Source organism: Podarcis melisellensis, assembly GCF_964234715.1.
Source record: "Podarcis melisellensis genome assembly, chromosome: 11".
NCBI classification, from domain to species: domain Eukaryota; kingdom Metazoa; phylum Chordata; class Lepidosauria; order Squamata; family Lacertidae; genus Podarcis; species Podarcis melisellensis.
The window spans coordinates 14957232-15016491 of NC_138543.1; the positions used below are offsets into that span (position 1 = coordinate 14957232).

Below are 59260 nucleotides of genomic sequence, written 5' to 3' on the forward strand. Positions count from 1 at the left end.
TCAAACTCATGCTGGTAGCTTCGAGAACACTGTCCAACCATCTTGTCCTCTGTCGTCCCCTTCTCCTTCCCAACATCAGGGTCTTTTCCAGGGAGTTTTCTCTTCTCATGAGGTGGCCAAAGTATTGGAGCCTCAGCTTCAGGATCTGTCCTTCCAGTGAGCACTCAGGGCTGATTTCCTTCAGAATGGAGAGGTTTGATCTTCTTGCAGTCCATGGGACTCTCAAGAGTCTCCTCCAGCACCATAATTCAAAATTATTTTAACATTACGTAGTTGCAAAAATCACTCTGTCTCTGTAGCCTGTTTTAGCTGTGTGTGTCTCCCAGCTTTTTCCCAGTGGCAGAAGAGGCAGGGCGGGCAGCGGTGCCAGCGGAGCAAGGTGGCATAGCGTCAGTGCTGGCAGAGGTGACACAGCAGCAATGAATTGGGATGAACCATCTCTGCTAGTATTCTAGCTTTTGCTCGCTCACTTGCTTGTTTGTTTCCACAAGAGACGTGCTGTGTTTTGCTTTGAAACTGACATTCAGCGAATTAATGGGGAGGCTTTCGAGTAATATTAAGCAACATCACTGGGCAAAAAAACAATACCTGCAGTTGCTAAGGTAAAACTGCTTGGCATTCTCATGCACAGCAAGAGCTACCTGTTGTAAAAGAGCATCCCATCAAAATAAAATTAATCTGAAAGAAGGTGTAAGTCTCGGCGCCAGAGATAACAGACTATCTGTGATATTTAAAAATCATCTGAACATTTCTTCAAGAACAAAAATAGAAAAAAAACCTGTTTGCCATGGCTGATGAAGATAAATGTGTTGCTTTATTGAAATGTCAACCCGCACTTACTATATCGCCGTCTTCTCACATTTGAAAAGAGTGGCACCATTTCTTAAGAGAATTTTGTCAATTTTTTTCCAAGTCAACTGTAATGGTTCTAGGGGCTGCTCGTGCATAAGTTGTCGCCACTCCTGGCTAGGTTACATGGGTGAACCCTTTCTGTCTGGACAGCCTCTCACCCGTGGCTGTCTCAATCGCTGGCAGAATCCGTCAGTGGGCATTTCTTGAACTTCTTCCAGCAAAGAAGTTCTTTGACGCCTAGTCTCCTCCTACTCTCCCTGCACGGAAGTCTTCTGTGCAGGGAGGGTGTGGGCAGCGGAGGACCCGTGCTCTCCCCGCTGGTCATGGAGCCCCCTCGCCGATTCCCCCTTCTGCCCCCCTTCTCCACTGGTGCTACGCTGATTTCCTTCCCCAGCAGATGGGCTGCCTCTCTCCCTACTGGGACCCTCTCCGGCATCCCTCCGGAGCCTTCCCTCTGCCTCTGGCTCCGATGGCAGTTCCCTGACATCAACCTTTAACTAAAAGTCCTCTTTCATATGGCTGAACTAAGGGATTGCTCCCATCGCTGCTTACTGCCTATCCAGTGCGCTCCCACTGCTGGTTTTAGAAGCCAAACTCACACAACATTAGTCACAATCCATATTGATCTTGTAGTTCATGGATAAATACATTTCCCTCCATCAAATCAGATTCAGTCCAACTAGAAAATGTAAGAGATACCAAAGGAGCAGAAATGATTATTTATGTATGCAATGACAGCAGCGTGGATACTACTGGCCCAGAGATGGAAAGAAGATAAAGTCCCAACCAGAGACAAATGGCTGATGAAGATGATGGACTTTGTTGAAATGGCTAAATTGGCCGGGGAAATCAGAAACCAGGAAGAGAAGAACTTTAAGAAGGAATGGGGGGAAATTACAATGTATTCAAGAGAACACTGTAAACAACTAAAAACTTTGGCAGGATTTGAGTAATGTTTATAACGTATGGAAAACTATCGTAAAAATTGATTATTTTTTTAAAAATAGAATAAGTGAAGCAATTGAAAAAAGATTGATAATGCTAACCATGGAAGGGTGGAGGGGAGTCAAAGGATTCAGGGGATCTTAAATGATGATACTGATGTTTAATGTTTCAATCTAAATTTGCAGTGTAAACCTAATAAAAATTCATTTCATCCCTTTGAATGGTTTCTACATTTGAGACAGCCACCATTCATGTATAGATGTGCCATTCACTCAGTACACAGTGGCAGTATTATATTCTGGATTACGGTAATTATTTTATGGCTCTAGGTATTTTGGTTTCGTCAAGCCCATTTCCTCTGGTACCATCTCTTCCCCAGCACCTGAAATCTCCCCCAACACTCATTGGAAATCTCATTGAGACACTACAAATACCTCCAAAACTGTTGGTGTGCTTTTTTGCTTTTTTCTGGTCAAGATTGGTTGAAGGTTGTGTTCTGTTAGTTTATCTGAAAAAAGCAGGAAATATTTAAAAGCACCATAAAGTCTACAGTGCTATCTTCTCCAACGCCCCACCAGCCTAACAAAAACATCTTGTCATGTTCTGGCCCCGAACCTCCTCGGCAAATAGGAAACACATACATTCTTTACACTGTGTTTAGAAAAGAGATCAGAATATACAATTTTAGTGCTGCAAAACACCTGGGCTGTTGCCACCCCTTAGCAGAGAGAAACAGAGACACACAACTTTTGTAACACGAGCAAAAAATTGATGTCTTATCGCTACTCTAGCTCTGCTGAACCCAGCTGAGATACTAAAGAGGAATTGGCAAGAATGCTGACCTACTTGTATTAAGAAGTTTGCAATAAATTCTCAAATGTACAGCCCAGAGATTAAATAGAAAGAGGTACTCCACTATTTAAACAGTATAGAGGATTTAATTAATCCAGTTTAAAGATCTGGTACCTTTTCCATTACGTACTTATTTTTAAAGGAAAGTGTGATTTGGGATTGTTCTATTTGAACTGTAAACTTAAACCAACCATGCAATTAATCCTCCTTCTCAGAAGAAGAAGAAATTATTTAAAACAAAGGCGCATTAGATATGCTACTACATACTCTTGTAATATTAGAGATCTAGAGTGGTTAGAGATTCGTGTCCAGCTTGGATAAGAAAAATAATGTGTAAATTGCTGCTACATTCCTCTCTGTGTGAGCGTGTAGTGATTCTCTAATTATGTGAAATTATTTATTACCACCAGGCTATTTACACTCAAAGCCAGATGGCTCATTATGGTCACTGAAGATGTTATTTAAATCTTGTGTTAAAAATTTCTTCTGCAAAACAAACTCAAGACAGATGCTTCTGTAGCTGTTGGCTTCTGTATTTACATAAAGCTTCCTTGTCTACATCCTGGCATGTCTGCACAATTGTCTTCTGAGAGATTGGCGCATATTTGCTTTCCATTTTTATCATCCAGGCTCACATATTGTTTCTGAACAGTGAAGGCACCGTGTAGTGTACCTGTGAAAATATACCTACGGTAGTTCATTCATAAAGGTAAAGGTAAAGGGACCCCTGACCTTTAGGTCCAGTCGTGGCAGACTTTGGGGTTGCAGCACTCATCTCGCTTTATTGGCCAAGGGAGCTGGCATACAACTTCCGGGTCATGTGGCCAGCATGACTAAGCCGCTTCTGGCGAACCAGAGCAGCGCACGGAAACACCGTTTACCTTCCCGCCACAGTGGTACCTATTTATCTACTTGCACTTTTGATGTGCTTTCGAACTGCTAGGTTGGCAGGAGCTGGGACCTAAGTTGGCTGAAGTCCTCAGCCAAGTCCTTAATTCCGTTGCTTGCAAAGACCTGCAACTGATAGAGTTCTCTGAGTTCTGAAGTTCGGCTGTTTTCCAACTTCTTCCTCAGACATCTCTTCAAAAGGTCTTCACTAGAATCCACAGTTCCAACATATAGCCTTCCACAATTCCTGCAATCCCCTACCACGACCCACATAGTATGCTGTAACCTGAGCCCTTTTATGCCCAGAGCTACTTGCCAAATCTGCCCAATAACACAGATAACAAATGCCTGTAGGTGCCTTGTAGGGCATGTGCAATCTCTGCACATTGAAAACTAACCCATTCGCTGCATTCCTTAACAGGGGACTGCCAAGGAAGAGGCAGATCCGACCTCCAAGGAGCATGCCACAGCCATTGCTGTGCATTCCTTGGAGTCCTCGATCTGCTGTCCTTGTGGAGTCTGATGTCTCATGCTTGTGTCAAGCCGGATTGTACCAAATACTGCAGTTCCACTAGCACAGCAGACTTCAACTTGCGCAAAGGAGATTTCCCCTCCTCTTACCTGCAGCCGTCAGAGCACCCTCAAAATCTGCTGCAGAGGCAACTTCTCGGAGCATGTGGCGAGAGGTAGGGGAAATTACGTTAGCAGAACTCTGCTCCCACATCATTGGATACAACCCTCGGTCAATTTGTTCCTAGGATTTGAATGCTAGAGCTTGGATCATGTGCCACAAAATTCAGTAAACTGATTTTATTGCTTGGATTTATAAGGGCAAATCTTTATAGGCCACATGCTCTACCCCTGACATTATAGAAAGCATTGGTTTAAAAATATATAACTTAACATCATGCTGAATTCTGCCTTCTTTATAACCATGACTTCTGAAATCAGGCAGGTTGCAAGGCAAGGGTGACTATCCTGTTGTGGCCTTCCAAATGCGGACTCAAGCTCCCATCAGTTTCAGCCAGCAGGGTGAGTAGTCAGGGATGATGGGAGTTGTAGTCCAACAACACCTGAACATCCACAGATTAACCAATCCCCATTGTAAGGGGCGTGTGTCAGTGAAAATTTGGCAAAATCAAAAACTTCCTTTAAAAATCAACCCTATTCATGTCTACTCGTAAGTAAGCCCCATTGAGTTTGGTGAGGCTTATTCACAGGTAATGTATATAGGTAAGGTATGTAGCAGGCATAGGCAAACTCGGCCCTCCAGATGTTTTGGGACTACAACTCCCATCATCCTTGACCACTGGTCCTGTTAGCTAGGGATAATGGGAGCTGTAGTCCCAAAACATCTGGACTATGCCTGGTATATAGGGATGCGGGTGGTGCTGTTGTCTAAACCACTGAGCCACTTGTGTTTGCCAATCAGAAGGTCAGCGGTTTGAATCCCCGCAACAGGGTGAGCTTCTGTTGCTCTGTCCCAGTTCCTGCCAACCTAGCAGTTCGAAAGCACAACAGTGCAAGTAGATAAATAGGTACTGCTGTGGCGGGAAGGTAACTGGCGTTTTGATGCGTTCTTGCTTCCATCACGGTGTTCCGTTGCGCCAGAAGCGGTTTAGTCCTGCTGGCCACATGACCCGGAAACCTGTCTGCGGACAAACGCCGGCTCCCTCGGCCTGAAAGCGAGATGAGCGCCACAACTCCATAGTCACCTTTGACTGGACTTAACCGTCCAGGGGTCCTTTACCTTTTTACCTATATAGGCTTGCAACTTTATAGAATAATCTTAAACCCTGGCTGGGAGCAGTGGGGCAGAGCAGAGCAGAGGATCAATTCTGACATCTAAAGACCTGCAAACTGGCACTGGCAACGAGGAAGTTGGTGTGCATTGTCATTTTTGACTACCTGAACTCCAGGTTTGAATCCCTCTATGGGAACTGGCCTGTCCTAGGATCCAGCGGATCACTGACTGCCCCTGCTCTGTCTCTGTAAAACCCAGTTTTTTTGGGGGGGCATGCTGGATTCCGCTGTGGGAAATACCAACTCTATAGAGTCGAACCTATTGCTGTACGCCCAACCTATCTGGAGGTAGTGCAAAGTGTGAGCTGCAACAGGAAGCCATTTCCCAGAGGAGCATATATTTGCATGCTCACTATCAAGCACAAAATCTGTTGCCTTCGGCTTAAAGTACAGCATTAAAAAAGCAGTTATTATGAAGAAAAGTTGTGAAATGGCTGTTCAGAAATGATATATCTGAATAGGGTTTCCTTACACCTGGTGGGAGTGGTGGAGGGGTATATACAACTTTTAGTCATTTCTGAGTACCCTTGAGGGAGCATCTCCACCCCCATCGTTCAGCCTGGACACTGAGGTCCAGCTCCGAGGGCCTTCTAGCAGTTTCCTCACTGCGAGAAGTGAGGTTACAGGGAACCAGGCAGAGGGCCTTCTTGGTAGTGGCACCCACCCTGTGGAATGCCTTCCCATCAGATATCAAGGAAATAAACAACTATCTGACTTTTAGAAGACACCAGAAGGCAGCCCTGTTTAGGGAAGTTTTTAATGTTTGTTGTTTCATCGTGTTTTTAATATTCTGTTGGAAGCCGCCAGAGGGGCTGAGGAAACAAATAAATAATAATTTGTTATTGTTTTTATTATTATTGACATAATATACTGGCCATAGATTTCTCCCTTCCTTTATTTATAAAGTATTACATTTCTATCACACCTTTCCTGGCTTAAGTCTCGCAGGTCCTAGTTTGATACTCTATATTATACTTTATAGTCCAGGGTGGGATGTTCTACAGCTTTTCTTCATGCTTGTCTTAGCCTTGGGATGTCAATGATTAAAAAAGAAAAAGAAAAAAAGAGGAAACTTATTTTTTTAAAAAAATACTGAAACCTGAAAATCCTAATTAAAAATGAAATAAAATATTGCTCCATCACCCAAACCTTTATATTCCATCTGCAATAACTTAAGACAAGACACAATTCATGCGAAGCTGATGCAATTTCTTATCTATGTAAGCAAGCTTTAATTAAGCCCACTATTAATAGTCAGTGCACTTTAAAAGTTATACATCTCTGAGAAGAGCATGCAAATGTTGGCACGTATTCCATGGCTCATTAAGACTCATCCTCCCTTAATTAAAATGAAATATTAAGCCGGAAAAAATGTGATTGCCACATCTTTGCATCTTTCGTTGGTCACAGTATGTCAAAGTTTCAATCCCATGCATGTTTAGCTGAGAAGGCCATTTAGGGCTTTAAAGGTTAGCACCAACACTTTGAATTGTGCTCGGAAACGTACTGGGAACCAATGCGGGTCTTTCAGGACTTGTGAGACCTGCCTCTTTCTCCTCTTCCTCCAGCTCTGTAGTCTTTCATGCCTCCAACTCTTGCTCCTGACTGGTGCAGGTCCCCACGGACCACGGCTCCCCTCTCCCGAATCAGACTCCAGCCCGTCTCCTCCGCGGTGCATACTCAACCTCCTGCCAGTCCCTGAAACCTTAAAGTGTCAAACCCAATAATAAGCTAACATAAAGTTGCTCTCCTAAGCATAGCTGTCAACTTACAGATTTGAAAATAAGGGACCAGCAGCCTTGAAAAGAAGGGACCAGCAGCCAAAATAAGGGACCTGCAGCCTCACCTGTTCCAGGCACTCCAGTCTTCCTGTCCTCCTGCAGTCTGGTCAAACTCATGCTGGTAGCTTTGAGAACACTGTCCAACCAACTTTGTAACCAGAGGTACAACTGAATAGAATCTGAATCACATGCACCACAAGGCCTATGCAGCCTCAACTTAAGATGGCTCCCCGGCCTGGCTTTGCACTGCAAAGTTTGCAGCAGCACGTGCAACAAAATGGCGTCCAGCATTCAAAAAAACCCTCAGCTTGCATTAACTAGCCACACACGAACAGCCTCCCCCCTCGCCACGAGATCGCCAGTCACCCACCATTTTAGTCAACGAGCTCCTTTCTTTTCCCCCATAAGTCAATCGAAGGAGCCTCCAAAACAAATTCAAAAGCTCCCCCCCAATCTCCTTTCCTTCTCCCCCACCATGTGCCCCCGCTCCAGACAGACCTTTTCGCTGGCAAGGGTGAGTGGGCTGTCGATGACGTATCCATCCGATTCCAATCCGAGCACTCAGCACAACTTCTGAGCTCCTCCGAGCCAAAGGCAGAAAGCCCAGCCAGCAGCCAAACGAAGCCTCAAGAAAACCACCGTCACCTCTCCGCTGGGAAGCGCTGAGCAAAGGCGAGTCCCCAGGCAACGCAACCGATTTGATCAGCACAAGGCATGCAAGCTCCACCCCGCAGTCGTTCTTAGACTTCTTATTGGGTGAGCAACACAGCCAAGCAACACAGTTGGAGCCTCCCTCCCTCCCTGGCTGGCAGGGAGGGAGGGAGAGGAGCTGCTTCCTTTGAAATTTAAGGGACATCATTTAAGGGACATTTAAGGGACATCCATCAATAAGGGACAGCAGTGGGACATGGCACTGAAATAAGGGACTGTCCCTTCAAATAAGGGATGCTTGACAGCTATGCTCCTAAGCACAGATGAGCATATAGTTCTGCACCTGTTCAGCATTCCAACCACTAGATGTAAAACTGCAGTCAAGTACAACATTCCTACAGTGGATATGTTAGGGGATGTTTTGTACCACTCAGGAGAAGACTTCCTCTTTCCTCCTGAGCTGGGACAGACTTCCACTACATGCGACTTGAAGAGGGTGTGGTCTGTTGGACTAGCATGGAGGAGCAATACGGCCTCCATGTTCCGATCAGTGTGTGTATTCTCCATTTTGGATATTGCTGTATGTTTGGAGAAGTGACTGCTTTGCCGTAGTCTCTTGGGACTAACTTCTTTATGGAATAGTTCTAGTTGTTAAGTTACCTAAGCCTGCCTTCAGGGATATGTCTGTGAACCTGAATGAATCTGTGAGTAAATTATTTTTATATCAACATTAATCAGATTCTTGTGTTTATTCTTTTAAAGAGGGATTAGAAGGGATTTTACCAGGAAGGAATCTTTAATAGTAAGACTCAGATGATTCAGCAACAAGCTGATCGCTGTGTAATTTAAAAAGGGGGATGTTTGGAACTCTGCTAGAATATGGAACTTGCTAGCACAAGTTAGGAAGGATATCATTAAATAATATATCCTCTCCTGCCTCCCTAATCATCCCCACATAGATCCCCCACAGAGAGCTACAATTCACAGAGTTCCCTGCTTGAAAGGTTTGATTGTTATTCCCAGGCACGCCAACTTTAGGGGGCCGGGGTGTCTACGGCCCCCTAAATATTTCTTTAAAGGAATTATAGGGACAGAACTACCTAAACTGTATAGAAACATATGCCTGTATGCTACTACAGCGGCAAGAATGTTACTTGCCCCAAAATGGAAAGAAGCAGAAGTCCCAGCAAAGGAAGAATGGATACAAAAACTTATGGAACATGCAGAAATGGCGAAACTTACCGGAAGAATAAGAAATCAAGATAACAAACTTTTTATAAAGGAATGGAAATTGTTTATTGAATATTTACAGATAGGTTGTAAACAGATAAGAATGTTTGTAGGATTATTGCAATAACCTGCCATTTTATAAGAGTATATATTTAAAGTAGATGAAGAAATGAGCAACTTAAGTCAATCTGGATTTGCAGAAGATATTAAAAATAATGTAATGAACTGCAGAAAGAGGGGGAGGGAAGTCAAGTTTTGAAATGGTACAATGATTGTAAAATTAGTGAAATGTATAAAACTGAAAAGTATAAATTATATATCTCTCTCTATCTCTCTCTCTCTATCTTTAAAGGACTCCTGCCCCCTGCAATGCTGAGGGAGCCCAGTGGACACAACATCGCAAAAGGTTGCACCAGCCTGTGTGGTGTCAGGAGACACCATGGGGACCCGCAATCTTGGGGAATAGGGACCTCCTAACAAACTCAGAACCCTTAACCAACTCCAGTGCCCAGGATTCTCCAGGGGAAGACACGACTGTTTAACATGGCATGATGCTGCTTTAAATGTGTGGTTGTCAGGCTTCGGGGACTTGGCTTCCTTCCCTCCTTTTGCTGTAGATAAGCAGGACAAAGCGAAAAGAGTCGCTTATCATTTTAAGGGTCTTTAATCACAGCAAAAGAACAAAGCAGCCATTCTCGGAATGACGGTGTTCCCAATTAAGGTTTCCACCCACTTCCATGCCTTGCAACCTGATCTCACAACCATTGTGCTTTTTGTGTAGCCACCTTATCTGCTCTATGTGTCCTTGGACTAATAGGCTGGACAATTGCCAGCAAGAGAGAGTCTGTTAGCTGTCTCTCTTCTGGTACTTCTTCACTTTGCTGTTCACCCCCCATTTCTTCCCAGCTTCTGCCTTCTGTCCGATGTCCCTCTGCAAACCACTGTTCCAGATCTATACTGCTCCACTGCTGCTGGGCAGCTTCAGGATCCTGGTCAGGGAAGGGGGAGGCTCCCACCATTCCTCATCAGAGCAGTATTCCTCAGCCTGGTCTCTGAGAGTAGTGCATTTAATGTCATCTAGTCTTCCTGCAAAGAGATTGAGATGAACGCTCAGTGAGCAGGTCATCGAGACGCATCCTTCAACTGTGTGCTTGCAGAATATTTGGTGGGCACTTGGCAAGCTGTTTCTGCCTGCCAGACATTGCAAGGAAAGAAGGAACCTTCACCAATCCTCGCAGAGGTAGACAGGCTGTATTAAACCAGTGTAGACGTGAATGCCACTCTGTAGAGTCAGATGTAATTACTGACGGGAGTGGGCAGGTTTGATGCAGATAAAACTTCATTTGCAGTCGTGCTCTTATACTTTTTGCTTAATTAAATGTGCCCTTTATTTATTTAGTCATTATTTGTCCATAAATGTCTCTCTCTGAAATATAAAAATCACCCAGCCGAGATTGTGCTTTACAGTCGTAATATGCAGTAAGGAATGTCTGCATGTGTCCTAAAGAATTGGTTGCCAAGTCCCTGCTGTATTATTCAGAGGGCTTTGCAATTTGTAGTCACATTCCAGCTGTGCTTCACATTATTCCGAAGAGCCTGGTGTTTGCCAACATTTCCTTTCCAGTTTACGGATTGGCCTGGCGTGTTATGTTCTCTTCTGTGACTGCCGTTTGCTCCATTGCAGCACAGATACACCCAGGACACCACAAAGAAATCTGTTGACATCAAGAGCCAAGCACCTGTTACTAGTGATGGAGCAACTACATTGCATGAATAAGGTCCCATTTTCAATCTCCAGCAGCTCTAAGGAGGGGTGGGAAAGATTCTGAAACCCTTGCCTGTCAGTACAGACAAGATCTATGCTCTGACTCTGCATAAAGGCAGCTTCCTCTATTTTGTGTGCCAGAAGTCAAGCATTAAATCTCTACTTTTCGCTCACTCTTTGTATAACTAGTGAAGAGTCTTAATATCGGAAGTGGCTCTATTTGCCCTCTCATCTAGCCCCTGACTCTTTAGTCAGGACAGTAATTCATGTCTGACACTGGGAACCAGTGGCGTAGCATGGGTTGCCTTTGCCCGGGGCTGCTCAGATAGGGGTGGGAGGGAGGGAAATGGATGGAGCACAAATGCAACTGCCTAATGGCATCCACATCACCCAGGAGATCACTGACGTAGAAATGAGAGAGAAGAGTTGTTCCGTTGTCAGGAGAGGTCACTTCCTGGTTTGCATGGAAAAGCTGTTTTCAATGGAGCCCAGCGACAGAATTGCACAGCTGTATTGAGGGATGCTGGTGGCGCTGTGGGTTAAACTACAGAGCCTAGGACTTGCCAATCAGAAGGTCGGCAGTTCGAATCCTCATGACAGGCTAAGCTCCCGTTTCTCGGTCCCTGCTCCTGCCCACCTAGCCGTTTGAAAGCACGTCAAAGTGCAAGTAGATAAATAGGTACCACTCTAGCGGGAAGGTAAACGGCGTTTCCGTGCGCTGCTCTGGTTCGCCAGAAGCGGCTTAGTCATGCTGGCCACATGACCCGGAAGCTGTACGCCGGCTCCCTCAGCCAATAAAGCGAGATGAGCGCCGCAACCCCAGAGTTGGTCACGACTGGGCCAGGGGCCAGGGGTCCCTTTACCTATTGAGGTAATTTTGTTCTCCCTAACAATTTTGCGTCTGGGGCAACCACCCCTATGGCCTCCACCACCACACTATGGCACTTATGGCAACTTCCAGATAACCTGTTTATTGAGTATTCATCCTGAATTGTCCGGGGCGGGGGGAGGGTGGACCCTCTGCAGACTATGAGCCTTCACTCTGATTTGTTTGCAGGGATGCTAGACAATGTTACATCAAAGCAGACGTCATTCCATGCTTTCCGTCATCACTTTTCTCTTCCCAGTCTTTGGATGGACTGGATCCATTGCACAAGAGCTCCAGATCAGCAATAATTGGACATACCAGCTATCTTATCTTGAAGAACAAAGACAGTGACAGGAGCAAGTGAGGAGGTTAGGCTGGGGTTGAGTTCCAGTCCCACAACATTGACCACATTCTTCCTGCCTACTCAAGTCATGCCTCCATATCTCCACAGCATTCTGACTTTGCTTTCGAAGCCATAAATATGAGAGCAGGCAGATGGAACAAAACAGTCCTATGCAATGACATAAACAGAAGGTATTGATAAGGCTGTGAGGACGCTGCTGCCACCATATTGCTCTTCACTATGAGAATCCCTGCTGGAGGAAAATCACATACACTTACACTAGAACAAAGTAGCATTTGGCATCCAACCAAATCTCTGTGGTACAGGGAAGACCAGATGGTGTTTCAAAAATGAGGCAGGGTTTGTTGTTGATTAGTTGCTAGACACAAGTTGTTGAAATGGATACGATACTTGCTTCCCTAGTGGGTTACTAATTATTTTGAGGGGGAGTATATATGAATTCCTAAGGCTGCGGGTCAAATACAGTGGCACCTTGGTTCTCAAACTTAATCCGTTCCGGAAGTCCGTTGCAAAACCAAAGCGTTCCGAAAACAAGATACGTTTTCCCACAGAAAGTAATGCAAAATGGATGAATCCGTTCTAGACTTTTAAAAACAACCCCTAAAACAGCAATTTAACATGAATTTTACTATCTAACAAGACCATTGATCCATAAAATGAAAGCAGTCATAAATGTACTTGTACTATAAAATAAATAAGACAGTATTGTAGATGAGAAAAATTAAAATTTATTTATTTTTTCTTACCTGCACTGATGATAGTCATTGTTTGAATGGGGGGCTTTTATCCATTTCCGCAGTCACACAATCAATCAGTAGCTGAACTGGGTTCCACACAGTCACAAAAACAAATTAACTGACAAAGCCTCAAAAACAAAAATGCAAAATAAATAGCAAAAACAAAAGTGCCAAGCTTAATCCGTTCCGGAAGTCTGTTTGACTTCTGAAATGTTTGAAAACCAAGGCATGGCTTCTGATTGGTGCAGGCGCCCCAGAAACAATATTCAATTGCCTCATCGGACGTTCAGCTTCTGAAAAAAGTTCGAAAACCGGAACACTTAGTTCCGGGTTTTCGGTGTTTGGGAACCAAGGCATTTGAGAAGTAAGGTACCACTATAATAGGATGTCCCTTTTTTCATTGGAGAAATGTTGGAGGGTATGTAATAGCAGTAGTAGTAGTAACAATTTTAATATGCGCATCTAACTTGGTTGCCCCAGCCACTCTAGGAGGCTCCCAACAAAATATTAAAAACATAGTAAAACACCAGCCATTAAATACTGTGAGGAAACTGCTCCAAGTAGGGTGAGGTAATGTTGGGAAGGGAGAGATTTTGCTCTCTGTCACATAAAGAATACCCCCCCTTGTGTGAATAGAGCAGTCATGATGGGAATGAATACTCCTAGCTGCTGCTCCATCATGTCATATTTGACCCTTGCATTCTCATTTTTCAGCTGAACACAACTGACAGCATCCCTCTTATATGGGAGCCATAGCCAAGCCACTTAGACAAACAATGCAGAGCACTGCATCATCGTGACAAGACGAGTGCTCTGTTTACTGAATATGTATTGCAAACCCTTCATAATTTGAAACATCCCAGCTGATGAAATTAGGGTCTCGGGAGCTTGGTTTGTCACTTGGCCAGACAGCGTTGTTCAAACGCCTGCATTAGATCCTATGTTCAAAAAGCCCAGTTTAACAGAGCAGTTACAAATGAGTCTGAGGGAGCCAGCAGGTTTCAGACTCGATTGTAGACGTGGTGCTTTGCTCGGTGATTAATTTTGCTTGCTATGGAGGCATGATCAGGACTTGTTCCTTCGGGGTCTGTCTTACTGCGTTGCTTCTTGGTGGGGAGAGTAGCGAGAGCTGATTCGGAGCCTGTACTCATGCTTCGAGATAAGGAATGCTAAACACAGAGGATGGCAGAATTCTAGACAGGAAATCTGCAAAGAAAGAGATCAGGGGAGAAGAGTGATTAATCAAGGAAATGCTATACCAGAGAAGCAGATAATCTATAGGGGTTAAAGTAAATTCATTTCTTTTTATATATAAAAACATTCTACAAAAACTAATAGCCATTAAGGGCACCAGAATTCTGCTCTATGCTGATGTCAACCCCAAACCATGCAAAGAGCTCATGTTTCATGAATCGTAGGTCATTTATATTCCTAGTGGTTTTTCATTCATTATCTTAGGCAGAAAATACTGCTTTCACTGCAAGACCAGACATAGTATTTTGGATGCCTCGGGGAGGCAGTTGATGGGAACAAATATTTAAAAATTTGCAGCAAGCAAGTTTCAGAAGACCTTTTTGGGGGAAATAATGATCAAATTGTGAAAAAGCACATAGTGGGTGCTATCCAACATTAGTCAAAAACTTACAAAATGAATTTGTAATAGGGACGAATGTAAGAGTCTACACTTAGGCAGGAAGAACCAGTTGCACAGATATAAGATGGGGGATACCTGAATTGCCAGTAGTACTTGTGAAAAGGATCTAGGGGTCTTAGTAGACCATGAGCTTGACATGCCTCAACAGTCTGATGCTGAGCCAAAAAAGCTAATGCTGTTCTAGGCTGCATCAACAGAAGTCTAGGGTCCAGATCAAGGGAAGTGTTAGTACCGCTTTATTCTGCCTTGGTCAGACCACACTGGGAATATTGTGTCCAATTCTGGGCACCACAATTTAAGAAGGATGTTGACAACCTGGAATGTGTGCAGAGGAGGGCAACCAAGATGATCAAGGGTCTGGAAGCTGAGCCTTATGAGGAACAGTTGAATGAGCTGGGTGTGATGGCCTGGGAATCCGATTCAGAGGCTGAACCAGAGGAATCCCCGCCTCCAGGGCCGGCTGAACTGGGGCAGGGCCTTGATTCTGAAGTGCTGGATCCTCAGGAGCAGGCACCAGGTGAATCCACTCTGGCTCCGGAGGTGGTTGAGGATTCAGTGCCTACAGGTGAGTCTCCCCCTGGGCCCAGTAACCCTTCAGCCTCTCCTGAACTGCAGAGGCTCCAGGCAGAGAGGCGAAGGGAACTGGTTTCTCCCAGGAGGAGTGCTCACCTTAAGGCCAGGAGAGGCGGGTCTCCTGGGGGCCGGGGCAGCCCCTGGCCTCAGAGAAGATAAAGACCAGTCAGCCCGGTCCCAGGTTGCGGGAGCAACGTTGTTGTTGAGTACCTGTTCCTGCCCGGACCCAGACCTGACCCTCCAGTGTTCCTTTCCCCGCCCGGCTTCCGGCTTCGGACCTCGCCCCGCTCCTTGTGAACTGTTTCCAGGCTAGTGAGCCAGGACCGGACTTTGACTACGCCAACGGTAACCTTTCCCCCGGGACCAGCACACTGGGTATGTTTTGCCTGGAGGAGAGGAGACTGAGAGGAGATATGATAGCCATCTTCAAATATCTAAGGAGCTGTCACATGAAGGATGGGCATGGAGGCTCAGATCTGACCCGATTGATTCAAATTACAAGAAAGGAGATTCCAACTAAACATCAGGAAATACTTTCTGACAGTAAGAGCTGTTCAACAGTGGAATAGATGCCTTCTTGAGGTGGTAGACTTTCCTTCCTTGGAGGTTTTTAAGCAAAGGTTGTGTGGTCATCTGTCAGGGATGCTTTAGCTGAGATTCTTGCATAGCAGAGGGTTGGACTTGATGACCCTTGGGGTCCCTTCCAATTCTACAACTCCATGTAAGGAAAGAAAAATGGAAGAAACCTTAAAGGTCAGTAAAAGGTTGAGCCTCAAGTGCAACTATCAGAAAGAACTCTAGCAAGGTAAGGGAATACAATTCATGAAATGGGTCTCTAGATAGAGTGGCAAATTAAGGGAAGGTTGACCTTTATCTAAAGCATCCTAGATTTAAAGAAAGAAAACACATTCTGTAGCAATACAATAAATTCAAGCGAGTAAGCAAACAAGAAAGGAAAAAAGAGATGCAAAAGAAAGAGGTTGGAAAATTAGAAGGAACCATAGTAAGCTAAGGAACTTGCCAGAGGGAGATCATAATGATGGCTTGAATATATTCTTAGAAGAAAAATTAAAATCTACTTGGGCCTTTGTGACCGTTGTGCCACAGAGACTGAGTAGGCAGAAATGAGCGAGGGCAAAAAAAGGCTGAATTTACCTAGAGGCATTTTAATTAAATTCTGTTGTGCTCAAGTCCATGAGGCAATTCTTCCCGTGACATGGAACGGTCACAAGTTTTGTTTGGAAAGGGGAAAGATTTGAATCCTGGATGTTCACTCAAAACATGTTACCCCAAAAAGGGGAGATTAAAGGAGCAATTACTTAGGTAAAGGTAAAGGTAAAGGTAAAGGTCCCCTAAACAGTTAAGTCCAGTCAAGGCGAATATGGGGTTGCGGCACTAATCTCGCTTTCAGGCCGAGGGAGCTGGCGTTTGTCTGCAAACAGTTTTCCGGATCATGTGGCCAGCAGGACTAAACTGCTTCTGACACAAATGGACACTGTGACAGAAACCAGAGCACATGGAAACACCGTTTACCTTCCCCACCACAGTGGTACTTATTTATCTACTTGCACTGGCATGCTTTCGAACTGCTAGGTTGGCAGGAGCTGAGACAGAGCAACAGGAGCTCACTCTGTTGCGGGGATTCGAACCGCCGACTTTCCAATCAGCAAGCCCAAGAAGTGTCCTTGGTAGCAATTACTTAATATCCCCTGTGAGTAGCATAGGTGCTGCTTTGCAGATGGAGCTAGAGCTTTGTTGGCAGGATAACACTAATGATAGAAGAGACCTGGAAGGTCATCCAGATTTTCCTGAAAAATTCAGGATAGGTGGTTGACAAGCCTCTGATCCCATTAGGAGAACTCATCACTTCCACTCCAAACACTCTTGCTGTTATGAAGTGCCTCCTAATCCTTAGCCATTATCTGCTTTCTAAAACAAATGAAATACTGTGAAAATCCCTGAAACAAGAAGTAATTCTAGGTTTTTCTAATTTTTTCCTTAAACTTTGTGATTTTTGTTATTCAGTTTAATTCTATAAGATAATTTTTAGTTGATTACTTATCGTTTCAGGGATTTTCATTTGTTTTATGTAATTTTCGGTTCCGTAACTGTCTTTTTTCTACTATTATCTGCTTTCCCGCCATATCCACACCTTGGCTTTAGTCCTGCCCTCTGGAGCATCTATGAAAAATTCTGCTGCATCTTCTTTTTGCAGTCAGGTATCTGAAAACTTCTGCTCGTTAGTGCCACCAGAAGTCCTCTGACATTCTGGTAGAAAGCTTTGTGCTCATAGCTGTCTCACTATCAAGTCTTTCCTTTCAAATTCAGAAGGTAGCCATGTTTATCCATCAATCCATGGTGAGGCAACATGTTTTTCAGGCAAGAAAAACGTCACAAAATATTGTGCAAACTTTCAGGTGCTCCAGAATTCTTCACCAGGCTAGATATTAAACAATGCTGGGAGTGGGTTCTGGGTGAGGAGGTTGGCTGTGATTTCGCCACTTAAGAAGTGCAACAACTGTACAATATCCTAAATAACATATTTGAACAGTGAACTGTTTGTATCCCATGAGGAGCAATTAGTACTTTCCTCTCTTGCAACAGGAAGGATGCAATCATCATTTCCATTCCCTCGGCTCCTGTTAGTTATGTTATTTGGATATCATGGATATCACATCAAGATTTATCACGGGAAAAGCTGGAACAATCCAAGCAAAATTTGTTCAAGCAAGACAAAGGGGTTGCCTGAAACAGGAAGAATCTTAGTTCTTTTGGCACTGTGCTTCATGGGAAAATATACACTGTCCATTTCAGCTAAAAGTAACAGCAGGTGTATTGCTATAGTCCTTAGGGATACACGGAACATAAACAGGCTAAGAAGCACCTGTTGGGTCAAGCCAATGGCCCATCAAGTCCCAATGGAGTTTTCACAGAATCAGAGAACTGCAGTTGAAAGGGACCCTGAAGCCCATCCAGTCTCACCCCTTGCAATACAGAGATATTTTGCCCAATATGGAGATCGAACCCACAACTCAGATTAAGAGGCTCATGCCCTGTGCTTGTCGCTGGCGGGGGGGTCACTAATTTTTGGGAAAGTGCTGATACCAGACAGTGGTGCAGCTAATCTCAGACTATGAGGTTCTGACAGGGGTCTTCTTGAAACAGCCGCAATTAACATTTTTCTTCCCTGAACATCATCAATTAAAAAAAAATTATTTGGTTTTTCATATTAAAGTTTTACAATCACATACCCAACATACATCATAAAAACAAGACTCCAAAGAATCTCCTGGACTTCCCTCCTCCCCTTTGTGGGTCCTATTGCTACTCATTTCCTCCTGCATCTTTTATAATAATCCAAATCTTTTACATCTCCATTATATCCAAAATTCACCATTAAACTATAAGCGTTACTCCAATCCTGCTAATGATTCTAACTGTTTACAATTATTTTTAAGATAAATTATAAATTTTCCCCATCCCTTATTTAAGTTTTGGTCTTTCTGGTTTCTGATTCTTCCAGTGAGTTTTGCCATTTTGGCATAATCCATCCACTTCTCTGGTAGGGACTTTCAGTGGCGTAGCGTGGGGGGTGCAGGGGGGGCCGGCCGCACCGGGCGCAACATCTAGGGGTTAGGGTTAGGGGGCACAAATCCACGGGTTAGGGGGCTCAAATCCACGGGTTAGGGGGTGCAAATTACTTGCCTTGCCCCGGGTGCTGACAACCCACGCTACGCCACTGGGGACTTTATCTTCTTTTCATCTCTGGGCCAATAGCATCTACGCAGCTGTGGTCACAAACATAATATTTTCTGCTCCATTGGGATTTCAGCACCACATGTCTTGTCTACACCTCAAATAAAAAGATAGCGAGATACAGTGGAACCTTGGTTCTCAAACTTAATCCATTCCTGTCATGAACATGACTTCCCACATTCAAGATGAGCAGGATGAGTGAGGGGGCAGTCAGTCAGAAGAGGAAGAAATAGGCTTGCCTCTTTTTCAGTGAGCTGAAGGCAGTGGGCTAAAAAACCCCCAACCCTTTCAGGAGGAGGAGAGACTGTACTTTATCAGTACAGCAAGAGCGGACTGGACAGAGGCCAATTCTCTGAGGAGCAACTGTTAGTCACCTTATGGGGAGGGAAAACACTTTGTCAGAGGAAGAGGTCGGAGCTGACCCCAAAGAGTCTGAGGGCGCGCAGACAAACAAAGGTTAAGAAAAGGTGTCAATCAAAGAAGAAGGGGGGGGGGATTTTGTGTTTCCTGTTGGTGGCATAATTTGAGCTCAGATGCCTCAACTTCATCGTGATAATACAACCGCTAGTATAAGCGAGTCTGAGGTTAATTAATGTGTATTATAAATCTTCTTGTAAATACAACTACTGAGAGCTGTTTACCTAAGCCGGCAGCCTGCCAGTTCGGGAAGTCCGTTCCAAAACCAAAGCGTTCCAAAACCAAGGTGCACTTTCCCATAGAAAGTAATGCAAAATGGATTATTCCGTTCCTGACTTTAAAAAATAACCCCTAAAACAGCAATTTAACATGAATTTTACTATCTAATGAGACCATTGATCCATAAAATAAAAGCAATAAACAATGTGGTGCAGTCACACAATCAGTCCATCAGTGGCTGAACTGGGTTCCACACAGTCACACAGTCTCACACACACACACACAGCTGCAAAAGCAAAAACACAAAATAACAAAAACAGACAGACCTCAGCTTAACACTCAGAATGGAAGTGTGGCACTCAAATAGTCAGTGTGGCACTTAAATCTAAAGTGTGGCACTCAAATTGGAAGTGTAACACTCAAAACAGAGCATGTTCGGCTTCCAAAAAAAGTTCGCAAACTGGAACACTTCCTTTCTTCTGGGTTTGAAGTGTTTGGGTTCCAAGTTGTTTAAGTACCAAGGCATTTGAGAACCAAGGTACCATGTAGCTCAGTAGGTGGTGAAGACAGGCCTCGTGTGAATCATTAAATCAGAGCTTTCCAAACTTTTCATGTTTCATTTCTTTTAAGATATACATTATTTAGTGAACAGTAATTCAGATTCACTAGCAAACTGGAGGTTCAACTAACCCATTTCCAGTCCTGGGAGGAGCAAGCAAGCGTTTGCACGACACACCTATACACACTGCAGGTGTCGCAACACACAGTTTGGAAAGCTTTGCCTTAAATGAAGTCTGGACTCAGCATCACAGGGGAGCAACTGGTGACCTTCAAGAGAGCCAAAGCTACATGGGTGACCCCAGTCCCCTCACACCACATTTTCAGTGAGCAGAAGAAGAAATCCTACTTACATTTTTAACTTTATGAAGTTTCTCTGTAGAAAGGTGATTTAAAATACACAACCCTAACATATGTTTTCTACCTCCCTTAAACCCACATAAGATACTCCAACCCCATCCCTAAATATCAATCTAAAAATACACAAGGCTATGGGAAGCATTAAATAAAAGACGAATGAAAATGTGTAAATACCAAAACAAAATATAAATCCTCTTCTCCTCTCTCACACACCCATGGACACACTCTCACACTGCTCCTACCGCTCCTGACTCCTGGACTGGACACCTCTGGTTTGTGACCTTTAAGCCAGAATTGAAAAAGATGTCACAAAGGAGGGCAGCTCACTGTTACCTTGACAACCCACCTACCTAGGCATTGCTCCTCAGTCTTCAAAGTTCTTCAGAACTTTGAGGCACCTGATAGTCTGTCTGAAACATCTTGTTGAAACATCTCTGTGTCTTTCCAAATGCGAGGTGGTTCTTTTTATGAGATTCAGAAGCAATACAAACACAAGTGACTGAGAAAATTAAAGATTTTATTCTAAACAGCAAGCATTATATGCATTACCAAGCAAGCACTTCGATCTGCCACTGGGAAGCCCTCAAGAAGTGGTGAAGTGACCCCCCAGGTTGTACGACCCCCTGACCATGAGTTTGTACACGCGCATCTGAGGTATGCATCAAAATCATCTAATTTATAGATTATTGATATCTAGCTGTTATTGCTTGCCCAACTGCCTACATGCAGATTATTCATTAGCTAGCCCCCTCTTCCAATACCGCACGTTCCTCCAAACAATGTCTAACATCAAAGAAGGTCAGAAGGTACCCTGCATTATCGCTTCTTCCTTCCACCAGATTATACATTAAAGGTTGCTCTCAGCTATCAAAGGGCAGAACAACAGATAGAGGGGAAGTAAACAGAAGCAGGAAGAGATGACCATGTCAGATCACTTATCTCCTCGAAATACAATTGACTTCTGGAAAAATTGCCCTACACCCTGTTCATATTCATATCTCCATTTCAGATTACAGTGGTGCCTCGCAAGACGAAATTAATTCGTTCTGCAAGTTTTTTCTTCTTGCGAGTTTTTCGTCTTGCGAAGCACAGTTTCCCATAGGAATGCATTGAAAATCAATTAATGCGTTCCTATGGAGACCGCTTGCCAGGCTGGCGGTGCGGAGAAGGGCTTTTCTCCCCACCGCAAGCCTTCAGGACAGGTACGGGAACAGAGGGGAAGGCGCGCAGCGCTTCTCCTCTGTTCCCGGGGCTTGCGGTGGGAGGAGGGTTTTTCCTCCCCACGCCAACATTCAGAACAGCATTCTGAAAGTTGGCAGTGGGAAGAAAAACCCTCCTCCCACCGCAAGTCTTCAGGACAGCCATCCGAAGGCTGGCGCGGGGAGAAGGTCTCTCCGCCCCACCGCCAGCCTTCGGAGCAGCCATCCCAAGTCTGGCGCGGGAGGAGGTCTCTCCGCCCTAACGCCAGCCTTCGGAGGAGGTCCGAGGACAGTGGGGAAGACGCGCTGCGCTTCCCCACTGTCCCGGAGATTTCCCTATGGGCTTTCGTCTTGCAAAGGAAGCCCATAGGGAAATTCGTTTTGCGAAGCACCTCCAAAACGGAAAACCCTTTTGTCTAGCGGTTTTTCCGTCTTGCGAGGCATTCGTCTTGCGGGGCACCACTGTATCCTGATTTCTAAGAGAACTACCCCAATCACCTTTTAAATATAATATGAAATGCACACCTCCCAGGTTTAGGGATGTTGATAACACAGCATTAGGCAATCTGATTTACAAGCAGGGAGTCCCAGATTCAATCCCTATCATCTCCAGGTAGGGACAGTGCTTTTTTCTTTAAAAAAAATGTTTAGGGGTACTCTCCTTTTGACTCAAGAAAATCACCATTTTATAGTTCAAATCAGGGAGAATAAGTAGAGTAAATGGACCAAAGTACAAAGATTCATAAAATGTTTAGGGGTATGCATACCCCTGCATTCCCCCAGAAAAAAAGCAGTGCTTCTATGATTCTATTGTTTTGATGGGGTGATGTTAGACACTAGAATCACAAGGAATCGTCCAAACATTATTCAGCTATGAAAAGCTCTTGTCTGGAAATTTGCTGAAATATTTCTGTTAAGAAATTATCATTTTCTTCCATATCAATAACTTTTATTTATTGATGTGGAACATTTTTAAATCCTGCCTCTGAGCGTAAAACATCCAAGGCAGCTAATCTTGCCAGCACTGAGCAATCAAGATCTTCACTGCTGTTGAATATTGTATTGGAAGGCAGTCCTGTTCAGGGAAGTTTTTAATGGCAGTTTTGTTTTTCATTGTGCTTTTAATACAAGGTATGACCGGAAAGCTCAGTGAATGGTCACAGAAATTGGACAGTGAGAAATATTTGAACATAAATACGTTACAGGCCTTCAAAGCAGGCCCCCACAGATACAATGCACCATTGACAATATTTGTAGAAACTTCTGGAGAAGTCATCTTCCCGAACTGCTTTCAGTTCCCTCATCACAGCAGCTTGGATGTGTGAAATGTTGGAAAATCTGTGCCCTTTCACTGCAGATTTCAGTTTTGGGGGGAAGAAATCTGGTGGGGCCAGATCGGGAGAATATGTAGGGTGGGTGCGATGCTTGGGAATCGGATTCAGAGGCTGAACCTGAGGAATGGCAGCCTGCACAGGAGTCCCTGCCTCCAGGATTAGCTGAGCTGGGGCTTGAACCTGAAGGGTCCTCACCTGTGCCGGATCCTCAGGTGCAGGCACCAGCTAAGTCTGCTCTGGCTCTGGAGGTGATGGAGGTCTCATTGCCTGCAGGTGCTCTACTCTCAGCCCTGTCAGGGGAAGCCGAGGTTGCCTCTGGGATGGTAACCCTCCAGCCTCTCCTGAGCTGCAGAGGCTCAGGGCAGAGAGGCGGAGGGAACTAAGTTCCTGCAGGAGGAGTGCTCACCTCCAGGCCAGGAGAGGTGAGTCACCTGTGGACTGGGGCCACCCTATGCCTCAGGGCAAATAAAAGCCAGCCAGACCAGTCCCAGGTTGCGGGAGCAACATTGTTGGCAGCCTGTTCCTGACTGCACCCTGTCCTGCTCTTCTGCCAGAGTTCCTGACCTCACCCGACTCCCTGCCTTGGACCCCGCTTCAGCCTTGACGGACAGCCTCCATACCACACCCTTGACCTCGGACTGGACTTGGACCACACCACACGGTAACCCCCTGGGACCAGCACAGTGGGACAACTCAGTAACCTCAGTAACAATTTCACGTGGAATGTGCAATTCTTCCACCACCGTTCAGATGGACAAACACCAATCCCACATCAATAACTCATGATCTCTGTTGACATTTGCCGCTGTTCTGCTCATTGACGGTCTGCCAGACTGAGGGTCATCTTCGATGGTTTGCCGCCCGTCACTCAAACACTCAAACCGCTCATACGCTATCTTTCGAGTTACAGCTTCATCTCCGTACACAACTGTCAGCATTTTGTGGGTTTCTGATGCCGATTTACCCAGTTTGAAACAGAGTTTCATATTGACTCTCTGCTCCATTTTCAATCGCAACGCACTGCACTATTAACAGCTACAAAATGCTATTGCATGAACATAGACCTGTCAACAAATGCCAAGACACATGGACATATGTTAGCTAAGATACGGGCGAACGCCTCCCTCGTGTCTCTGCGAATCCGGCAATTCCCATTATCACATACAGCGGTGATTCACCCTACTTTTCAGTCACACCTTATATTTTGTTTGGAGCTGCCCAGGGTGGCTGCGGCCACCCGGTCAGATGAGCGCCATATAAATAATAAAATTATTATTGTCAGGACTGCCTCCAGGTCCCAGCTCACAGAGGACCAACGCCCAGTTGATTTAATGTACAAAAGTCTTTATTGAAGTTTAGTTTCCATTTCAAACCCCAGAGCGTGCAGCCCTACGTCTTGACTTCAGATCGGCGAAGTCCCCTCTGAATCACTACCCCTTCCGCACCAGTTTAAGATCCTGGCCCGGCTCCACCTCCTCCGCTGTTCTTTCCTCCTCTGGGTCCTTCTGCCCCCTGGGGTTTCCTCCCTTCTGGACTCTTCTGACGCTGACCCTCCTGAGTCTTGCCCTTCCTTCCGGCGGGCTTTAGGACCTGGCTCCCCCTCCGGGCTACCTGCTGTGCCGCTCGGCTGTACATTTGAACTTGGCGTGCCCGCCCAGCTGGTAACCTTCCTCCTGACCGTTCCCCCGCTCTCCGATGTGGCCGTGGTCAACCCTGACTCATCTCCTCTCGCTGGTGGCGAGAACACTGTTCCCGATTCCTGGGACTCCTCCCCCCTACTGTGCTCTGGTGGGGAAGCTGGTCCTCATTTCCAGCTGCTGCTCAAGGAGTCCCCGCTGGCCCCTTCCTTCTGGGGCTTCCCCTTTGGCACCCCCCTCGCCCTGGCCATGGGCGCTCCCTTCTGTGAGTCTTCCGATTCGCTGGTGAGACTCGTGGAATCTCTCTGACCACTGTCACTGCCTACTCCCCCCTCGGATTCCTCCTCCTCGTTCTCCATTTGCTCCCTCTCCTGTGTTTCTGCTCCTGAACCCCTGACAATTATTATTATTATTACCCAGGAAAGAGGAAACGGCAGGCAGAAATAGGGGTATGTAGCTAATCCACAAAGCGTGTTCTCCCTAACAGAGAGCACGTGTTGCGGTTGGGGGAACAGGCCACTGTGTCATGACTAGGCAAATTTGGAAAACCCAAACCTGTAAAGGGTTAATTGGGTTGCTGGGGAATTTTAAGTGTTGCCAATTCGGAGGAGGGGTCAGAATCTATAAATATAGGAGCCAGACGTTGGGAAGTCCTCTTGGCTGTTTTGCAACGGATCAAGGAGCACCTTGTACCTGAGACGGTTGTATTTGGGCCTTATTTAATTTACTTCTTAGCTTTGCTTTCTCATCCCTGGTTTTTCCTCCCTTCCCCCCTTTTTACTCTCCCCCTCCTGCTTCTTCCTTACTTTCCTTTACTCCCTTTCTTGTTTTTTATTCAACCCCCCCCCCCCGTTTTATTTAAAAGACTATAGTAAGAGGAGGACAAGGCTGTGGGTGGGGTCCCCCCCCGGCCTGGGGGAGGCTTTGCTTCCCCGCTCCTGAGCCCCGAGTCAAGGTGGGAGCCCTGTGATTGTTTAGGGGTGGGGAGTGTCCGCATGGTTGCGTTGTGCCCGCTTGTGCCTCCCTTCTGCCCTTGCGCTTGTTCTGCGGCTCTGTGGCTGTGGAGCACGGCTGAAACCCCCCCTGACCCCCTCTCCTAAAGGCACCCCCCATCTGGCGCGCTTTTAACCTCACCTGTAAGAGGGGCTTAATTCTTCGGCCCGCGGTCGCCGCGGCCTCCGTTGAGCTCCCGGGGCTCCTTTTCGGCTCAAGAAAAAGAAGTGGGGGCCTTTTGGCGATAGTGCGGCTGGCGCCAGCTCTTTCTGACCTGGGGAGCGCGTGCTTCGGGGGGGAGCGATTGGAGGGTAGCGGAGGGCGCGCGAGGCCTGCACGGGCCTTGTAGGCCTCGGCGCGGCCTGTATTTCCTCTCACGATTTTTCGCTGTCTCACTGAGGCCCTCCATTTTGACTGCACATGGAGTGGATAGTGCTGGATATTCATTGCTTGCTTGCCGGCCCTCTAGTGGCCGTTAGGGGTTATTGCTGCTGGTTCGCTCACGAGCTCCCCCAGTGGCTCAGTCGGTATTGCAGCTTCCCCTGTTTTGCTGGCCGGGCCTTGTAGAGCCACCTGCTGGCTGGCTGGAGCTGTGCACCATTTTCTCATTACTGGATGAGAAACATTTAATTCTGCCTTGTATACTTGAATTTGTTTTTCTCTTGGGCTATTTAGCTCACTGGTGACTCAGTTTAATACTGCACCTCCACTAATTAAATTTATGCTGACTTCCCCCATCCTGTTTTCTGTTGGTTGGCTGGAGGAGGCATACTGAATTTATACTCAGGAATTAGGGAGTTTGATATTGTTTTTTCTTTAATCATTGGTAATTTAATTTAAGTCTCCAATTAGGTACTAGTTATTTACCTTGTTGGTTCATCTCTGAAGTTACCCATTGGAGCGACAGCAGCTCTTCGGTGGGGAAGGTGATTGATCAGCTACTTCTACCGTAGTTCCACAACTTTTTCCATTTTCCCATTTTTATTTATTTTATTTTTTAATTTTATTTTTATTTTATTTATTATTATTAATTTTTATTTATTTATTTATTTTTGATTTTTGTTTTATTGCATTACTTGACTTTCAATTTTGTCTCCAATATAGCAGGCATGGCTCCAAAGAAGGATGCAGCCCGCCCTGGCACATCTACCTCTGCAAAACGGCCAATCCGAGGTCCATCTCAGGCGCTGCGCTCACCTGCTTCGATTCAGCCAGTGGAGCGGGTCCAGTCCTTTGTGGCAAGCATGGCTGGTGATCCAGTAGCTTTGTCTCGCTTTGCGGCCCAGATGGATGGTTTTCTTCAACAGTGCTCCACTCTGCCGTCCACATCGGCAGGGCCGCCTCATCCAATTGGAGCGTCGTCGCCGGTTTTATCATCATCTACTGATGATGGGAGAGAAGGATTGGCAGCTGGGGGAGGGGAGGATGAATCCCAGTTAACCCAGCAGCTGTACTTACCTGCTGCACGTGGTCGGGTGCGGAAGTCACGTTATGCCTCCAGGAGAGCCTCGGGGGGAAGGGTCCATTCGGTGCCTTCTTCCAGGCGGGGTGGGGTTGTGCTGCCTCAGGCGGAGGCAGCGTCTGTTTCTGGCCTCTCACGTGTTGTTTCTTCTTCGTCAGCACCAGGTCTTGCAGGGCAAAATTGCGATTCTGAGTCTTCTATTGAAGACAGCTTACCAGTTCCGGCCAGGAAGTCTTCGGGCGGAAGGCGTCGCCGCAGGAGATCTTCCTGAAAGCATGCCAAACGAAGGAAGGATGACTCTTCTACCTCCTATACTGGTACGTCATCTTCTAGCTCTGATGATGAGGCAGGTAACGCGCTGGAACTTTACTGGGGCTTTGGAGAAGCGGATTCGGGTCTTCCCAGGTGGGCTTGGGAGCGTAGGTCCAACACACATCGCGCCAGGTATGGCGCCGTTCAGGAGTGTAGGGACGGCGTTTTGGTACCTGACATTAAGGTGTCTACCAATTCTGCCAGAGACGTCATTCCTGGTCTGCACTTGCCTTCCAAATTACGTTCTAGGATATTAAATGGCCGTTATGTGGACATGTTTAAGTTGGCCCCACCTTCGGAAGACCAGGAGAGAGGTACCTCCTCCAAAAAGCGCCCTGCTGCTTCCGCTACAGACAGAACTTTCGAGCTGTGGCTCGACTGTTTCCAGGTCTTTGCTGGAGTGGTTATGCTGGCTTATCCTAGGAGATCTCATCATTTAATGGTTTATTTATCCATCGTTCGCTTTGCATTCACTAAAGCTGGTGAAAAAGCTGCGTTGAAGTATGATGAGAACTTCAGGCGCCGTGCAGCCAGAATTCCATCTGCACGCTGGGATCGTAAGGATCTTGACGTGTGGACCACCTACGTGGCCCCACTCATTGATAAAAAGGTGCCTGAGCAGCAAAAGATCAGGCTAGGGACCTTTAAATCTGGCCGTCGCTTGTTCTGCTGGGACTTTAACAAAGGTTCCTGCCAGCGTCCGTCCGGGGTGCAAGTTTGCTCACATGTGTGAGAGGTGCAATGGCTTGCATCCTGCTTCTTCGTGTTTTGCAGGTAGGCGGCCCTTTCGTGGTGGAAAAGGGGGTTCCCAGCAACCCCCTAAGCCCACCCCCGCCGCCTCAACCTCAGGAACGGGAAAATAGTGCATTGACCTCATTAGCTGTTACTCCTGTTCGTCTGCAGGCTTTGCAGTTTTGGTTGCAGTCTTACCCCAATAGGGATGCTGCACGTTATTTGAGTAATGGTTTTTCATTGGGTTTTAGGATTCCGGTAGCCATGCCCCCCGTGGCACGGAATCCTGCTAATCAAAAATCTGTTCGTGAGTTACCTCAGATTGCACGTAAGAAGATTGCAAAAGAGGTGGCCATGCAGCGTATGGCTGGTCCTTTTGGCGCCCCCCCCCTTTCATAATTTGCATGTATCCCCATTGGGTATCGTGCCGAAAAAAGCGCCAGGTGAATTTCGTCTGATTCATAATTTATCACATCCCATGGGCACGTCAGTCAATGACGTTATCCCTCCGGAGCTTTGCTCGGTGAAGTACGCATCTCTTGACCAGGCGATCAAGATGATCCGGAAATTTGGCAAGGCTGCCTTATTGGCAAAGTGCGATATTGAGTCAGCCTTTCGCCTTCTGCCAATTCACCCAGAAGATTTTTGGCTGCTGGGTTTTCAGTTTGAGGGCAAGTATTATTTTGACAAAGCTATGCCCATGGGATGTTCAATTGCTTGTGCTGCTTTCGAATCCTTTAGTACTTTTTTGGAGTGGGCCCTCAAATCAAAGTCAGGTCTGGGCGGAGTCACTCATTATTTGGATGATTTTTTACTGGCCTCGGCCTGTGATACTGGTGAGTGCGCGGTGCTGCTTCAAGCATTCGCCGATCTCACCCAGGAGCTGGGAGTGCCGCTGGCTGCGGACAAGACTGAGGGTCCTTCGACTAGGCTTACTTACCTGGGTATCCTTTTGGATACGGTTGCTCAAACTTCCAGCTTGCCAAGTGACAAGCTGGTAGCTTTGAAGAAGGTGATAGAGGAATTACTTCCTCTGAGGAAGGTGTCTCTTAGGCAGCTACAGTCATTGTTGGGACACTTGAATTTTGCCTGTAGAGTGGTGGCGCCTGGGCGCCCCTTTTGTTCTCGCCTGGCTCGGCTCACTTCAGGGTTGAAGGCCCCGCATCATCGGGTGCGCCTTTCTAGGGAGGTGAAGGCCGATCTGTCCATTTGGTTGGAATTCCTTGAGGAATTCAATGGGGTTTCATTATGGCAAGATACTTTGAACTTGCATAATGACTTCCAGGTACAGTCTGATGCTGCGGGTTCCCTTGGCTTTGGGCTTTATTGGAAGGGTCGTTGGTGTGCTGAGCGTTGGCCGACGGATTGGCAGGGGGGAGAGATTACGCGGGACCTAACTTTTCTCGAGTTTTTTCCCATTGCAGTTGCAGTGCATTTGTGGGTCGAGGAGTTCAGGAACCGTCGTGTCTGCTTCTGGACTGATAACCAGGCGGTGGTGACAGTGTTGGCCAAGCTGTCGTCACGCTCCCCCCGGGTGTCGGCTCTTTTGCGGGTTTTTGTGTTGCACTGCTTACGTTTTAATATAGTCTTTTCAGCACGTTTTATTCCCGGGGTGTCTAACGAAATTGCTGATGCTCTGTCCCGTTTTCAGATGGAGCGGTTCAGACTCCTGGTTCCAGAGGCTCGGATACGTCCGGAATATTTCCCGGAACATCTCTGGAACCTTGGCAGCAATTAGTTTTGCAGGGAGTAGCGGCATCGGTTTCCCCTTCTACCCTAAGATCTTACACAAAAGTATGGGATGATTTTGTAGCATTTTTGCGGCAGTCTGCTGGCGAAGGGATGGGGGTTCCACCCACATCTTCGCAGGTGCTAAGATAATTGGCACATTTATTTCAACTGGGCAGGGCAGCTAGGACGATTAGGATGCAAGCTGCCGCTATAGCATTTTTCTGCAAGGTATTCTTTAATAAGGATCCTTGTGCGAAATTTATTGTTCGTAAAGCCCTGGAAGGTTGGAGTAGACTCTGTCCTTCCCTCCCAGGAAACAGGCAACCCATATCTTTTAGCATGTTGTGCGGAATGCGCAAAAAACTACGGGTGGTGTGTTGGTCTGGGTATGAGGCTTGCCTGTTTTCAGCTGCCTTTTCGATTGCCTTTTTTGGCGCCCTGAGAGTGGGGGAAATAGTGGTGGAAAGTCATAAGGATGGCCGTAGTCGAGGTCTTTTGATACAGGATGTGCATCTGTCTCCTGATGAACTACAAATCATTATTAGGCATTCAAAGACTGATCAAAAAGGTAGAGGTGCCCTCATTCGTCTCCCAGCTACGGGTGAGGCGGGCCCTTGCCCTGTAAAGGATGTCAGGAGGTACCTGGCCTTGCGCACCCACGGGGATGGGCCTTTGCTTAAGCATGAGGATGGGTCCCCCCTTTCACGGCAACAATTTGCGAAGGTGATGCGAAAAGCAATTCTGGCGGGTGGCGGCAGGCCAACTGACTTTGCTCCCCACTCATTCAGGATTGGGGCTGCCACGACGGCAGCACACTGGGGCTTGTCAGCAGCCAGAATAAAGGAATTGGGCCGCTGGAAATCGGATGTGTTCCGTGGTTATATTCGCTAGCTTGGCTGACATTGTTTTGTTTACCCATCTCAGGTGTAGCGGCTGTACGTATATGGATGGTGGGACACAGCATCGTCCACTGGGCTGGTGTCGCAGCACGGCAGTCGGGATTGGGTCCAGGTCTCGGCCTTCCTCGGCATATTCAGTTGTCCTGGCTGTCCAGAAGGGGAATGCGCTGGTCGGAGCTCCTGCCTCGGATTCGGAGGCAGTTGTGGTGGGAAGGTCCCCCATCAGCCATTGTGGTACAACTGGGTGAGAATGACCTGGGTACTATGGACTGTTTTTCCCTGCGTGCTGCAATTTTGTTGGACTTGGAGACGCTGCAGGCAATGGTGCCAACAGCAAAAATTTTTTGGTCAAGGCTGCTACAACGGCGTGCTTGGAGGGGCAGTCGTTGCCCAGCCGCCATGGAGAGAGCCAGAAAGCGCATTAACTCCGCAGTGTCGAGGAAGATCGCGGAGCTAGGCGGAGATGTGATTTTTCATTCTGAGATATCATCTCAGAAGCCATCCTTTTTCCGAGTTGATGGCGTGCACCTCTCTGCTTCGGGTAATGAGGCATGGCTAGGTGCGGTGGTGTCCAAGCTGAGGTCTTGGCTGGGGCTGTGAGTGGTTTGGCGGTGAGCTGGAGTGCTCCTTGGCGGTTAGGCATTGGTTAATTGGTTCTTGGAGGGGTAAGTGCCTATCCCTCCAAATGATGCGGAAAGGGAATTCCGTTAAAGGAATCCAGGGGCTTGCCATTCTTTCGTCCTTGTCCGTGGTGCCGGACTTGGGCCGTGCAAGCCCCACCGGAACATGAGGGTGAGAAGTGTTGGACTGATTCCCGGCCTCATTTCTCTCCCAATACTTGTTTCCCATGCTGGCTTCCGGTGGAGTCCGGAAGGGACCAGCTCTGTCCTTGAGGGGCAAGGACAGATAGTCAAACCAATGCCTAAGCAACCACTCACATTTTTTGTATTGAAATAAAGTTGTGGCCAAAATTATGCCAAAAACCTAAACAAAAATTGAAGTGTGAAGTGTGAATTTTTGGGGGGTGGCACTGTGGGACTCAACACGCAAATAGAGTAGATTCTTGAATTCCTTGAGCACTTGAGATTTTGCCATGTGATGCCAATAAAGGTTTGATGATAATGATGATGATTTTGCCCTTTGAACTGGAGTAAATCACTGTCCCCTGTATTATAAAGCAGTTTTCATGCTCTGTGATATAAAGGGTGATGGATTAGGTACTGCACTGTAACTGCTTCCTTTGGTTGCTGTAATGAAGATGTTTCAATCCTTTTAAAATAGCATATTATATTTGATTTTATTGCAATTGCTTCTGACAGCCTGCAATAATCTTTTTTAAAAATATAAAGACATGTTGCGGGTGCAGCCTGTTCATTGGCACACCTGTCTTCTGCTGATGTCCGAAATGTGAAGCCAGGAGACTGTCTGTCTCGTACAATTGCATTGCAAGCAAGTGGAAGTCATAAGCTTGGGTTCATGCTTAACAATGCAAACAGGAGCGCCCTCCACAATTTATTTATATATTGGTACAAATGTATTCTCCTGCCAACCTAGCAGTTCGAAAGCCCGTCAAAGTACAAGTAGATAAATAGGGACTGCTCCGGCGGGAAGGTAAAAGGCGTTTCCGTGCGCTGCTCTGGTTCGCCAGAAGCGCTTAGTCATGCTGGCCACACGACCCGGAGGCTGTCTGCACAAAACGCCGGCTCCCTCGGCCTATAGAGCGAGATGAGTGCGCAACCCCAGAGTTGGTCACGACTGGACCTAATGGTCAGGGGTCCCTTTACCTTTACAAATGTATTGATTGAAAAGAGGGTGAAAGTTTTTTTTTTCTCAATTGGAAAACAGCGTGAAGCTACTTTCCAAAATGTATAAGTTGTTGCTAGGACGGCATACTAAAGATGAAGAAGTTAAATCGGTGATGATACAATGGGCAAAAGATATTGGGCAATAGTATTCAGTTTTCATCTGGGGAAAAGTAATGGAGGGAGGGTTTAAAATTTAATGAGTTGAAAAAAAGAAGTTTAAAATAACGTTATGAAAAAACCAGAAGCTTTTTTACTAGGAAATTTAGATGCAGAAATACCAAAGGAGGAGAAAAGATTGTTTATGTATGTGACGACAGCAGCGCGGATACTACCAGCCCAGAGATGGAAAGAAGATAAAGTCCCGACCAGAGACAAATGGTTGATAAAGTTGATAGACTACGCTGAAATGGTGGAAATGATTGGGAAAATTAGAAACCAAGAAGACGGAAACTTTGAATGGGAAAAATTCTAAGAGAACACTGTAAACAACTAAAAACTTTGCCAGGATTTGAGTAACACTTGTAATGTATTAAAAGGGAAAAAATGGACTATTTTAAGAAAAATGGAGAAACTATATGACGCAACAGAAAAAGTGTGATAATGGAAACCATGGAGGGGTGGAGGGAAATCTAAAGATTCAGGAAATCCTAAATGTTGACGATTATGATTATTGTTCGAATACAAATGTATGTTGTAAAATTGATTTTTTTAAATTAAAAAAGGGAGGCAAGTGTTTTTCCCCCCAGCTAGAGTGAGGGCAGTTCTCATTTCGTCACATAGCCGATTCTGATTAGCTGTGTGATGCTTTATCTTCTGGGATCGCCTATGTCACAATTTGTAGAAAACAAATAGAAATGGTTAAAATGCTTCCACTTCAGTGCAAGAGAGGGCAGGATCAAAATAACTGTTCTTTTAGAAAATGCCACCCAAACCAAAGCGCTACTTTCAAGCCAACTTTTTCTAGACCTGGTTCAGACATGACACTAAACCACAGTTTAGCATTGCGTTTCTCATTCCCCTCCCCTTTGGCATGACCACAAATTGGAGAATGGAAGGATCCACTTCTGTTTCCAGAGCTCAAAGGGAAGCCAAGTTATGCACATGGTTTTGGGCCATGTGCAGAGTTCCAATGGAATCAAGCTTCTCAGTAACACCTGTGCCCACAACCTCATTTGTGGCTTACACTTGGAGGGAATCTAATATATACGTATATAAAAAACATAATTTTATCGGTATGCCACCTTTGCGCAGGTCAAACCATGGTCAAGGCATCTTATGACATGAAAAGAATACAGAACTAAAGCATAACATCCACGACCAGAAAGAAGAGGAATATCAAGAAGACTGGAAGAAATTTAAAGACTATTTGAATAGAGATTGCAACATTGAAAATTAGAAGTTACCTGAAAGTATCAATTAGGCCTAGGATTAAATTAGGATTTAATTATTAAATGAGATTTAGAAGGTTAAGAAAAGTTAAGAAACTTGACTATAATAGGAATATTGTTTTTGAATAATGATATTGGAAAACTGCTACATTTAGTTACAAGGAAATTCAGATGGGAGGGACTGGAGTAAGTCAAGTAATATGTTTATGAGGCTGGAAGTTTAATCAATTATTAATTTGTATTGTGTTTGTATACTTGTTGTTATATCTTTTGTTGTTATTTGCTTTATTTTTTTTCCTATTCTTTCTTTATTGGTTTTTTAGTATGTGTTATATTTGTAAGAAACCTAATAAACATTATTGGGGGAAAAACACATAACTACAGCATAACAAAAGCAGTCATAAACCATAAATCAGACATTAACAAATACAAAACCAAACTGAACAATTCCCACATAAATCACAACAAAATGTAAAATAAAGATACAAAAAACCAACAGCAACATCTCTCACCCCCCCCCAAAAAAACCAATATTCCCACTCAAGAGTCTGTTCAGCAGCCTCAGCTTTTGTAGCTGGAGTCAGTCAAGGCCCCACCTTCCAGGCCAGGTAGGAAAAGGCCCACAAGGAAAGTAACAAGTCTTCCAGGATTTGCAGCCAATATTGAGGCATGTGTCAGAGCAATCATTTGGATGCTATTTTAATTTATGACAGCTTTCAAAACACAGGTGGCCGTTTCATGCAATAGCTTAATGCATGGAGGAGCCAAGTGCATGCAGTGGTTTGTGCAATGTTCTTCACCGGAGGCCTTTTTAAAAAACCAGGACCGTCATATTACCGTCATAGTGTATGCACCAAACCTGTATCTAAGCATGGAAATGTTTCCAAATTTTAATTCAGTTTTTAAAAAATGAATGTGTATTTTAAAGCTATGTCTAAAGCCTTCTTCTTCTTCTTCTTGTTCTTACTTGTAGCCAAGTAAGATTGTCTTCCATGAACATGGTCTTAACAGTGAGTCCATAAGTGACTGTGGAGGCCAATTCTGGATCCACACGTCCTTCCACAGTGGGGACATAGGTTTCCGGGTGGGTGTTGATCGTGGTGAGGGTTTGTCAAGTGTGCCTTTCTCTTAGCACGTTTCTTGTCCTGAGTTCGAGTGTCTTCAAAGCCCATGACACCTTTGGTCTAGGCCGTTCTCCAATTGGAGAAGAAGAAGAAGAAGAGTTTGGATTTGATATCCTGCTTTATCACTACCCGAAGGAGTCTCAAAGCGGCTAACATTCTCCTTTCCCTTCCTCCCCCACAACAAACACTCTGTGAGGTGAGTGGGGCTGAGAGACTACAGAGAAGTGTGACTGGCCCAAGGTCACCCAGCAACTGCATGTGGAGGAGCGGGGAAACGAACCCGGTTCCCCAGATTACGAGACTACTGCTCTTAACCACTACACCACACTGGCTCTCACAGCCCAGTGTTTCACAATTGTTGGTGTTTATCCCACAATTGTTTTTTAAGATTTGCCTTCAGAGAGTCTTTAAACCTCTTTCGTTGACCACCAGCATTACGCTTTCCATTTTTAAGTTCGGAATAGAGTAGTTGCTTTGGAAGACGATAATCAGGCATCCGCACAACATGACCAGTCCAACAAAGTTGATGTTGAAGAATCACTACTTCGACATTGGTGATCTTTGCTTCTTCCAGTACACTGGCATAAGTTCGCCTACCACGTTACTAAAGGGATCATTGCAAGTTTCTCCATTTTGGATTCTTTGGTGTGCATCTTTGGACTACCAGAGTTTAGCCTTGTTCTGTTGGCGAAAGCCAATGCGGCAACTTTCAGTCAACGGAAACCCTTTGACTTTTTGCCTTTCCATTCTGACTGGGGAATGTACCGTATTTTTCGCCCTATAGGACGCACCGGCCCATAGGACGCACCTAGTTTTCAGGGGGTGGGAATCAAGTAAAAAAATATTATTCCCCCCCACACACACACACACAGTTCTGGGAGCAGTGGACAGGCTGCACGCAGCCTGTGCGCTACTCCAAGACCTTCTCCCTGCTTTTGTGGGAGGTGGCGGAAATCCCCCACCTCCCGCAAAAGCCCACAGGAGCACAGCGTGAATCCTGCGGGCTTTTCGACCAGGAGGGAGAAGGGACTGAAACGGCCAGTCAGTCCCTTCTCCCTCCTCTAGGAAAAGCCCCCAAGAGTGGTGCTCTTTAAAGGGTTCGCAGCTCCTGCGGGCTTTTCTAGGAGGTGGGGGAATTCCCCCCCCCCGTAGAAAAGCCAGCAGAAGCCGCGGAGCCCCTTTAAAGAGCGCACGGCTTTTGCCTGCTTTTGTGAGAGGTGGGGGAATTCCCCCATCTCCCGCAAAAACCCACAGGAGGCTTGGAGAGTAGCAGGAAGGCGTCGCACGCCTTCCTGCTGCCCCCCATCCTCTGGGGCGGGCGATGGGGGAAGCGCTGCTTTCCCCACCGCCAGCCTCAAAGAGCAGACTCTCCTGGCTTCAGCGGAAGCAACACGAAGCCTCTGGAGCGCAGGCTTCGGAGGCTTCGCGTTGCTATCGCTGAAGCCAAGGAGCCTGCATTCGCCCCATAAGACACACACACATTTCCCCTTCATTTTTGGAGGGGGGAAAGTGCGTCTTATAGGGTGAAAAATACGGTAATTCTCGTGAGTTTATTGGTCCCTTTTGTGATGCCACTGGATGACTATGGAATGGGCAATTTGGAAGAAAGCCCTGGGTAGTAAATATATCGGGTGATTTAAGAAGCTAAAATATCATAACAGAAATTATGGCTGTACCACAGGAAATATATTATTTCTGGTTTCCTGGCCAGCTAGTATAAAATACAAAATACATTTATGTTTTTCTATCGGTTCATAGTTGCTCTGTCAGGCAAGCCTTTGGCTTTTAACAACACACATGTGATTAGGCAGATAAAGAGATCATGAGGCAGAAAATAGATCTTAACAGCTGATTCCAGATACTCATAAGTGTGTTTAATAACCTATCATTTGATATCCCATGGTTATAGCAGCCATTAGCTTGACACTCTGGGATTATTTAAGAAATTGCCGTTATTAAAAACGGGCAACTGAAAAGTGAGACATATTTATCTCTTAGTTTTACGCACAAGCAATTAATTGGTCTAAATTATACTTGGTTCTAATGCTGGGGCTTATTTATAGTGCGGCTGAGGATTTATTGCTTTGCTCTGCTTCCTGGAACATATCACTGGCCAAGTTTGGGCATTCTGTGTGATTATTATAGCTATTTTGCAAAATGGTGAAGGAGAGAGGAGTGTCCAGAGCTCTAGGAGGTTTTATTTCATTACATTTTAGATTTATAACATGTTTTAACCACCTAGGCTAAGAGTGGCTAACAACCTTATAAAGAAAACTAAAGCTATTGTTTATTTAAATCCCACTAAAATAACGCTTACTTGTCCTCAGCCAGTAAGGTCTATTTCACACAGTTGGATTATTCGTACAATAAATGTGGACCACACATCTTTCATTGAGTTTATATTGCATCCCAGCACACAACTGCAGTATTCTTCTGCTCATTGAGTAGCGAACATGGTGCCCTCCATATGCTTTGGACTACAACTCCCATCATCCTGGCCATTGACCATGCTGGTTGAGACTTCTGGAGAACATCACATTGACTTCCTCTACTCTACTTCCACACTGGGTTTTTTGTTTTATTTTATTTTAATTAGATACCGCCCTATACCAGGAGGTCTCAGGGCTGTTCACAGAAAAGATCACAATATATAAAATCAAAATAAGAATAATAACCCAATAACACCCCCCACACACACACAAAAAGAGCCACATTTTAAAAGGGTATAGGATGTCAATCAGATCAATCAAAGGATTGGTTAAAAAGGAACATTTTTGCCTGGTGCCTAAAGGTGTATAGTGAAGGCGCCAGGCGAACTTCCCTGGGGAGAGCATTCAACAGACGGGGGGCCAATGCAGAGAAGGCCTCTTCTCATGTTGCCACCCTGTGGACCTCTCAAGGAGGAGGCACATGAAGGAGGGCCTCAGAAGATGATCTCAGGGTCCAGGTAGGTTCATATGGAAAGAGGTGGTCCTTGAGGTATTGTGGTCCTGAGCCATTTAAGGCTTTATAGGTCAAAACCAGCACTTTCAATTGGGCCTGGAAATTAATTGGTAGCCAGTGCTGTCGGACCAGGATCAGTGTAATATGCTCAAACCGTCTTGCTCCGGTGAGCAACATGGCCACTGAATTCTGCACTAGCTGAAGTTTCCAACCATCTTCAGAGGCGTATAACACATTGCAGCAATCTAACCTTGAAGTTACCAGAGCATAGACAACAGTAGTTAGGCTATCCCTGTCCAAATAGGGGCGTAGCTGGGCCACCAGTCGAAGCTGATGGAAGGTACTCTGGGCCACTGAGGCCACAATTGAATATAGTTCTGCCAGTGTCACATGCCCATCTTGCAAAAATCTCCAATGGTCACAGAATAGCCTAGTGGTTGTACAGTATAGTTCATGGCACTTGAATGTGGCCTAATGTAGTATATTTGTGGGATACAGGTTTGCAAAGATGATTACTGATATTTAATCCTGAACCCTGCTAGTCATTGACTGGCTCCACTTTGGTTGGTTTGTCTTTCCAAATACGCCTCTGGAAATGATCTGTGGTTTGCTTGTGACCAACAAACTAGACTATGAAACCATGGTTTGAAGGCAGCTTATGAATCTTGACTTGTGTTAACCGCAATGTCATGTCACATGCCAACACACTATCCTGGCTTTATCTTAGTTTCATAGAATTGTAGAGGTGAAAAGGACCACGTAGTGCAGAAATTTTTCACCCAAGGTGGGGCTCGATTCCATGAGCCTGAGATTAAAAGTCTTATGGGCTACTGAAGGAGCTAATCTTATTTTTGTGCCCTGTCTCACCTGGGTATAGAACATGGGAATGCTTAAAAGACAAGATCCACATTAGGCAAAACAAGGTATGGTTACTTTCCTTGTGTATAAAACTGTTGCTTGGTTTGTTCCACCAACCATGGTTTAAAACAAAGCTTAGCATTATGTGAAAACACAACCACTATGGCGTCTGCTCTCTTCTCCACTTCTAAATATGTCTCAAAGTGTTTGAGCAGTGGAGCGTTCAACTTTGTTGAAAGTTCTCTGGCTAAATAACTGGCAGTCAAAGTGTCACATTTAGTGTGCCGACAACACGAACAAGAATTATGCTGCAGTATATTTTTATTTCCTTCTAGCCCATAATGATGTCTCATTATAATTTTACTTTCATGCATCGTGTTAAATAAGCGAAAATTAATTTGCTCTTAATGCCGTTTTTAATAATGTCACATAACCAGTCCACTATAGATCCTCAATCACTGGGACAAAGTGCATTGGGCCAAATGTGATCCAGAGAGCAATGTTTTACCATGCAATTTGCCTGATCCAAATAATATCATTTCTGAAAAATACAGGCTGTTCACATGGCCCAGTTTTTTAGAAAGAAAAGTTGTGATTTTGCTGTTGCTTTTGAACCTTTCTTCATAGAAAGATGAGGGTAGCAACACTCTAATTCTGGTGTTATATACAGTGGTACCTCGGGTTACATACGCTTCAGATTACATATGCTTCAGGTTACAGACTCCACTAACCCAGAAATAGTGCTTCAGGTTAAGAACTTTGCTTCAGGATGAGAACAGAAATCTTGCTTCGGCGGCGCAGCAGCAGCAGGAGGCCCCATTAGCTAAAGTGTTGTTTCAGGTTAAGAACAGTTTCAGGTTAAGAACGGACCTCCGGAACGAATTAAGTACTTAACCCAAGGTACCACTGTATCAGTATATGTTCTAATTGAGATTGGTGATATACTTTTAACCTGTTTTGACTCTTATGGGTTTATCTGACTGTACTCTGCTTTTTTCCTTTAAAGTGGCATATAAATTAAATAACAACACCAAATCAAGATATGGTGCAAAGGGAAGGAGCAGCGTGTGACTGTACCAATCACGGTAATAAGACTACAACTCCTGAGTGTTAGTTATATAAGGAGACATGGGACATAGGTGGCGCTGTGGTCTAAACCACTGAGTCTCTTGGGCTTGCCGATTGGAGGATCGGTGGTTCGAATCCGCATGACTGGGTGAGCTCCTGTTGCACTGTCCCAGCTGCTGCTAATCTAGCAGTTGAAAGCACACCGGTGCAAGTAGATAAAAGAGGTACCACGGTGGCGGGAAGGTAAGCGGCATTTCTGGGCGTTCTGTTTTCTGTCACGGTGTTCAGTTGTGCCAGAAGCAGTTTAGTCCTGCTGGCCACCTGACCCAGAAAGCTGTCTGTGGACAAACGCCGGCTCCCTCGGCCTGAAAGTGAGATGAGCACCACACCCCATAGTTGAATTTGATTGGGCTTCACCATCCAGGGGTCCTTTAAAGGTAAAGGACCCCTGGCAGTTAAGTCCAGTCGCAGACGACCCTGGGGTGCAGCGCTCATCTCACTTTACTGGCCGAGGGAGCTGGCATTTGTCTGCAGTTTTTCCGTGTCATCTGGCCAGACTGACTAAGCCGCTTCTGGCGAAATCAGAGCAGTGCATGGAAACGCCGTTTACCTTCCCGCCGGAGCGGTACTTATTTATCTACTTGCACTTTTGGGTGTGCTTTCGTAAGCATTACTTACTTTTGAGAAAATATGCATAGGATTGTACTGTAAGTGTGCCTACCTGTTGGGTTGTATATATGGAGTTGTATCAAACTTAATTATACTGAGTGCTTTTTTCTGGGGGGTACGCAGGGGTACACACTGTCGAAAATCAAGCCTATATCGGGAGTAACTGGCAACTCTCCCAGGCACCCGGCTTGGTCTCCTATTGACCTCCCTGGCTGCATTCCCCAGCAAGATCCAGGCTAGGTTACGATTCTTCCCAAATGTAGAAAGAACACACCCCCTCCCTCCTGCTCCCCCGGCAGGGAAAAGGAGATAGACAGAAACGTATTTACATGCTTTTATTTATTTCTTTGCAGCATTGCAGAAAACATGTCTGTACTCTTCGAACTCCAGCAGTCAAGTGACAAAGATGTCCTGTACTTCCTGTACATACGTAAGAGGAAGAGCTCATATTACACTCTGAGCTTATTCCGGTGCATTGACCTGTGAACTGACTGTCCCTCTGTTTCCCACGGACAGTCCCAACATTCCATCATGTAATGCTTTCCAGCTAGCAGTTTGCAGCTGCATTGCATCCGTATCGTAACACACACACCCCCTAAACATTTTGCGAATATTTGTACTTTTGTCCATTTATTGTATTTATTTTTCCCGATACGGTGATTTTCTTGAGTTGAAATGAGAGTACCCCTAAACATTCTTTTTTGGGGGGTGGAAGCACTATACTCTGGATAAACCCATTTAAGTCAACAATTAGTTATAATGAATTTAAATTCACTTATTTCAATGGGTCTACTCATTAAGTCAGGTAAAACCCATACTCTTTATATGCAGCAATGGTATCATTGATACTGTCTTTCTCCCCCACCCCAATAAAAAAGCAAGAAAAGGAGCCCCATTGAGGGGGAAAGTCAGCATTAATCAATAAAGTTACAAATCAATATGTGCACCAAATTATAGTTTATAATCTTCCCAAATAAAACTTAAACTGCACTTTTCTTTTGGAAGTAAAGCTTGCTTTAAAGAAGTCCAGCAATAAAATACTGTATTTCATACATTAATTTACTGTTGCTTTTTTAAAAAATCCACAAGGTAATTTGCAAGCTTTTAAGTCACATTACAAAGTTAAATCATCTTGACTCTTTTTCATGTTTGCTGCAGGATGCATTAGTTTAACATTTCAGCCTACAGTACCGGTTGTTTATTAGAATAATTTTGAAGAACTACGAATATTTTATGCCAAGCAATGCAGTAAGATTATCAGAGGTTCAAAGCACAGCACTTTGTGTTCTGCTAATACTGGCTAATACTTACTGGCATGTGTCTCCTTGAAACTGTGTAATGTATTTATATCAGCTGTTGTTTTAGTGAATTTAAAAGAGGCATTACAGGAAGAAAATGTAATGTAAATTCTAAACAGTGCCTCTTGTGCTGCATTAAATTACTATGCTTGTCTGGTAGTAAACTTTTTTTTTCTCTCGGAGCGATGTGAAAATGATTTATAATTGCATTTATGTTTCAAATCTTTCGTTGAAGCATCCTTGCTATCTGGTGACTGTCTGCTGATATATAACTTACGGCCCCCAATTAAAATGTGCCATGCGTATAATTGCAGGGGAATATTTTATCATTTCTACAGGGTATTTCTGGTTCTGGTTTCAGAGCTTGACATCGCAGCTGGCAAAATGCTCAAGTCCATTGCAAAGGCTGGTGGGGGAAGCAAGTGCCACTTTACCAGTTCACCAAGGTAAGCACAACTTTGCTGAATAAACCAAACACAATGACCCAAAATGTAGTTTGGAAAACCTTGGAGGCAGCGAATCACAAGAGCAGGCGCCGGCAAAAATCACAACGCGGAGAAACCTGCAAAGCCAGCCGATGCCTCTGCAGAGCTCCATCCTTATTTCAGACATGATATATCAGTATAACACAATGTTTAGCTGGTGATATATCACGATGTTGAAAACCAGATATTGCCCAGCCTTACTGTTCCCCCCGACTTAGTTCCATCTTTATCTCAGACATTGTGATATATTGATATATCGCAATGTTTAGTCAGTGATATATTGTTGTAAACCAGATATCGTCCAGCCCCAGTCGTCATCATAGTAATGACCATATTTGAGTAGTAGTAGTAATAATAATAATAATAATAATAATAATAATAATAATAATAATAATAATTTATCATTTATACCCCGCCACTCTGGGCAGCTCCCAACAGAATATTAAAAACACAATAAAACATCAAACATTAAAAACTTCCCTGAAGGGCTGTCTTCAGATGTCTTCTAAAAGTCAGATAGTTGTTTATTTCCTTGACATCTGACGGGAGAGCGTTCCACAGGGTGGGCACCACTACTGAGAAGGCCCTCTGCTTGCTTCCCTGTAACCTCACTTCTCGCCATGAGGGAACCACTAGAAGGCCCTCGGCGCTGGACCTCAGTGTCTGGGCTGAACTATGGAGGTGGAGATGCTTCTTCAGGTATACTGAGCCGAGGCCATTTAGGAGTTTAAAGGTCTGCACCAATAGTTTGATTTGTGCTCAGAAACGTACTGGGAGCCAATGTAGGTATTTCAAGACCAGTATTATGTGATCCCGGTGGCCACTCCCAGTCAGCAGTCTAGCTGCCACATTCTGAATTAATTGTAGTTTCTCAGTCACCTTCAAAGGTAGCCCCATGTAAGCGCATTGCAGTAGTCTAAGGAATGACAGACCTACCCTTCCTTCCCTGGAGACATTTGTAGTTCAGTCATATATAAGTTGTCAGAATCAATTAGGTAGATAGATAATATCAATATGATGGGTTTTTTTAAAAAAGGGATTTAGCCATTACCCCAACTTCCTATGACAGATGATCAAGTCTATGCCTACATCTTACACTTATTTCAGTTCCTCCAATGCCTACCATTTTTAAGTGGATGACTCTTTTGGTTGGTAGCGTAGAACCCTCACCATGAGACAAATGTTCCTGCCAAGCTGTAAAGAGGATTTGGGGAGGGAAATGGAAGGAAATGTTTGATGCAAGGTGTAATGGGTACCGCAGAACTAACAATAGACCTGATCCTGGGATATTTGGTTTCGCTAATATGATCCAATTAAGCTGAATCAAAGCATCCTTGGGTTAATTTGCTCAAAGCCATTCCTTCGATGAGGAAACATTAAGTCACGGGTCTCCTTCTCTCTTTCTCTCTCTCCCTCTCTCTGCCAGCTGCCCATGCGGTTTTATAATCCAAAAAAGCAATGAGGTAGTGAATAACGGGATTACTTTTAGAGGTTAATAATTGGGTGATAGGAAAGTCTTTTGTGATGCTTTAGCACATGCCGAGTCATAACATTAAGGGCAAATTGTCACCAAGAAACTGGAAATAGTATTTTAGATTGGCCTCTTTTGTTAAATGTGTGCTTACGTGAATGTGGGATTGATTTTTTTTCTCTTTTTTTTGCAGGGAATGTGTGGACTCGCAGAGCAAAGTTATCTCCCTAAAGTGCAGGCTTCTTTTAATAGCCTAATTCGTGTTCCCAGCTTGGGTCCACTCAGTCCAGCCCCAGTTATGTTTTTAAATCGGGAGGGAAGTGTGCTGTGAGACTGCAGGGAAGGGATAAAACTCGCCATTTCGCATTCTTGGTGCCCAGCAGGTCTGTGTGTTCGTTCTGTGGAAGATTTGGCTTTCCATTTGCGACGGGAGCAACTGAGTGCTCTGCGGAAAGGCATTACCTTTTGAGAAATCTCCTTTGGCATCCCATAAAAAAAAGCTGCTTAAAGCTAGGCTGCTGAGAATCTGGCCAGTAAGAGTATTATTTTCAGAGAGGTCTCCTACTGGAGCGACATCCCTGTTCCAAAAATGGACTATTGTAGAGTTGGCTTAGTTCTTTGTAAGGGAAAGTGCCATGCTACTTAACTGTCCATGTCCCGCGACTCTGGAGTATGAACTCTTCTAAACTTAACTGTGTTCTGTGTCCATCTCCCTCTCCTCCCATGAGTTTGAATAATAATAATAATAATAATAATAATAATAATAATAATAATAATAATAATAATTTATTATTTATACACCACCCATCTGGCTGAGTTTCCCCAGCCATTCTGGGCGGCTTCCAATCAAGTATTAAGAACAGTACAGCGCTGAACAGGGCTGCCTTAAGATGTCTTCTGAATGTCATGTAGTTGTTTATCTCTTTGACATCTGATGGGAGGGCGTTCCACAGGGCGGGTGCCACTACCGAAAAGGCCCTCTGTCTGGTTCCCTGTAGCCTCACTTCTCACAATGAGGGAACTGCCAGAAGGCCCTTGGCGCTGGATCTCAGTGTCCAGGCAGAACGATGTGGGTGGAGACGCTCCTTCAGGTATACAGGACCGAGGCCATTTAGGGCTTTCAAGGTCAGCACCAATACTTTGAATTGTGCTCGGAAACGTACTGGGAGCCAATGCAGATCTCTCAGAACTGGTGTTATGTGGTCCCGGCGGCCACTCCCAGTCACCAGTCTAGCTGCCGCATTCTGGATTAATTGCAGTTTCCGGGTCACCTTCAAAGGTAGCCCCAAGTAGAGCGAGTAGTCCAAGCGGGAGATAACTAGAGCATGCACCACTCTGGCAAGACAGTCCGCGGGCAGGTAGGGTCTTAGCCTGCGTACCAGGTGGAGCTGGTAGACAGCTGCCCTGGACACAGAGTTAACCTGCGCCTCCATGGACAGCTGTGAGTCCAAAATGACTCCCAGGCTGCGCACTTGGTCCTTCAGGGGCACAGTTAGCCCATTCAGGACCAGGGAATCCCCCACACCCACCCGCTCCCTGTCCCCCCAAAACAGTACTTCTGTCTTGTCAGGATTCAACCTCAATCTGTTAGCCACCATCCATCCTCCAACCGTCTCCAGGCACTCACACAGGACCTTCACCGCCTTCACTGGTTCTGATTTAAAGAAGAGGTAGAGCTGGGTGTCATCTGCATACTGATGAACACCCAGCCCAAACCCCCTGGCTTAGGGCCACACTCTCTTAGGGGCCCCCAAAAAATTAAAGGGAAAAAAACCTGGATGCACATTTCCAAAATAAAAGATAAAAACAAATAAAATAAAACCTACATACAGCAACAGTGTTGTGTGGGCTCCTATTTGTTATGTGCAAATGGCTTTAGATACCTATTAGGTCCATAAATTACCATATAGCATATATTCAAAACAAAAGACAGCGACCATTTGTTGTTGACAAAGGACAGCTGGGCATATAAAGGGCCCCATTACCTTCAGTAGCTTAGGGCTTCATCAAACCTAAATCCAGCCCTGGGTTCTGCCTGCGCCTCCTCTCCCATTATTTCCCGACTTTCCCCCTCATCTGCCTCTCAGCTGTGACCTCCCTCAAACCCCTGTTGTAAATCTATACTGTCTCCCTCTTCCTCCTCCTTAGAAGGGTCAGGATAGGGAGGCGGTCTCCACCATTCCTCCTCTGCCCAGCCTCTGACATCACCCCCCTCTCCAGTGCCCTCCCACCAGGTGGTTTCAGTCGGTTGGGGTGGCATGTATGGAATGCCCTTTGCATGTCTGGCGCATGGACATGTTCTGCGTACTCCCATGATCTTTCTTCAGGGCCATAACCCTTCCACACAATCAGGTATTGCAACTTCTTTCTTTGCATCCTGGAGTCTAGAATTTGCTCTCCCTCTACCATGACGGGAGGTGGAGGGGCTTGCGGTGCTGATATAAAGGACCCCATTGTTAATTCTTTTTCACACAAAAAGCCCACGAGAGGTTTCCAGTCCTTAACCAGTGTTAACAATGGCTTTTCTCTGATGAAGCATGTCCATTTTGCCATCTCAGCCAAGTCTGTTGATTTTAACAGCCTTCCTTCCATTGCTGGGTCCTTCCATCTTTGTGCATGTAAAAGTGAGGCATCTAATTATAAGCCTGCATTTTTATCAAAGCTTATATATTTCAATCAAGGCTTGTATTTTAAAATGAGCTTAAAAAAGGATTTTCAAATGTTTCATGCCAGGCAGAAAAAAAACCTTGGCCATTCTCCTAAGACAAGGAGGCCCCCCTGATTTATAGCAGGAAAAACAATTCTCAAAGTCGTTAAAAAAAAAAGAGGAAATTACAGACTGAGAGCAAGGACACTGATCCTGCATGTTTCAGAAGATAAAAAAGGCTGAGAAAACACAATTAGGAATGGGCAAATAGTAAAATGATACCTTCGGCCTCTGAGCAAAACCTTGAGCTGTATTTTCTAAAGCCAGGAGCAAATGGGGAAAAACATCTAGCTGGCTGAATGAGAGCATTTTTGGGAAATCTTTTAAAGCTGTTTCTTTCTTAAACTGAGAGAGTTAAAAAGGTTAAAAATGTTGGGAAAGGCAACTGGCTTGGCTGGAGAAGAAGCTTCTTCCTATTTTATTTTGAGGCTGGAGAGGAGGGTGAAAGGGGGAGGTGTAAACTAAAAGAGGCTTCTTTAAAAGCTGTTTTTCACTGAGTTCCTTCCTTTTTACTTTACAAAGGTTTTATTCTTTTAAAAGGCTACCTATGATAATGTATGAAATATATTAGCTTAAATATATTGGCTTAAATGTAATTATGCAAAGGATTTAAGAAATGCTAGATTCTTAGAGTCATATTGCAATAGGAGACCAGAGGGGCAAATGAGCCTAGCCCCCCTTGCCAGACAGGAGACGCCATCGAACACTCCTGATATATAGTTGTCAGGCATTTGTTTAAAAGACCCTCAAATGAAGGAGATCTTTCAATGATGATTAACTCAAGATCCTTGAAGATAAAAATGTAAGATTAACCATTTGTTTTAGAAGGCAATAGGGCAAGGAGGGCAAGAGGTGAGCTGGTAATTAAGATTCCATGTAAGATATATTATTACTTATTTGTCATTTATATATAGCTCTTTGTCTCCCTTATAAGGATAGAAGGAAATGGGTGTATCTATTGTGATTGGTTCTAGCAAACAGCCAATAGGAATTTCAACCAGGCTGATTGGACAGAGGCAGCCACAGGAGGAGCAAAGGGGGCTGGATTAAGGGAATATAAGTGCTGGCCAGAATGGCAGGAGGCCAGGCCAGAGCTTGGTAACCATATACCACTGAGCCTCTCATTTATTTGTCTGACAAATAAATTATTATTTTAATTTCTCTATTGCTGCGTTGAATATTTCATTCCAGCTAAGCGTTAACCACAAGCAGAGGTGCTACATTTTATGGTGCCCTGTGACTCGGATAAGTGGTCTGCTGGAACGCAGCCCCTTCGCCCTACTGGGCAGGGTACAAGAGAGAGGATCTCTAAACTGCTTACCCAGCGCGCACTGGTAAATTTTTCCAGGGGGAACGCAGAAGTCTCGTCTGTCTGATACCCTGCTCACTGGCGGCGACGGACCGGGGGAAACAGGGAACCAACCAAGGGTAAGTGCACAAAGGGATTTTTGGCCCTCCAATTAATTGGGAGGAAGAGAAGTCTTGATCAAACTTCTGCGTCTCAGTAAGGGGAAACTGAGTACGCTAGGTGGTTGGGTACATCAGATGTTGGTCTGGTGGAGGAAAAGGGAAAATTGGGAGGTAGAGTGTGGTGAAGTATCCAGCGCATTGTATGTGTGAGAAAGTACAGAGCAATCTGTAGCTGACCTGAGTGTGGAGTGGGCAGTACTTCGGTTCCTAGTAAGGCGACTTCACTAGGCAAGGAAACCCACAAAGTGCGTCTGTGAGTGACTGAGTGGATACTTCACAGGGCCATACAATGGGAGTTGGGGGTTCAAAGGGGGAAAATACACCTCTTGAGTGTATGTTAAATAATTTTAAGAAAGCCTTCTCAGGGGCATATGGAGTCAAAATGACGCCAGAGCGCTTGAGAACGTTATGTGAACTAGAATGGCCAAAACAAATTACTGGATGGCCATCTCAGGGAACCTTTGATATAAATTTAGTAAACAAACTTTGGTCCGATATCGCCAAAGAAACTGGAGGGTGCCCAGAACAATTTCCAGATATAGATTCCTGGCTGAGCACATTAAATAAAAATCCTCCATGGATAAGGAAATGCAAAGTCAAACGATGCAAATTATTGGCTGTAAAAGCTGAAGCTAGGAAAGGAATCTTGCCAAATAAACTTAAACCCATTTTTGAGGGGCCAGAGGAAGAGGTGCTTCCACCCCCACCCTATGCTCCACATCGAAGGGAGCCTAATCCAAACACTCCACCAGTTGTAACCCCAAGGCAAGAAAGTGGAATGAATAATGGGGGTGGAGTCACAGAGCTTGATTCCTTGATAGATTATGATAAATATCTTCAGGAGGCATTGGAGTCCTATAATAAAGCCCAAGCAGAAGTGGTTATTCCACCTGTGACTCCTAATAGACCTCCATCTACAGTCTCTTTTAGTGGAACAACTGATTGCCCACCCCAAACCCCTGTACATCCAAGTCCCAGAGAAATATTACAGAAGTTACAGGGAGACCTGGATCGGTCAGCAAGCAATACAGCCAGGCGTATAAAGCTGCTAAAAGACCGCCTTGGAACAGATACCATCCCTTATGATTTGAGGCCCCTAGAGCAAAGTGAAGAGAAAGGTCACGTAGTAGCCCCTCTTAGAAGAGTATTTGATGCACTTGAGGAGCCTGTGCTGGTTAATGGGCAACCCGGACCACGGCCCCCTCGAACTTCGACCCTGCAATATATTCCATTCACAACTACAGATCTGATGAATTGGAAAACACACACCCCATCTTTTGCAGAAAAACCTCAGGCTATGATGGACTTGGTGACTTCAATAGTAAATACTCATAGCCCTACTTGGACAGATTGTCGCCAGCTCCTAAATACTCTTTTCACCACTGAGGAAAGGAGAGACATAATTGAAAAGGCACAGATATATTTGCGTGAGCAGGCCAGAGTGGGAAATATTTTTAATATTGACCGTCATCTCCAAGACAACTTTCCCTTGGAAGATCCTAATTGGGATCCAAACAATGCAATTCACCTGACCAGACTTACCACCTACCGCCAGACGCTTGTGCAAGGTATCCGCAGGGCATGTCAGAAGCCCACTAATATGTCTAAAGTCTCAGAAGTAGAACAGAAACCAAATGAGAGTCCGGGAGACTTTTTAGAGAGGCTGCAGGAAGCCTATCGTATATGGACTCCTTTTGACCCTGAAGCCCCTGAAAACAGCAGAATGATTACTGCTACATTTGTGGCCCAGTGCGCTTCTGACATTCGTAAGAAAATTCAGAAATCAGAAGGATGGGAAGGGATGCTGATGAGCCAAATTATGGCCATTGCACGCCGAGTTTATCGGAATAGGGATGAGGCTGAGAAACAAGAGAAGAAGAAGTGGCAGAAGGAAAAGATGGTGATGCTAGCCACAGCAGTGAAGCAAGACCACCGCCCCTTAAATGGAGGGAGAGGGCGGGGAAAGAATCCACCACTGGGAAGGAATCAATGTGCAAATTGCAAGAAGGAGGGTCACTGGAAGCGGGAGTGTCCTGAACCCTTGAGGTTGGAAGAAGTACGCCCAGGCCCAGGCCCAGGCTCCGGCCCAAGAAACCAGGGACGGGGACGGGGAATGATCCGAGATGGAAGATATCAGAGACCAGGACAGGGACGGAGTAGAGACAATTTCATTGGACTGGCAGAAGAGGATTTTACTCAAGACTAGGAACGACCGGACTCCATAAAGTTAGGCTTCCAGGAGCCCACGGTCACGATTCAATTAGGGAGCCATTTAATAGACTTTATGATTGATACTGGGGCTGAATACTCAGTACTCCCAGAACTATTGCAGAAAAAGGCATCCAAAAGTGTAGTCATTAAAAGTGCCACTGGACAGTCAGCTAAGAGGTCTTTCCTCCAACCTTTGGAATGCCAGATTGGGGGACATCGTTTAACCCATCAGTTTTTGTATATACCTGAGTGTCCAATACCTCTCTTAGGCAGAGATATGCTGTCCAAATTGCAGGCCCAAATCACCTTCACTCCTCGAGGTCCAGAAATGAAGCTGCCATCAAAAGCAGCAGGAATAATTACCCTCTCAGTACCTAAGGAACAATCATGGCGCCTAATGTCAGCCTTGCAAGTCCAACCCACATTGGATACAGAATTAAACAAGCTCCTCCGAACTCTACAGGTGCCACCAGGAGTATGGGCCGAAAATAGCCCACCAGGAATGGCTAAGAATATAGCTCCAATTGTAGTAACCCTAAAACCTATGGCTACCCCTGTATCTGTAAGGCAATATCCCTTACCCCGGCGAGCAGCAGAGGGCATCCAGAAACATTTGGACCGCCTATTAAAATATGGTCTGCTTAAGCCTTGCCAATCAGAATGGAACACACCCCTTTTGCCTGTTCGAAAACCTGGGACAGATGAATACAGGCCAGTGCAGGACTTGAGGCTCGTAAACCAGGCTATCGAGACCTTGCACCCAAATGTACCAAACCCATATACCTTGCTGAGTTTGATACCACCAGAAGCAACATTTTTTACTGTATTGGACTTGAAAGATGCATTTTTCTGTTGCCGGCTGGCACCACAGAGCCAACCTATATTTGCCTTCCAGTGGGAAGACCCTTTGACAGGAACAAAAGGCCAGCTAACCTGGACAAGATTGCCCCAGGGATTTAAAAATTCCCCAACTTTATTTGGCACTGCCTTGGCGAGGGATCTAACAAGTTACCCCTCAATACCGGGAGAAAAGGTAGTTCTGCAATATGTAGATGACCTTATATTAGCGGCAAAAGATTTTGATACCTGTAAAGAAGGGACAGAGGAACTGCTCCACTTGCTCTGGGAAGCTGGCTACCGAGTTTCCCAGAAAAAGGCACAGTTATGTTTAGAAAAGGTCAAATATTTGGGCTTTGACATCTCACACCAACAACGAGCATTGAGACCAGAGAGGAAAGAAGCTATTTGCCTTATCAAGGAACCTACCACAAGAAAACAACTTAGAGGATTCCTGGGAACAGCAGGGTTTTGTAGACTATGGATACCTGATTTCAGCAGTCTGGCCAAGCCCTTACATGAAAGCACTCGAGGTGCAGAAAAGGACCCATTCGTATGGGGACCTGAGCAGAAACAAGCCTTTTTAGTTATCAAACAACGACTTATGGAGGCCCCAGCCCTTGGATTGCCTAATTCGGAAAAACCCTTTCAGCTGTATGTACATGAACAGAATGGGATTGCAGCGGCAGTCCTGACCCAGAGATTAGGAAGTTGGAACCGTCCAGTAGCTTATTTGTCTAAACAATTGGACTCAGTAGCAAAAGGATGGCCTCCATGCCTAAGGGCAGTAGCGGCCACTGCAAGCCTTGTCAAAGAAGCTGATAAATTTACCTTCGGCCAGACGATGTATGTGAATGTACCTCATGCTGTTCTGACACTCATGGAATATAAGGGTAGTTATTGGCTGACGAACCCAAGGATGGCTAGATACCAAGGCCTATTGTGTGAAAATCCCAGGATTCATCTACGAGTAGTGAATATGCTCAATCCAGCGACTTTGCTGCCCCTACCAGAGGTAGATGATGAAGAATCACATGATTGTCTCCAAATAATGGATGAAGTTTATTCCAGTAGACCTGATCTGAAAGATGAGCCATTGAAAAATCCAGATGTTGTATATTATACGGATGGTAGCAGTTACCTGCATGAAGGTGCCAGACGAGCAGGATATGCTGTGGTCACCAATGAGGAAGTTGTGGAAGCTGAAGCTTTGCCTGCTGGCACCTCAGCACAAAAAGCTGAACTTATAGGCTTAACTAGAGCTCTGCAGTTGGCAGCTGGATGTAAGGCAAACATCTATACTGATTCTAAATATGCCTTCTTAACCCTGCATGCACATGGAGCTCTATGGAAAGAAAGAGGTCTAATCGGAGCCCACGGGAAGGCCTTGAAATATGGACCTGAAGTAGAAATCCTGTTAGAAGCAGTATGGGCTCCAGAACAGATTGCTGTAATGCACTGCAAAGGTCATGGACGAGGAAGGGATCCAATAACCAGAGGAAATCATGCTGCTGACAAAGCAGCCCGAGAGGCAGCCCAAAAGCCTGTGGGAGGATTTATAGCAGCCCTCATACCAGAGGTAGTTCCAGAAGAAGTTAAACCTCACTATACCCCAGAAGAGAGGAAGTGGGCTGAACAGGAAGGAGCGGTTATGAAGGACGGTTGGATGATCCTGCCGGACAATAGGATTTATGTACCTCATCATCTAGCAGGCACAATTGTAAGAAATTATCATGAATCTACTCACCTTGGCGGTACTGCAACCAGAGAGAGTCTCAGTCGGAAGTTGTATATTATTAATCTATCACAATTAGCAACTTGCATTTCACAGAAATGTGTTCTTTGTGCTAAAAACAATCCCAGGCAGGGACCGGTACAACCTCCTGGAATTCAGCATGTGGGATACGTCCCCATGGAAAGCCTAATTGTGGACTTCACAGAGCTGGTCCCTTCTAAGGGATTCAAGTATCTCCTTGTGTTTGTAGATACTCTTACCGGATGGGTTGAAGCTTTTCCCACCCGAACTGAAAAGGCACGAGAGGTAACTAAGAGACTCCTCACTGAATTGATCCCAAGGTTTGGATTACCTAGATGCATTGGAAGTGATAATGGGCCAGCGTTCATTGATCAAGTAGTACAAGATGTATGTCGAGTCCTACAAGTGAAATGGAGACTGCATGCAGCATATAGGCCTCAGAGTTCAGGGAAAACTGAAAGAATGAATCGGACTCTGAAAACCCAATTGGCTAAATTAACCCAGGAAACGGGATTGGGATGGGTAGATGTGTTACCCATAACACTGTTTCGTGTTAGGTGTGCACCCACAAAAAGACTTAAGTTGTCACCTTTTGAGCTCCTGTATGGGAGACCGCCCTCCTTTGTTCAGGATATTCCAGCTGATCTTAAACAAATAGGAGACTATGTGACACAGGGACAAGTGCAATCTCTCTCCCGTGTTTTTGTTTCTCTTAACAGGTGGGCCCTCGAACGCACGCCGTGCAGCATTGCCGAGCCGATTCATCAGTTCCAGGCTGGCGATAGCGTATGGGTGAAAGAGTGGAAACGCGATCCACTTGCACCTAAATGGCGTGGACCTTACACCGTCTTGCTCTCTACTCCAACAGCGGTGAAGGTAGCTGAGGTGACCCCCTGGATTCATCACTCTCGTTTGAAGAAGTCTGAAGGCAGTTGGACGTGCAAAGGTGACCCCTCTAATCCTTTAAAACTGACTCTCTCCAAAAACCCCTGTATCTAGCCCTACCGGGAACGGGCTAGGTCACGGGCAACATTTGACGACCGGCCTGCTGCAGCCACAACCTGGAAGCTGGCTGACCTGCGCACGCCTGAAGCTTGAGGAGCGTCTGAACCAGCGACTGTGAACGGGAAGATTCTCTTATACAATCGATTGACTGCCCCCTTGTGGAACAATTATAAGTGATATTACTCATTGGGGATCCTCGGGATATATGTTTTGGTCTTGGTGGTTCCCCATTTCTGTCACTGGGGGAATTATATTGGGACTAATAATTATTTGCTATCACAATAAGGTAATCTTTTGTGGAAGGAATGCATATGCTAGACATCAACATGATTTCATTATTAATCCTGATCCCTTGGGAAGGGGAAGGGTCCATGAATCTGACCAAATTTGCTAAATATGGATTCCGCCATGACCACAATATGTGGGTAGGCTTAGCTGAGATGGTAGCCAATGTTGCAAATAGGACTAATTGCCTTGTTTGCTCTCTTGGGCCAGATGATTCAGAGGGAGGTATGCCCTTATTACCAATACCATTAAGTGCCATTGGTATGGTAAGCGAAATGCCACACCAAACAGAAGTACAGAATTTCCCCGGTTGGAACTCAACTAAACCAATACGAGTTATACCTGTGCAAGGGGAAATCTGTGTGCATAAATCATCAGATGCAGCTGATCCTACCATGATAGGCTCTTCTCATTGCCACTATACTTGGGATTATATTAAGAATAGTCAAACCTGGGCAAACGGTACTACGTATCGAACTCGGAATACCTTGCCCTGTGCACCTCCTTTTATTCATGCATGGAAAGTGGTATGGAACATAACTGTGACAGAAAAAGGCAATCTAACATACTGCACAGTGAATTCTCTACCCCTTTTGATATTTCGCCTTATGCACTCCACGTACCAAAAACCTCAGACCCGATGGTTGTGGTGGATATGTGGAGAATGGGCATACAAGAAACTCCCTTCCAAATGGAGTGGGACTTGTTTCTTGGGATGGGTATTACCACCAATGTGGATTATGCCCACTAGTTCGGTCAAGCGTACACGAAGAAACGCTGATATTTCTCATATAGCAGGAGGAAGTACCCAAAGTTGGAGCGGTACTGATGATTGGCCACCAGAGCGCATTATAGCCTATTATGATCCTGCCTCCTGGAATCCTGGTGAGCTCATACAAGGGGCACGGGATCCTATTTATAATCTAAATAGAATAATTCGATTGCAAGCAGTAGTGGAACTTGTAACCAATGCAACGGCCCAGAGTTTGAGACTTATTGCACAACAGTTGGATGAAAGTAGAGCCGCCATTTTGCAGCTGAAAATGGGAATGGATTATGTACTTGCCAGGCAGGGAGGCCTATGTGGAGTCTTGAACTTGACAGGGAATGCCTGTTGCTTTAACATTTCAGATAATGGTGAGGCAATCCGTGTGTTGGCCACAAAGATGGAGAATATAGCACATGTCCCAGTACAAACATGGGAAGGATGGGATATGGGATGGCTCACCAATTGGTTACCTAATGTCACAGGACTCAAAGGGATACTATTGTCTTGCTTGTTTTTCTTGACAGTAGTAGTAATGGTTTTATGTATGATGCCATGTATCATTTCATGTTTTAGAAGTACAATTAGCAAGATGGTTTCAAATGAAACTCTACCTCATATCATGGCCCTATACAGAGCTTTACCTCAGGAATATGATGAAGGTCAAGCTATCAAGGACACTTGGGATGAAGGTCCTTGAGCTTGAAAGGGGGGAATGAGGCATCTAATTATAAGCCTGCATTTTTATCAAAGCTTATATATTTCAATCAAGGCTTGTATTTTAAAATGAGCTTAAAAAAGGATTTTCAAATGTTTCATGCCAGGCAGAAAAAAAACCTTGGCCATTCTCCTAAGACAAGGAGGCCCCCCTGATTTATAGCAGGAAAAACAATTCTCAAAGTCGTTAAAAAAAAAAGAGGAAATTACAGACTGAGAGCAAGGACACTTGTCAGGGTTTCTGGGAGAGAGGAGGAGATGACAGAGGAGACGGAGAGCGAGTGGGAGGAGGGGCAGAAGGATGAGGAAGAAGATGACGGAATTCTAAGGGAATCCACGAGTCTGAGCAGCGAGTCAGAGGATTCTCAAAAGGGGGTTACCTTAATCAAGCAAAAGGGAGGAGAAGGGAGAAGCGGAGAGGAGCCCAGTGGAAGACAGACGCAGCAAGAGGCATCTCAGCTGGAACGGAGTAAAGGGGGTGGAGTCGTCAGCCTCTCGGAGGGAGCAGGATTAGGAGAGAACAGAGAAAGGGGGTTGGAGCAAGGTGTTCAGCCGGAAAGGGTGGAGAGCAGAACAAAGGGTGGTGTAGCGGTCGAAAGAAAGGTCAGGAGCAACGTACGCGCGCCAAGTTCAAACGTAGAGGCGCGCGGAAGTGGAGAGAGCTCAGGGGAGGAGCCCGGCCCCAAAGCCAGAAGGAGGGGGGAAGAGGCGGCAGAGGATTCAGCCTCAGGCGAGTCACGGAGAGAGGGAACCCAGGGGGGCAGGAAGACCCTGCGGAAAAGAAAGGAGAGGAAGAGGTGGTCTAGAGCCAGGCTATTAAGTTGGTGTGGAAGAGGGGAGGAGTCAGAGGGGACTTCAGCGTTCTAACGTGACAGACGTACGGCCACAATGCTGAACTGTATGAGAAGCAGAAATCTTCAATAAACTTTTCCTGTAAATAAACTGCAACGGAGTGAGGTCTCTTGTGAGCTGGGACCCATCCTGGGTGGCCGTGACAGTAAGTCCCCTCTCTGAAAGCAAAAATTTTTTTTTTGCGAAGCTCACGAACGGGAGCAGCCATGAGCGCTGAGGAGCAGCTGGTTGCACTGCGGGATCAGGTTACCGCTCTCACATCGGCAGTCATTGCTTCGCAGAAGAAGAATGACGACTTGGAGAAGACGTGCCAGGATTTGCAGGCAAGGTGGGAACACGCGGACAGGGCGGGGGCCCCAGGATCCAGAGCGGAGGGCATTGCGCTTGGACGGCGGGGGGGTGCCCTGGTTCCGCATTTTAATGGCAACTTGCAAGACTATCCCAATTTCAGAGCGGACGTCGTGTATGCACTGCATTTACTCCGTCACGATTTTAAAGATGAGGAGGAGAAAGTGGGGTTCATTGTTTCGCACCTGCATGGGGAGGCCAGGGCTTGGCTACGCAATCTGTGGCGCGAAGATGGACCGGCCCGTCGCAATTCAACTGCGTTCATCAAAGCGATGGATTCTTGTTTTCAATCCTCTGTGGATGTGGACATTGCGCGCCGTCAAATGCACGGGCTGAGGCAGGGGAAAGCGACTGTGCGCCAATACCACTCTAAATTTTTTGCATTGCTCACCGCCTTAGATTGGCCAAAGGACAGTAAACCGGTCAGAGATCTTTTTTGGGAGGGATTGAGCCCCCCCATCAAGGATGAGATCGCTAGGGGGGACAGACCCCAGACCCTAGAAGACGTGGTGCAACGGGCTTTAGCTATTGGAATTCGACATGAGGGACGTCCGTGGCACGGGGAGGACGGGCCCCAAGCGCGTGCGCAAGCGAGGACTCTCCCTTTTGTGCACAGGGATTTCAGCCGTGCGCACCCCTCGCCAATGGGGAAGGACAGCGAGGAGCCAATGGAGATTGGTGGTGCTAGGGCTCAGAAGCCATCCCAGAGCCCTGTCCCTGGTGCAGCCAAAGCGAAGCCTCCTAGAGGAACCAGGAAGTGTTACATCTGTGACAGTGCGCACCATATGGCGAAAGAGTGCCCCCAGAGGCTCCAGAAGCACACTGCGGCACTGGCAACTGTGACAGCAGAGGTGCAACCAGGGGAGCGACTTCAGGGAAACGACAGTGCCTGGCTGGAAGCAGAGCTCCTGGGGCTCAGCCAGGCGGATCTGTAGACAAGCCCCCAGCATCGCCGCAGAGCGTGGACCCTTTGCCTCCCAAACCGGCAGTTCTGCTCACAGCAACACTCCAGCTGCCTGATGGGAGACTCCTCGAGGTTCCAATAACGATCGATTCGGGAAGCAACGCCGACTTCGTGGGACTGCAGTTCGTTAAGCAGCACAACATGGCGCTCCTGCCTGCAACGACGCCTCTGAACGTGGTCACGGTAGACGGCAGGAAGTTGCTGGGGGGGCAAGTGGTGCAGCAAACCCCTCCCATGCTGATGCAGATTGGCAACCATCGAGAACTTATTAGTTTCAATGTCACCCACTTATCGGACACGCCCATCGTGTTAGGCATGAGTTGGCTGGAGAGGCACAGTCCCGCGGTTGCGTGGTATCAGCGGCAGATCACCTTTTGTTCATCGTATTGTGCTCAGCATTGCTTTCAGACCGATCAGGGAGGAGAAGCCGAGCAGCAGTTGCATCTGGGTATGGTGCAAACAGTGCCTCACAAGTACCAGGACTTCTTGGAGGTTTTCTGTGAGAAGGAAGCTGACAAGTTGCCGCCTCACAGACCTTACGACTGCGCGATTGATTTAGTGCCAGGGGCGCAACTGCCTGCTGCCAAGCTGTACTCCATGTCGGAGGACGAAATGCAAGAGCTTCGGGAGTTCATAGACCATAACCTCAAGCGCGGTTTCATCCAGGAATCTAAAGCAGCGGGAGGCAGCCCTGTTTTCTTTGTGAAGAAGAAAGACACGCCCCAAAAAAGGCTTATAGTGGATTACAGGTTCATAAACAGCTTGACTAAGCCCAAAGCTTTCCCCATGCCCAAGATTGACGACCTTTTAGCGACCGTCAGGAGGGGCAAGATTTTCACCAAGCTGGACCTACGTGGAGCTTACAATCTCATCCGCATCCGGAAAGGAGATGAGTGGAAGACCGCCATGTTCACCCCTCTGGGCACATACGAATACAGAGTCATGCCTTTCGGCCTCCAAAATGGCAGCCACGTTTTTCAAGCATTTATGCACCACGTGCTAGCAGGTCTCCTCTACAAAAAGTGTGTCTGCTTTCTCGACGATATCCTGATTTTCTCGGAATCGCCGGAGGATCACGATAAGGACGTGAGGGAGGTCCTGCAGAGGCTGAAGGAACACAGGCTGTACGCCAAGTTGGAAAAATGCCAGTTTGATGTCAGAGAGGTTGATTTCCTTGGCTACAAGTTGTCCGACGAGGGACTGGCCATGGACAGGGCTAAGGTTCAAGCGCTGTTGGACTGGAAAAGCCCTCGAAATCGGAAAGAGGTCCAGAGGTTCATCGGCTTTGCCAATTTTTACCGCAAGTTTATTAAAGGCTTTGCGAACGCGACGGCGGCTATCACTGACACCCTCAGTTCCAAGAAGAAGAAGTTCGTCTGGACCGAACAAGCGGAGCGGTCCTTCCGGACGCTTAAGGGTCTTTTCGCCTCCGAAGAGCAGCTGCTCCACGTGAATCCCGGCAGACCCATGCGGGTAGAGACCGATGCGTCAGACAGAGCGGTTGGGGCCGTTCTTTTGCAAGAGGATTCACAAGGCAACTGGAGACCGGGTGCGTTCTACTCCCGGAAGCTCAGCAAGACGGAGCGCAATTATACCATATGGGACAGGGAGTTGTTGGCCATTCATGCAGCTTTCAAAGCGTGGCGACACTTCTTGATAGG

The 59260-nt window shown here is 45.8% G+C and overlaps 1 long non-coding RNA gene across 3 annotated transcripts; it reads left to right on the forward strand.

The window, feature by feature from the left end:
* Positions 1-20634: 20634 nt before the first annotated feature.
* On the forward strand, positions 20635-44398 carry LOC309380722. 3 transcript variants are annotated; one of them, XR_014173074.1, is made up of 4 exons: positions 20635-20768; positions 39697-39775; positions 42087-42171; positions 43875-44398. It is a non-coding gene; the product is annotated as an uncharacterized lncRNA (long non-coding RNA). The 3 variants fall into 3 exon arrangements; XR_014173075.1 differs by lacking the exon at positions 39697-39775 and having other exon boundaries at positions 42064-42171; XR_014173076.1 differs by lacking the exon at positions 39697-39775.
* The last annotated feature ends 14862 nt before the right edge of the window (positions 44399-59260 follow it).